Consider the following 72,089-nt stretch of genomic DNA (forward strand, 5'->3'; position numbering starts at 1 on the left):
AAGAATGTCTATTTGTTGAACCCAAAGCAAAACCTGAATCTAACATATGATTAAACCAAATCGTAAAGTTGAACCTAATTCATCTCACAAAATAATAGGATTCCCTAATTTGAAATTTAGATCAGGTGAGAGGACTAAGGATTAAAATTAATTAAAAATCAAATTAAATTAAATAATTAATAACCTTTTAAAAATATTTTAAAAATCCTTTTAAAATTCTTTTTAAAAATTATTTTAAAAATCCTTTTAAAATTCTTTTTAAATATTATTTTAAAAGTCTTTTAAAAATTCTTTTAAAAAATCATTTTAAAAGTCTCTTAAAAATCTTTTAAAAAATCTTTTAAAATTCTTTTTAAAAATTATTTTAAAAAATCATTTTAAAAGTCTCTTAAAAATCTTTTAAAAATCCTTTTAAAAAATCATTTCAAAAGTTTCTTAAAAATCTTTTAAAAATCATTTTAAAAATCTTTTAAAATATCTTTAAAAAATTCTTTTAAAAAACCATTTTAAAAGTCTCTTAAAAATCTAAAATCATTTTAAAAGTCTCTTAAAAATCTTTTAAAAATCCTTTTAAAAATCATTTTAAAAATCTCTTAAAAATATTTTAAAAATTCTTTTAAAAAAAATTATTTGAAAAATCTTTTAAAAATTCTTTTAAATTTTTTTTTTAAATTCTTTTAAAAATTCTTTTAAATTTTTTTTTTAAATTCTTTTAAAAATCCTTTTAAAATTCTTTTAAAAATCTTTTTAGAATCCTTTTAAAAATTCTTTTAAAAATCCTTTAAATTATTTAAAAAAATATTTAAAAATCATTTCAAAAATTATTTGAAAAAACATTTTAAAAATTATTCAAAAAATTATTTGAAAAATTATTTTTAAAATGTTTTAAAAATTATTTGAAAAATCATTTTAAAAATTATTTGAAAAATTATTTAAAAATTGTTTTACAAATTATTTGAAAATCATTTTAAACTTATTTGAAAAATCATTTTAAACTTATTTGAAAAATCATTTTAAACTTATTTGAAAAATCATTTTGAAAATTATTTGAAAATCATTTCTAAAATTATTTGAAATTCAAAACTTATGTTTTATATCAAATGCAAAGACAACTCCATCTCACGATCACTCATAAACTGAACATGCTTGTTAATCTAGAATGAGTGAGATGGAAAGTTAGGTAAATAAATATTTTGTTTTAACCTCTCATGCCTAGACATTAGGGCTCTGATACCTTACCAAAAGAAATTAATTTCATTAATGCAGTTCATGCTTGGACATTAAGGTTTAAACTAATTTTTCCTCCTTGGCCGTCAAGTATTTTGGAATTCATTATTTGTTTAAATATTTTTTAAAGAAATAGTCTTAGACTTTCTTAATATTTTTTTTATATACTTTTCAAAGTCTTTTGAAAATTTAGTGAAGTTTATTTTTTTTCTCTTTCCAAGTTATTGTTCAAAAAGTTTGTTCAAAATTAAGAAAATATTTACCAACAAAGCTTTTTCGAATCTATCTAACAGAATTTGAAAGTTTATTTTTCCCCAAAGATTTCAACTAAGTTTCAAAATTAGCTAAAGTTATTTTTCAAAATAAACTTTTTACTAGCTCTTTGAACTTAGTTGAAAGAAAATTATCTCTTTAGACATTTAGCTAAGAGTTTTACAATGAAAATTAATTGTAAAAAGCTAGTGTTTGAAAAGTTCTTTAAATTAGCCAAATATCCTTTCTTTAAAGCTAAGTGATTTCTTTAAAAGTTTTTCCCAAAATTAAATTAAGAAAATTCCTTTTTAATACTTTTAAGTTTAATAAAAAATCTTTAAATAAAGTCTTTAAAAGCTTAAGTTTTCAAAATTTTGGCTAAACAGAGTTATTTTGCACTTAAATTATTTTCACTTAGCAAAATTTTACTAAGCTTTTTCCTACAAAGTTTTCCCTACAAAGTTTTAAAAGCCAGGTGTTTTAAATTTTATTTTTGGGCTTCAACATTTTTACTAAGTTTTTCCTACAAATTTTTTTGATATATGGCAAAGGGGGAGAGTAGGACAAAAAATTCAAATTAAGGATAAGAGTTGTCTTATTAAGGGGGAGCCTTAACTTTGAAACTTTTATAAAGTTTAAAATTTCTTTAGCTTGTACTTAACTTGTTACTTAAGTATGCTTACATTTGTGCTTAAACTTCTTATTTTAAAGCATGCTCATGTTTATTGATGCATTTTTTTATTTAACTTTGAATTTGAGTTTCCATAATCAAAAAGGGGGAGATTGTTGGTGCGAGAAGCATCAGACGATCGAACCCAAGTTTTGATAATGGCAAAGGGTTCAAAGTTAAGTCGTCTTGTGATCTAACAAGTTCATGGAGCTTGCAGGAAAGTCCTAAGTGATACTTAGGTAAAAGTCCTAGCTGTGGTTAGGCAGGTGGAAAACCCTAGGGGGTGGTAACCCTAGGTCATAGGGGGTGATAACCCTGTGTGGAAAGTCTTGGCGGGTCGAGAGCTTCAGGCAAAAGTCCTAGGGGGGATAACCCTAGGTGGAAAGTCCTGGTGTCGCGAACCAGGTGGAAGACTGGACGGGCCGGGAAGCGGAAGTCCAGCAGAAATTCCGGAAGCTTCGAACGCTGAGCAAAAGTCCAGTCGATCTAGAGGATCGCACTAGCAACAAGTAAATCTCCTGAGTGGAGTAGGTGAGGACGCGTTCCCCGTAGAGGGAACAGTAGGTGTTGGGTCGACCTAGGGTTTCCGGTTGAAAATTCGAAGTCAGACCCGGACAGTCCGATGACTGTCGATTATACCACTTATAATAGGTCTGTGCTAACTTTGTTTTGCAAGGTTTTGTGTTTGGGACTAACACATTTTCCAGGAACAAAGAAGCACATTTGACCTCGGATGAACAGTGTCTGAGGCGCCTCCATGGGGCTTAGAGGCGCCTCGGGTGTAAGCCGAAGCCAGCTGTCCAGAGGATCTGGAGGCGCCTTGGATGTCGTTGGAGGCGCCTTGGACCAGGCGTTAGAGGTGCCTTGGAGCAGCTTGGAGGCGCCTTCAAAGGGATAAGGCGCGACTAGATCAGAGCTGATCCAGGCGTGCGACTCGGCGGCCTGGAGGCGCCTCCAGCACTGTATAAAAGGGGTCTTCGAGCAGCAGCTTAGGACAACAATTCTCAAGCGACCTTTCTCCTGTGTGTTGCTAACAAGACGACCCAAAAGTGCTACGACAAGTTACCGACGACCTGGAGCTGCGATTCTTCAATATGTTGTTGTTGGTATTATATTTCAATTTATTTTGTTGTAATCCTTATTGTACTTCAGTTGTAATATTTCTCGATATTATAGTTGTTTCCCATTGAAAGCGATCAACGATCGCGGGCCTTGGAGTAGGAGTCGCCACAGGCTCCGAACCAAGTAAATACTTGTGTTCGCGTGTGTTATTTTTTATTTCCGCTGCTTTAAAATCTCGAACGATTTCCGAATATGAAACGTGAAAAAGCCATAAGCGCTATTCACCCCCCCCCCCTCTAGCGCTTTCGATCCAACAGTATTGATTAGCTGGGAATGTAGCAGCTAAATATAACTTGAATCATAATACATTAAAATGTATCAAACATGCGAACTATAATACTGGATAGAAACAATGACAATAAGAAAAATATAAATGTCTATTCTTCATAACTAATTTGTTCAAAAGTCAATACATCATGGAAGATTTAAAACCAGAAGACCTATAAATGCTATAATTTCAAATACCATATCTATTCTTCATCATTAATTTGGAGAGAATTTAATTGTTGATCTATCTCCTCCTATGCATCTTTCAGTTGTCTAAATTTTTTAGTCTTTGATAGTTTTCTCTCTGAGTTTGAAAGCTCAAAGCATCATCAATCAAGGCTAAATCCACCAACAATCTGCTCAGAACTTTCAAGAGCAATGGAAAGGATCAAACAACATCGAACCCAGCAATAATCCATAAAAATCTTGGCCCAGAATCCCAATCCATTTGACAGAAACTGAACAAAAACCTAGTTCTATCTTAAACGCCTAAAATTCCTTCAAAAAAATCCAGAAAACACCACAAGCCAGAGAAAGACATCTCGGAATGTGATTGAACCTCAACAAAGTCATCAAATTGAATTCACAGCAATTAGCCTCAAGAACCTACTTCTTACAGTATGCTTCGGAAGAACATTAAGAAGGAAACAAAATCCAGAACCTCAATCCACAACAAGAATCTCACGGGAAGAAATCAAATCATCTCCGTTCCATCAATTCGGCAACAACACAACCCTAGGTTTCATCCAAAGCTTCGGGAACAAGAAAAGGAACAAGAAATAAACTTCGAAGCTATCTTACCGCAGGTGAGTAGCAACTTACCCTTGCTTTTAGGACTTACAACCAGAGGAAGACCTAGGGTTCGGATGAGCCCCCAACCGAAGGAGGAAGCAGGTTCTAGGGTTTGGAAACTTGCAACTTTCGGCCTCTTCTATTGCTCGCGCGCTCTCCTTGCCGAGAGAAGCTCGGACTTGTGAAGAATCCACGGAGGAGGGAGCTCACCGGCCGCCGGAGTCGTTCCCTAACCTCCTGCTGTGGTTTCGCCCGAGAAGAGCCGGCGCCGTCGCGAGAAGAGAAGAGAAGAGAGGTAATTTTCGGTCACGGGAAATACCTAAGTTCTCTTCTTATAACTAGGGTTTTTATCATCTAACTACTGCTTAAGTATTATTCACTCTTTCCTTAATTAACACTGGCCGCCAGCACAATTGGTAAGGCGGGTTTTGCTCGGGTCAAAAGCCTCGGCTTCAAACCCTCAGCCGCGCACTTTTAATTCCAATTTATTTTAAACGTTCCAACTATAGCTTAAATATATTTCGATGTAGGTTTAATTAAGAAACAATCGGTTGGTCTGTTGGTTAGGCAAGTCTTTGCTTAACCCAAGGTTTTCGGTTCAAACCTCGGCTTTGATAATTTTTTTGTCAAAACTTCTTTCGTTTAGTAAAAATATCAAACAACCTCCAAAAATTGCATAAAAATACTCTAAAAATTTCTAAAAATCTCTAGAATTTTTCTATAGTATTTTTAAATATTTTTAAATTACTTTTGGGACTCGAAATGGAGAAATTTGGGTTGTTACAAATTGGTTAAAGAAGACTAAGTTGAAGTTTAGGTTGAGGTTTCCATTCAAATATTGATACTTAAACTTTAAAACTTCTAATTTTGGGTTTCCTAAAGGTTTAGGGATCCCAAGTCATTGTTGGTGCAATGACAAAAGTTTGAAACATGTCTTTAGGGGGAGTCACTCGCTAAGGACATGGAAATTATTTTCCGAAACCATGGAATGTGGTATATCCTTCTCTTGAAAAATGCTCAAGGATGAGCATTGGATACATTGAAGAGTATGGGACCTTCATTGTGTTTGTAATGGGATTTAATGCTCAAGAGTGGGCATTGAAAATAATGAAAGGTATGAGACCTTCATTGTTGGATTGGTTAATGCTCAAGGGTGAGCATTGGAGATAATGAAGAGTATGGGACCTTCATTGTGGTGTTGTGAACAACGAATGAAGTTGTGAACAATGGTGAGTAACTCTTCAGGGGGGAGAGTTCTTTTTGATGTGTGCCAATAGGGGGAGAATGTAGGGTCTAAGTTAGGCCTTCATTGTAACGACCACCCTTCTTAATACTCTACTACTCTCTAAGAGTGGCCATTACTTAACTACTAAATCTACTTAACCGGTATAATTAAAAACCACGAGGAATCCCTACCGAAAAATTTTGGCAGAGTCTCCCCTATACTGGTGACCATAATCATTAATACATAACATAATATACACAGCCATAGGCGGCTGGAACATTTATCAAACAACCACGCAGTTTATAAGACACAACAACTAAAAAAATAAACTATTCTAGCAATAACAAATGAATAAAACTCCAACAGTGGAAAATAACCAAACTAACAATGCGGAATGAAAATACAATCTAAAAAGGACATAAACCATAAGGTACAACTCAACTATTTCTATCCACTAAACATGAAAACTCAAAACTTCCCAGGTCTCTCCATAGTCCTGGCATCACACATCCATCCGCACCTCCTTGTCGCCTTCCTTTGCTAACACTTTTCTTTTCCTGTATCTGCAGTAAGAGGAAATGTAAACTATAAGTAAAATGCTTAGTAAGCGCTATCTAACTCATAAAATCTCGATATGCATGTACATATATCTATAACATGATCTAACTGATTACTTACCGAAGACTACTCATGCTCATCTACTAATAAAAGAACAAGACATGCTGAAATGCTAAACATGTAAAGCTACTCATGCTCAGAAAATAGCAAAGAACAGTAAGCTAATCTAAATAACATGCTAGCATAAAAGAAAACTCAACTTGCTGATTTTAAAACAAAGTGAAACTTAATTCATCTGTTCTAAACTTATTCTTTAATTCACTTGTTTAAAACTTATTCTTTAATACTTTATACTTATGTAAAACTTACTTTACTTGTTCAAAAACTTATACTTATAATACTTCAAAATAGTAATCAACTTCTCTTGGGCCCGACAACTGTACTTACTTTTACTTTTGTAACGACCCGACCCATTTGGCGGCCCATTTGGCGACCCTCGGGTCGTCGACCGTCGACCGTTGGTCGTGTCGTTACTACTAGGTTATCTAAACCTAGGGACGACTATGGGAGCCCAACCCAAGGACAACTGAGAGTCCAGCACAGTGCTACTGATAAAAGTAAAATACTTGTTATCTTTTAATACTTCTATATAATGCCTCAGCATTTTCTTTAGCACCTTGTGTGCCAAAATCCCTAAAGTCTTGACTTTGGGATCTACTTAAGGCCTTGGCCTTTTTCTTTCTTTTCTTTATCTTTCTTATATTTTTCTTAAACTCTTAAAAAGAATATAGGCATGCTACAACAGAATTAAATCAAAGGAAAGAAAATCTGACTTCTATAAGCATGCTACATCAGAAACAAATCAAAAGAAAGCAAATCTAATTTCTTCAAACATGCTACAACATATTTAAAACAAAGGAAAACAATTCTGAAATCTTTAAGCATGCTAGAACAAAAGCTGTTCAGCCTGGTTAAAATGCAAAGGAAAAATCGAAACTGCAATGTGGACTTATATAGCTGTTCCTACTCATTGAAGCTACATAAATTTGAAATCTGCCTTCATAAAAACTAATAAGGAAGGATCTATATCGAAAACTAAACAACTGGAATGCTAACAGCATAAAACAGCTCTACTGCATGCTTATTTAGAAGCCTATTCCTACATATGGCAGCAAAGAAGAGAACAACCAAAACTGAGATACTACATGTATATAAGCATTTCTATTCATCGCAATGACCACAACATGAAACTACATGCTCAAAGAAAAATCTAAATCGTTCCATGTTCCTTGCCTGGCATCAAACCGAAACTAGGACTAAGTGCTTTAAAAGAAAACTACTCATGCTCGAATATTAGCAAAATGGTAAACTGATCATGCTTAACTAATAGCAAATGAAAACTAAACAGCAAGGGAAAAATCTAAACAGTAAGGAAAAGTCTAAACAACATGCTAAATCCATTCAAATCCCTTCTCCTCTTCTTTAACAAACCCACGGCAGCAAACCAATAAAATTGCATTCATCACCACAACTTCATAATACTAAGTTTTAAGCACTAAAGCACCTTAATGTGCATACCAACCGAAAACTAGGGTTCACGGTGAAAGAAAAGCTTGCTGTGCAATGAAGAAACAATTCTAGGGTTCATGTGTGCTTCGGAAACAAAGTGAGGAACCAAAGAAATCTGGAGCTATCCTACTGTAGGTGAGTAGCAACTTACCTTTGTTTCCTTGACTCACAGTCGGAAACAACTTCTAGGGTTCGGAGGAGCTCACGATTTCGGCGTTCTCCTCGTGTCCGCGCGTCCTCCTTGACAAGGTTGTCGTGGATTTGTGGAAGCCTGTCGGAAGGAGCCTCTTGTCGGTCGTCGGAGTGCAGCCCTAGCCCTCTTCGTCTCGGCTTCGTTTCCACCCGAGCAAAGGCGTCGCGTACGCGAGGGTGGAGGAGAGGGATCGAGAGAAAATTAAATTCCTCTCCTAACTTAACCTCTTTTTATAACCTAAGGTAATTTTCGTTATCAACTATTGCTTAAGAATATTTCGTGCCTTACTTTTTCATGAAATATCTGCGGGCCAGTTGGTTGGCTGCATTCCGCTTAAAACTCGGTTCGTGGGTTCGAGTCTCGGCTCCAACCATTTTATTTCCTATTTATTCTCTATTTCCTAACTATTGCTTAAATAGAATTTTTTTCTCCTTCTTTAATAACAAACGATCGCTAGCACACTTGGTCAGCCCGGCTTTAACCAAATCTCAGGTCGCAGCTTTGATTCCTCAGCCACGCACTTTTTATTTTCAATTTATTTAAACGTTCCTAAATATTGCTTATATATATTTAATCCCATATATAATCACAAATAGGTCGCAGACCAGTTGGCTGGTTGGATTCGGTTATGACTTGGGCCAAGTCCGAGGTCTTGGGTTCAAAACCCGGCTTCAATATTTTTTTTTTTTAACTTCTTCCTGTTGGTAAAAATACCAAACGAACTCCAAAAATTACATAAAAATACTTTAAAAATTTCTAAAAATCTCTAGAATATTTCTATAGTATTTCTAAATATTTTTAAGAACTTTTAAAACTCCTAATGAGGAAAATTGGGTCGTTACATTCATTACCTAAAGAGGGAGTTTGCCCTCTAGGAAAGAGGGAGAATGAAGGAAACTCTCATTCATACTTTGACATGAAAGGAAGTTTAGGCTATGGGATTAGCCTAACTTAAAGGTATTGTCAACAATCAAAAAGAGGGAGATTATTGATGTTAGAGTGTATACTAAAAGCCTAGTTTTTGTAAACATTTATTTTTGAAATAAAAGAGTCATATTGGTCAAATGTCTACATTTTATTTGTTAAGTGCAGTTGTTCAATTAATTTATATTGTAGATAACATGGTGTGTGGTGTCACACACAGAAGATCATGTTATCTGTTCTTTATAAATTATAAACAGTTACTCACGACTAAGATGGAAAGGAACAAACCATTGGAATAGTTGTAGTGTAATTAGGTATTAGTTTATCTTGACTAATAAATTACACTAGTACACTCTAAGTGTATCGAGTAGGACCATTTTAGGTAAGTTCTTTTTATACTGACTTAATAAAAGAACTAGACCTTAGTTATTATGGAAGTGTGTGCTCTTAATCCTAATATAATAACAAGCACATATATTTAGTATTTATTTCTTTAACTTATCAAAGGGTGAGATTTAGCTCGATAAATCAATAGGCCCGATAAGTTGGGAAAGGATATTACTTATAGTGTGTGTTGTTGATTATAGAAGGAAATTGTGTCCTAGTTATCTAGGTTGAGAATGTCCCCAAGAGGAGCTCATAAGTATTGTCATGTTAAACCTTGCAAGTGGACTTAGTCCGACATGACAATGAGGTTGAGTGGTATACTCTTGGAGCTAGATATTAATTAAGTGAGTTGTCAGTAACTTACTTAATTAGTGGACATTTGTTATCTAAAACACAGAGAGACTAACACACTCATGATAAGAAGGAGCCCACAATGTAATTTGGGATTGGTGCGGTAGTGCAATAATAACTCTCTAGTGGAATGAGTTATTATTGATGAAGTTGAGTTGTATGTTCGGGGTGAACACGGGATACTCAAGCTCGTCGGAAGGCCAAAACTAATTTCTCCTCTAGGTCCCTGTTGTAGCCTCATTAAAGCCTCAAGTCCACTCATATAAAGCCCTTCTTGGTGTCCAAGAAGAGGTCGACCCATGGCTTGGTGACCAAGCCAAAGGGGCCGACCAATCTCCTTCACAAAGGGGTCGGCCCTATGCTTGGTGCCCAAGCAAGTAGGGGCCGGCCATAATAAATTCAAATAGGAGGGGTGTTTTGAATTTTTAAAATCTTCTCTTTGTAGAAAACTACGAGTTTTAAAAGAGAGATTTTAAAATATAAAACTTTCCTTATTTTAATTAGGTCACATGATTTAAAAGAAAATTTAAAAGTTTTAAAACTTTTCTTTTTTAACCATCCTCATGGTTCTAAGAAAAAAAGGAAAAGAAGTTTTAAATTTGAAATTTTCTAACCATGTTAAAAAAGGAAATTTTAGAAGAGAAGTTTTAAATTTTAAAACTTGGTTTTAATTTTTAAAACTTTCCTTTTTTAACATTCACTTTAGGAAGTTGAAAGAGAGCTTGTAAAATTTTATAAGAGTTTTTTTCTTTGCTTATAAAATTTTTACAAAGGTTATTTCTTTCCTTTTATTGTGGTCGGTCACCCTTGCTTAGTGTCCAAGCAAGGGACCAGCCAATCAAGTTAATCAATCCATGTTTGATGATTGAACCAATCAAGAGGAAAGAAAAGGAAAAATAAAAAGGAAAAAGGAAAAACAAGAGGAAGATTTTAATTTTTGTAAAAAATCTTTCCTTATTTGCCTTGGGCAAGTAATATAAAAGAAGGGGAGGGGAGGCCTCATGAGAGAACAGTTCTTATTCTCTTGTTGGTGATCCTCTTGTGGATGGCCCTCTCTCCCTCTCTTTTCCCTTTGCTCTCTTTTGCTCCTTGTGGTGGTGGTGGCCGAAACTTAGAGAAGGAGGAGAAGCCCTTTGGGTGGTATTCATCTTGGAGGATCGTCGCCCACGCGACGTCCAAGAGAAGGCGAGGAATACGGCAGAAGATCTCGAGGTCATTAGCATACAAAGAGAAGGTATAACTAGTAATTTTCTTCCGCATCATGCTAGTTATTTTTCTTTGTATGAATTCCAAACACAAGAGGCATTAGATTCTAGTTTTTCGGATTTGTTTCAAAGTTATGTTTTTTTTGTTTTTTGAATTTGTGATTCGATTATTCTTTTTGGTTAAACCTAGAGTCATATAAGGAAATTAAATATTAGCTTTCTTTAAAAGGTTTTGTCTAGGAAGTGGTGGTTGCTCCCATATCCAAGAAGGCCTAGTGCCTCGCCATGTTTAACCTGGAAGCTAATTTTGGAAATTAATATTTAATTGAATTTATAACATAGGTGGATTTGGATCAATAGTGTTAAGTTCTGCTTGCGATCCAAGTCTAAACCATTAAGAACAGATAAGTTAAATTTGGAATCAATAATGTTAAGTTCCGTTTGCGATTTTTAATTTAACTTCTAAAGAACACAATAGATTGTTTAGGAAAAGTTCGACACTTGTATAAAATGTTTATACAGCGGAACTGGTACTATCTTCTTAGGACCAAAATGCAATATCCTTTTGGTCAAGGTTGACCTAGTTGATTAAGCTTGAGTTGGCTCAAGTTTGAGTCTTGATGTTTGGGTTTTGATGTTTGACAATACATGGAGATTGCAGATGCAATCGTCCATTTGGGAAGATTGTTGATACAATTCCCCTCTGGTCAACGTTGACTAGTTAGATATAAAGAGTCAAGTAGGTCAAAGGGTTGACTGAATACTTGATTGGGGAAGTCTTAACTTGAGGTTAAGTAGATGGGAAATCCTGGTGAGTGAAGCCAGGTGAAAGACCTAGTGAGTGAAGCTAGGCAGTTAGAAAATCCTAATGGGTGAAGCTAGGTGAAAGTCCTGGTGAGTGAATCCAGGCAGGTGAAAGTCCTGGTGAGTGAAGCCAGGTAGGTGAAAGTCCCAGTGAGTAAAGTCGGGCAGTGGGAAAATCCTGGTGAGTGAAGCCAGGTAAAAACTCTAGTGAGTGTAGCTAGGTGAAAGTCCTGGTGACTGAAGGCAGACACGTGGAAATCCAGGTGGGTCAAGATTGACCAGACACCTGGTATTGAGAAGTCCAAGTAGGTCAAAGGATTGACCAAGTACTCGGCACAAAAAAATCTAGATGGGTCAAGGGTGACTGGACATCTGGTGGAAGGAAGTCCAAGTGGGTCATGGAGGACCGGACACTTGGCACGAGATGGTAAATCTAAGTGGGTCAAGGAGGACTATATTTGGTGATTAGAAGTCCAATGAGAAGTTGGCAAAGAGAAAGTGTAAAATACCGAAAATAGGCGAATAATAATAAGGGAATTTTATGAAATTTTTGAAAAATTTTCGAGAATTTTTCGGAGCTCGTATGGACGAGTTAACGGGGATAAAACTGGGGCCCAAAAAAGTCTGTTTAGGCTACCCTGTTTTAATGAGGAAAAGTTTTATTTCTTTTTCCTTTTCCTTTTCTTTTTCCTTTTTTTTCTTCTTATTTCCTCTTCCTCGCCGTTGCTTCCTTCCCCCGCCCGTGCCGACACCGTGTGCCCTAACCGACACTGACGGTTTCACCCCCACCCGAGTACAAATCACTCGGCCACTTCATTTTGCTTCTCTTCTCCTTCCCGAGCTGAACCCTCCTTCCTCCCTCATCTCTCGCGACCAGCTGATGTACCCTAGGTGCCGAGCCACCGCCGACCGACGCCGCCTCCCTTCTGCCCTAGCGACGGCTGCCACCACCTGTGTGCCCTAGCATCTTCTCCGATCGCAAGCCACCCGAGCAGCGCCGGTCCAAGCCGAGATTTCCTCAGCCCTAGCGTCGGCCTCTCCTCCTCCTACTCGAGCCGTCGCCTGTGCCCTAGATCTGAGCCGCATCGCTGACGCCTTCTTCCTCTGCAGAGTGTCGCCACCCCAAAGGATAGCGCCGACCACCCTCGACCGTCGTGCCCTAAGTCCTCACTCTCTTCAGCCGACGCCCCACTTCCGACGCCACAGCCGTCGCGGTCGATCGCAAGCCACTGGAGGTTTGAGTCCTCCTCACAGCGTCTTTGCCTTAGTTCTTTACTGCCGAGCTTCTCCCTCTTCGTGAGTTGCTGCTGCGCCATCGACAGACCTCAGTCCTAGATCGCCTGCGTCAATCTGGGCCTCAAGGCACAGAGGTAAGACTGCTGCTCTAATTGGTGAATCGGGTATATGATTGTTGTTGTGGTGTTCTTAGTCTGACTCACGTAGTGTGACGTCCGCCCTTTTACTGTCTCTCCTGCCTAGTGAGGGCGGGGTCACTTTCTTAGACTTAGCATACATAAACATACATACAGCGGAAGCATATATTTTTTTTCTAGAATCATACTAAGCATATGAGCATGAAATAGCATGGTTCAACTTAAATAGTCATATTATTCATTTCTAACACATGCATAGGGAATCATGAAAGACATCAACATAACATAACATATTATTCATAAGTTCACTTAAGCAGGTCATTTTATTTCTTTAGCCAAGTCACCATCACACATCTCTTGCCCCTTCCTGCTGCTCCTCTAGTTTATCCATCCTTTACCTTTATCTGTGGTACAAGGAAAAGTATCTGTAAGCACTCAAGGCTTAGTGAGATCCTTTCCTACTCACAAAAACCAACATATCATGTAAAATCATCATATCATACATCATAGAATAAATGACACTCATATCATCATATAATTGAAAACATATCATATCATGGCTTGAATTTCAATAATATCGTAACATAAAGTAAACAACATATTATGGCATAAATCTTATCATGGTATAAGTAACATCATATCATAGCATAAATCATATCATAGCATAAGTAATCATCATATCATGGTATAGATCATATCATAGCATAAGAAATCATCATATCATGGTATAGATCATATCATAGCATAAGAAATCATCATATCATGGCATATATCACATCATAGCATAAGTGTACATCATAGCATAAGTGAAAGCATCATGACATTTCTTTTCATAACATCAAGGCATCATATCATAGCATAACTGTAAGCTTTATTTCACATCATATCGTAAGCATGGATGCAAGATGTCCTTTAAAACATGGGTAATGTCATGTGCAATATGCCTTTCAAAACATTATTTATGTCATGTGTGAGATGTCTTAAAACCATATCATATATTACTTGAAAATAATCTCAACATGAAAGGGGTCCGGCTTAGTACCACATACATACATAATGCGCGCATTATAAGTAGACCCAAGGTAGCTAGTCTTGAACCTACTAGGAAACTAGGCCCGGAGCTCGGCCTAGGGGCACGTAAGGAGCCCACCCTTTACTAGGCCCGTAATTCGACCTAGGGGCGCATAAGGAGCCCACCCTTTTGGTACAAGCCATTCAAAGTAAAATACATGTCATATCAGATCTTTATCATTTCATAACATATTCATGTCATTCATAGCATATCATATTCTTTTCATTCATAGCATATCATGTCCATGTCATTCATAGCATATCATGTTCATGTCATTCATAGCATATCATGTTCATGTCATTCATGTCATTCATAAGGTATGCATAAATGGGCACATAGCCATGCATACTTGGGCACATAGCCATCATACTTGTCTTGGGCACATAGCCATCATATTTGGGCACGTAGCCATCACATTTGGGCACATAGCCAATATAGGTATCATTCTCATGCATGGTTCATAAGCATACTTAAACGAGCATATATAATATATCATGGAAGGAAAAGAAAACATAATCATGCATGGATCACGAGTCAACTTCTCCTAATTCATATCATGGCAAAGGAAAGTACATCATGAGTCATAATTTGGTCTAAATCCTCAACCAACTAAGGGTGGCCGAAACATGCATAGGCTCACTTAGGTTGCATGAAATCATACAAGCATATGAACCCAAATTCATTTCTATAACATTTGTCATAAAGAACATCATAAGCATATTTGATTTAGGTTATATGCTTCCTAGGTTTAGAAACCCACATTGGCCGAAACATACAAGGTCCAACATTTGGTTACAAATAGCATGTAAACATGTGAACCCTAAACAATTTCCATGCATTTATCATAGGCAACCACATGAGCATATTGGGTTAAAGTTTCAAGCTTCCTAAGTCCACAAATCATAGGTGGCCGAATGCCATCAATGTGACTCTAAGTTGTTCTTCAACCAATTACAAGCATGTGAGTACCCTATAAATTTCATAGCATATCATAGAGAAGAACATAAACATGTTAGGGTTGAATTTAGGCTTGCCTAAGCCCTACATTTCATTTTGGCCGAAAGTTCACCATGTGAAAACCTAACCCTAAGCAACATGAAATCTCAAGTGCATTATGTTATCTTCATATCCTTTCATATGGTAAAACATAAGCAAGCTAGATTTGAGGTTGAGCCTCCCTAAGGTATTTAATCCCTTCATGGCCGAAACCCTAAGGTAAGGTCCTACTAGTTCTAAGCAACATACAAGTATAAAAGATCAAGAGAACATTCATAACATATTATGGGAAACTTCATACTTGATACTTCTTCTAGGATTTTTCAACCAAATACAAGCATGTGAGCACCCTATAAATTTCATAGCATATCATAAAGAAGAACATAAACATGTTAGGGTTGAATTTAAGCTTGCCTAAGCCCTACATTTCATTTTGGCCGAAAGTTCACCATGTGAAAACCTAACCCTAAGCAACATGAAATCTCAAGTGCATTATGTTATCTTCATATCCTTTCATAAGGTAAAACATAAGCAAGCTAGATTTGAAGTTGAGCCTCCCTAAGGTATTTAATCCCTTCATGGCCGAAACCCTAAGGTAAGGTCCTACTAGTTCTAAGCAACATACAAGTATAAAACATCAAGAGATATTCATATCACATCATAGAAGTGTTAGAATGTATACTAAAAGCCTAGCTTTTGGTATAAAACATTTATCTAGAAATAAGAATCACATTGGTCAAATGTCTATATTTGTGATAAATGTAGTTGTTCAATTAATTTATATTGTAGATAACATGGTGTGTGGTGTCACACACAGAAGATCATGTTATCAGTACCTTATAAATTATAAACAATAACTCACGACCATGATGGAAAGGAACAAACCATTGGAAGGTCGTAGTGTAATTAGGTGTTAGTTTATCTTAACTATATAATTACACTAGTACACTAAGAGTGTATTGAGTAGGACCATTAGAGGTCGTTTCTTTTATACTAACTTTATAAAGGAACAAAGACCTCAGTTATTGTGGAAGTATGTGCTCTTAATCTTAATATAATAACAAGCACATATATTTGATATTTATTTCTTTAATTTATCAATGGGTGAGTTTTAGTTTGATGAATCAATAAGCCCGATAAGTTAGGAAATGATATCACTTATAGTGTGTGTTATTGATTATAGAAGGAAACTGTGTCCTAGTAATCTAGGTTGAGAATGTCCCCAAGAGGAGCTCATAAGGATTGTCATGTTAAACCCTGCAGGTGGACTTAGTTCGACATGACGATGAAGTTGAGTGGTACTACTCATGGAGCTAGATATTAATTAAGTGAGTTGTCAGTAACTTACTTAATTAGTGGACATTTGTTATCTTAAACACAGGGAGACTAACACACTCATGATAAGAAGGAGCCCAAAATGTAATTTGGGATTGGTGCGGTAGTTCAATAATAGTTCTCTAGTGGAATGAATTATTATTGATAAAATTAAGTTGTGTGTTCGAGGTGAGCACGGGATGCTTAATTTTATCGGGAGACCAAAACTAATTCCTCCTCTCGGTCCCTATCGTAGCCTCTAGTATATAGAGATTTATACCCACCGCATTACCCATCCAATGGGGCCGGCCAAGCTAGCTTGGAACCCAAGCTAGGGCCGGCCAAGACCAAGTGGATGAGCCATGTAGGTGGTCGGCCAAAGCTTGGGTCCCAAGCTTAGGTGGCCGGCCACTAGAATATTAAAAAGAATTTTTATTAAAATTATTTCTTATGTGGATATCATGATTTTAAAAGAGAGTTTAAAAATTAAAAATTTCTTTTTATAGCTTTCTACAAAAGATTAAGAGAAGAGATTAATCTCTTTCCTTATTTGTAGTTTAAAAGGATGGTTTTAATTTTTTGGTAAAAACTTTCCTTATTTGTAAATCATCTACATGTTTAAAAGAGAGTTTAAAATTTGAAATCTTTCCTTATTTGTTGATTAAAGGAGGATTTTAAATTTTAAGAAAACTTTCCTTTTTAATCATGTTCATGATTTAAAAGAGAGTTTAAAATTAAATATTCTCTTTTATAAGTTTCTACAAAAGATTAAGAAAAGATTTGATATCTTTCCTTATTTGTAGATTAAAAGAGATTTTAATTTATAGAGATAACTTTCTTTTTATCCACATGTTTAAAAGAAAGATTTTAATTTATTAAATTTCCTTTTTATAAACCAATCATGAAGGGATAAAAATTATTGGAGAAATTTTTATAAATTTCCGGAAGCAAATAAGGAAGTTTTAATTGGTGTTTAAAATTTTATTTGCTTGGAGATTTTATTTGTTATGGCCGGCCATTGTAATTTGAAAAGAGAAAATTGTTTTAATTAAATAAATTTTCCTTTTCAATGGCAAAAGAATTAAGGAAGTTTTTATTAAATTTTCCTTATTTGCCAAGACCAAGGATTATAAAAGAGGGGGTAGAGGAGGCTTCAAGGCTAAGGACTCTATTCTATTTTTCTCCCTATTTTCCTTGGTGTGGTGGCCGGCCCTTCCCTTTCTCTTCTCTCCTCTTGTTGTGGCTGGAATCTATCATCTCTTGGAGCTTGGACGATGTGGCCGAATCAAGGAAGGAGAAGAAGGAGAGAAAGCATGCATCCCTTGGAGCTTGGTTGGTTGAAAATTCTTCATCCTTTGGAAGTTCTTGTGCTTGGCCGAAACTTGAAGGAAGAAGGAAGAAGGTGCCTAGGTGGTTGTCATCTTGGAAGATCGTTGCCCACACAATGTCCGAGGTTAGAAGAGTAATACGGTAGAAGATCAAGAGGTCTTTTAAAAGGTATAACTAGTAATTTTTCTTTCCGCATCATACTAGTTATTTTTAGAAATAATATTAAATACAAGAGGCATATGATTCTAGTGTTTCGAATTTATTTTCGATATAATGTTCTTTTGTTTTTCTTTTCCTTGTGATTTGATTGTTCTTTTCGGTTGACCTAAAGTTATTTTAGGAAATTAAATATTAGCTTTCCTTAAAAGGTTTTGTCTAGTCGGTGGTGGTTGCTCCCATATCCAAGAAGGCCATGTGCCTCGCCACGTCAGTACTAGGAACCAATTTTGGAAATTAATATTTAATGGAATTAATAACTTAGGTGATTTGGATCAAACGTGTTAAGTTCCGCAGGAGTTCCAAGTCAAAACCTAAAAGAACAAATAGATTAAGTTTTGGATCAAACGTGTTAAGTTCCGCAGGCGATCCAAAATTTAATTTAAAAGAACACATGGTAGCTAGGAAAAGGTTCAGACCTTTGTACAAAATTTTTTGTACAGTGGAACCTCTAGGTTTTCCGAGTAGCAACCAACAATTGGTATCAGAGCTAGGGTTTTACCTCTGTGTATTTGGTATTAGTTTAATTATACACATGTCATACATAATTTAGGCAGGTTAATAGTAGGATGTGCTAACTTTGTGGATGCAGGATCCAACTATTATGGCTTATAGTTATTATGTGTGTGATTGGACCCTTGGACGTGTCAAGGGCATTTTATTCTGTGTGTATGATTGTATTATAAAATACAGCAGGAGCTGTATTTAGTTTTATTAGGATTTTATTTTTGATCTAGTTACATGTACATTCCTTTTATGGAATATAGGATCGATGGATGTAAATTTTATTTTATGTTCGATCTAGTTTACATGTACATTCCTTCAAGGAATATAGGATCGAAAAATGTAAAATTTTATTTATGTCGCGGATCGAATCTTGCAAGGCGTGGAACCTTTTGAGGACCAGAGGCGCAACCGAACAAGGAGCAAGATGGATGCGACAACTAGACCCGGTGGCAGTGGACAAAGATGGCAGCAGCTAGGGTTGGCGACACACGGAGGACAGCAATAGATAAAAGCCATAATAGTTGAAAATTAATTTTTCTATTTATTACTTTTTTATGCTGTGTTGTGTGTGCTTGTTAGTATGCATGCTAAGTAGGCTAGCATAGTCAAAATTCCTCACTTTAAATAGCTAAGAGGGAGAGGGATTTATTTTTAAATAAATTCCACGGTCTCCATTACTGGTTTATAAGTGATGCAACAAGCTTGCGCGTTGGCTCTGAGTGCCTTCCTCCATATCGGATGAGCTTGTTTGCAGATCACTAGCTTAAACTTCCATTTTGGATGACTATAGGAAGTTAATTAAGAGCGTGTGATCTTTCCCATCGGAAGGGGCACAATCTTATTAATAGACTTAGTGTCAAGTAATGGTATACACTTAGACACGTCTAATAGTATCCTCCCCATCGGAGTCACTACTATTGTTTGTGTGACCGAAGAAAACCAACTATTAATTTGTCAAATAAATAAGTTGACAAAATAATAAAATTAAAAACTCCTCTTATAAATGTTTGATTTTGTATACGTCCACACTATCATGGCATACAAAATTCACGGTGTTTGAGGTAATTTTATTTTGTTATAAAGATTTATTGACAAGATAATTAATGGGTAAAACCCTCCTCTTACAAATATTTAAATTTTGTATACGTCCACACTATCGTGGCATGCAAAATTTACGGTGTTTGAGGTGTTGGTGAATTTAAATAATATTGTTTGAGGAATCAATGTTATTTTAAATTCAAAAAGTTTTGACCAAATATTTGATCAAAGACAGATCAACTATTAATTTTATTCGTCATAAAGTAAAGTTGACGAGATAATAAAATTAATGGATAAAATCTCTTTTTTGATTTTGTATACGTCCACACTATCGTGGCATACAAAATTCATAGGGATTTTAAAAGAATTGATCTTGACCAAATATTTTTGTGATTCTTAGGATTTAAAATGTTTGTCAATCCCCTAGTTGTTATACTATAGAAAAGACTTAGTAGTCTCAATTGTAATGATTGGAAATAGGACTTGGACATTAAGGTAGACTGTCTTCTTAGAACTAAAAACAATTTAGGTGTATTTAATTCATTAGTTGAAACATGTCTACTGTTAGTTACTTTACTTTAGAACTGGATGCCTTTACCTTTTGCCATGTGTATATGTGTTAATAGAGATAGAGGTATTTATTGTGTTTCCCTCTATACTGGATTAGTTGATAGATATGTTGGATATGTGATGTTGGATTCATGTTGTTTATTATCCTTGTTATATATGTGTTTATCTTTTTGGCACCTACACATATGGAGGAGGATATGTTCAGGTATGACATACTGTAGCCGCATATACCATATTGCATGTTTGCATGTTGGGCGATTGACGACTCCATTATTGTTGAGCTCGTCGGCCAGCTACATGGACCTCTGCACACGTGACCACTACATGGGTAGTGGCACAGCACAAACTTATTAATTTTTAATAAGTTTAAATTAATTTTTAATAAGTTTAAAATAATTTTTAATAAGTTTAAAATAATTTAGTTTGAATTAAAATTAAATTTTGTTTGAATTAAAATTAAATTTTGTTTGAATTAAATTAATTTTGTTTGAATTAAAATTAATTTTGTTTGAATTAAAATTAAATTTTGTTTGAATTAAATTAATTTTGTTTGAATTAAAATTAATTTTGTTTGAATTAAAATTAATTTTGTTTGAATTAAAATTAAATTTTGTTTGAATTAAATTAATTTGAAAGAGGTTATTGAACCCATGTTAGATTCAAACTTAGCTTTGGGTTAATCAAGCAGGCATCCTAAGGATAAGTTTCAGTTCAGTGGCGAGGTATACGGCCTACTTGAATATCATTAGACCACTTGTTGAAGACTTTCCAAACTGTTCCTGCCCAAAAAACTTAATACTAAATTTTGGTCTAACTAGCCCATGTTTGACTGGGGTAGCTTCGGTCAGATCCACTAGATCTAGTGCACCAGGTAGAATTCCATATTCAACCTAGACATGCCTTCGACAAAGTTTCCTTGACGTACTATCATCCCAATCCATTCCGGTGCTATGTTATAGGGTTTGGTAAACCTTTTTCATCTAACCGTTCTAATAATCCTAATCCTATGTATTGAGTTTGTTTTTATTAAGTTGGTTGGATTGTATTTATAATTGCTCCCCTTGAGTCATAGCTTAGATAAGGTCTATCTAAGTAAAGGATTTGACTCTTAGGGACCAAGTAGTGGTTTGGTTTGATTGGTTTGGTTAAGTGTTTTGTTTGAACCCATGCTTGGACTTGACTTCTAACATTTTGACTGATTAGAGACATGTATGATTTGTTTGTTTTGTTCGGTTTATAGCCAAGCCCCGATTTGTTGTACACGGCTCGTTGCAATCCAAGTACCATATTTAGACACTTGGATCCCATTTCAAACCTTTCAAAGGTTTTCTTGAGTCGCTCGACTTGTCCTTTCAAATCGGAATTTTCTTCCTCGAGTTTTTCAACTTGAGTCGAAGTTCCGACTTGAACTTGGTTAGTCGAGTCACTCAAGCTAACTTGTTTCTTAAGGTGGTCTATTTCCTTAAGTAACAAGTTATTTTGTTTTTCTGATTTTGCTAATTTTTTAAACAAGCATTTAACTATTTTAAGTAAATTTGACTTTGAATAAATCGTTACCATATTCGGATCTTCAGATCCGGTGCTTCTCTCAGAATCATACTCGTCCTCGGACTCGGAGTCGGAATCTTCATTTCTTGCCATAAATGCAAGATGGCTTGAGTGCTTTGTTTGTTCCATGTCGGATTCGTCGGAAGAGGTTTCGTCCCAAGTCGCTTGAAGTGCCTTCTTCCGTCTTGTCGATTTGGGTCGTTCTTCTTTCCGATTTGGGCATTCCTTTTTGAAATGCCCCTTTTTGTTGCATCCATAACAAATCATTTATGATTTGTTTTGGATCTGGTTCGGTGGAGTCTTTTTGGTATTTCTTCTGAACTTTTTCTTAGTCAATAATCTTCGGACCATGTTGACTAGTTCTTCTTCATTTGTTGAGTCTGAGTCTGACTCGCTTTCAGACTCGATCTTCATTTTTGATTTTGTCTCTTTGCTTGAACCTGCATACAAAGCAACTACTTTCTCGACATGGCTTATGTTAGATTGCTCGTGTAATTCTAGCTTGCAAAAAATTCATCTAATTTAAGAATTGAAAGATCTTTGGAAACTTTGTACGCATCTACAATTGATGCCCACAAAGGATTCCTCGGAAAAGTGTTTAGAGCGTACCTTATCGTATCACGATTTTCGAGTTCGTGTCCGATCAGGTGAAGACCGTTGAGGATGTCCTTTAGTCGGGCGTGTAGTTGCGAGGCCGTCTCTCCAGGAAGCATTTTTATATTAAGTAAATTATTTAGAAGAAGATCCTTGTTTGTTTACCTTCGAGTCGTTGGTTCCTTCGTGTAATTTGACTAGTGAGTCCCACAAGTCTTTGGCGTTGTCGTAGGGACCAATTCGGTTCAACTCCTCCATCGTAAGTCTACACTGAATGGTGTTGATCGCCTTGTAGTTCAGTTATGCCTTCTTGATCATTTAGGGAGTCCATTCTTCTGGTTCTATTGTTGTTCCATCCTTCATTGGGGGAGTATATCCTTTCAAAATTGTGAACCAGAGCTCGATGTCGGACTTCAAGTAACACTCCATTCTATTCTTCCAGTAACTAAAATTCTCTCCCTTGAATAGTGGAGGTCGAACCGTGCTATAGCCTTCTTGATATGAGTTCGACATCCTTGCAAAGATCAAAAAGAAAAAGTATTTCCAAGACTTTTTTCTTGGGATTAGTAGTGCTTGAAAAATAAAAAATAATGAAAAGAAAAGATTATTAAAAGTTGCTTTGAAAATCGATTAAGAAATTTCAGAGCTAACTTGGCTCTGATATCAATTGATAGGATCGAGTAGCGCGATAGAGGGGGGGTTGAATATCACGTTCTTTTAAAGCTAATCGTTTCTTGGAATTCAAAGTCGTGCACAGCGGAAAGTAAATAGAGACAGTTTGTTTACTTCGTTCGGAGCCTGGCTCGACTCCTACTCGAAGGCCCGCGGTCCTTGACCGCACCGATGGGCAAAACACTAAAACTCTTCTCTCCGAAGTCCTCGGAGAGAAGCAGATCGTACAGATACAATAGAATAAGATAGTAACAAGTCTACTATCTTATTTGCAATTAAGTGAAAACAAAATATATATACTGACAAATGAATCGAAGATTTAGCGTAGGTCGGTGCTTTCGAATGACGCAGCTTGATGTACTGATGAAGATGAGTCGCTTGCAGAGCAGTAACTTGTGATCAGAAAAGTTGTTGTTGGCCTCTGACCTCGAGCCTCAATTTATAGGTGCACTGAGGTTCGGTCGACCGATCCCTCTGTTCGGTCAACCGAACCAGCTTCGATCACCCACAGCTGGAGTCTGACGTTGGCTCGTAAATTCTGCATTAACTGGCCTTCAATGGTTCGGTCGACCGAACCCTTTTATCGGTCGACCGAACAAGCTTTTACCTTGTTCGTCGAAGTCTGCTAGAATCTTGAATTAATGCGTGTTTAATGTTGATTGGATCGGTCGACCGATCCTCTTGTTCTGTCGACCGATCAGCCCTTCTTTCCTTTTCTTGTTGATCGTGTCTGATGTACTGGTTGTGCTGAGTCACCAAGGTTTGGTCGATCGATTTTATTGTTCGGTCGACCGATCAAGCTTTGATCGCCCTCACTCTGTTTTGGTCTGATCTGAAACACTGCTTTGATAACTTCTGTTTCGGTCGACCGCTCCTCTGGTTCGGTCGACCAATCAAGCCTGACCTGTAAAACAGTGTTAGAACAAAAACATCCTGCAACATAAAGGTTAGCACAATAATATTATAATGCAAGAGTAATATAAAAGACAGTAGAACTGTCTTGATCTCAACTTTGAAACCTTCCCGGTTTCTTCAGTTGGATCAGCGACCTAAGGTTGTTCCCTCTGGGAACCCGACCTCACTGTCGCTCCTCCAGTTTGCTTACCTCAACCTACCTGCCAAACTTTGATCCTCCAGATCCAGTTTGGTCTTTTCACTCAGCCTTGATCGGCTCCCCAGGACTTTTCTTTTGATCTTCAGTCCTCCAGACTTCTCGATCACACCGCCAAGCATTGGGTCCCCTTGACCTGCTTGGACTTGCACCTGGGTTCCACGATCTGCTAAGACTTTTCTGCCTAACTTCCAGCTAGGACTTTTCCAGTTGAGTAGACATCCTGCACACTCAATCAACTTGTTAGATCACAACAAGACTTAACTTGGAACCTTTGACAACATCAAAACTCAGGTTTGATTCTGGTGCAACTTGCACCAACAATCTCCCCCTTTTTGATGTTTGGCAACCAAGTTTCAAAGTTAAGTTAAACATATGCAACTAGTAAATAAACAAGCAATTTCAATTCTTATTTCTCCCCCTGAAATAATCATCTCCCCCTGAATTCACTATCTCTCCCCCTTTGACACACATCAAAATTAGGGGAAGTCAAAAAACTAAACATAGAACATAAGAAAGTCTAACATTTTGAAAATGAGGAACAAGTAAAGAGAAGTAAAACTTTTAGTAAAGGAAAACTAACTATTCAAAAATATACTAAGTTTTGAAATGATATCAAATTTGTCTAAGTTTCAAAACCATAATATTACTAAGTGATCAAAAGAGTTTAAAGATAAAAAGATTTATAATTTGAAAAGAATTTTTAAAAAAATCAATCTTGAAATTAATGTTTTTTTTTGAAAAAGATGTTAGAGAAAACAATTTTGAAAATAAATAGACTAAGTGAAAAATTTTGAAAACGTGTTTGAAACAATAAAAAAGTTTATAAAACTATTTTGAAGATAACTCCCCCTAAAATTGATATTTATCCTAAAAGTCCAAGCATGGTTTGGTAAACTAAGGAAGAAGGTCCTTATGATGAAATGTCCAACCTTTGTCCAAGACTAGCTATCACAAGATAGTAGCAAGTTGACTCAGGTTGGTCAATTTGAGCTTTGTATAACTAGCAAGGTTTTACTTACTAGTCAACTCAAATTGATCAATATTTTTATTTAAAGCCCAGATTTATAGCGATGCACTGACATAAGCATCTGAAATCTAGGGCTAGGACCTAAGCATCTCACCCATTCTAAGTTATTAAACAAGGGATCCTACTGTGCTTGTGAGATGCTGGCTCCTAAAACTATAGGATCATGCAATTCTAGGGTAAGACCTAGGCTATTCCATAAAATGGAAAATAGTTTCAAAGTATTTTTGAAACAAAAATTTGAAATGGGAATTTTTACAAAAATAATTTTGAAAAATAAACTACGTAGTAATTTTCAAAAACAGAGAACCTATTCTACAAAATTTATCAAAAACTACTAAAGACTGAAAAACACTGAAGATTAAGCATAGTCATAATTCAAGTTAAGTAGTAGATACAATAAGTCACAAAAGATAAATCCTTAAATCACTCATCCTCGTCCTCATCATCTCTCAGATAATCAAAAATCCTCTGCTGCTCCTTCTGTAAGGCATCAGTACGCTCCAACATCTCATGACGAAGATCAGCAACTTGTCCCTGAAGAGAGCTGTACTGATCATCCATTTTTGTTTCGAAGGAGTCAAAGCGACTGAAAATATCATCTCACAGACGGGTAAAGAAGTCACTAGTTGGAGGAGGAGGAGGAGCATATAAACTGCTCTGAGGAAAATCGAAGAAGGGTGTCATGGAAAATCCAGGATCAATGACCACAGGAGGAGGCTTAGTAACGAGAACCCCTACAGAATGAACCAATTATATCTTTGGCATCTAAAGCTAGGTTATATTAACTTAAGTAGGATTCATTGGTAACTGATGAACTTTTGAGTTCATTAGTAGTGGAAATCTTTCCAACCTGTGAGTCTTACTTGGAAGGAAAAATAACCAAGACGCTTTTAAGTCTAAGGGGTGTGGAGCCAAAGATATGTTGGAATTGTTTCATTCTGATTTGTGTGATCCTATGACTATCCAGACAAGAGGTAGTATCGAATATTTCATAGACAACTATTCAAGATACAAATACATTTACTTAATGTGTCACAAAACTAAGTGCTTTGATTAGTTCAAAGAGTACAAGGCTGATGCGGAGAAACGTCAAAGTAAAAGTATTAAGACACTACGGTGAGATCGTAGTGGCAAGTACCTCTTGGGAGAATTTAGGAGTCACTTATCAAAAGTAGGGATTCAATCCCAACTAACTGCACCTGGTACACCCCTACAGAATGGTGTAGAAAAAGGAAGGTATAGGTCTCTTATGGAAATAAGTAGATTGATGATGAGCTATTTGGAAAATTACCAAATTCATTTTAAGGATATACTCTGGAAACGGAAGTGAACATAGTACCTTCCAAAGTCAGAACTCTCTACTCATATAGAATTGCTAAATAAGCATAAGCCTATTTTGAAGCATATTCGGATTCGGGTAGTCCAGCACATATGCTGAAGAGAGACAATGATAAGTTGGACAGGAATTCACTTGTTTGTAAGTTATCCTAGAGAAATGAAAGTAGGTTTATAGTCTTAAAAATCAGAAGGTCATTGTTAGCATCAGTGATCGATTTTTAGAAAAGGACTATGTAATAAACCACAAGCCCATAAGTAAATTTGTTCTTTAAGAAATTATAAAGGACATGTCTAATCTAGTACCAACTGTACAAGATGAAATATCGCAAGAAACTGCAACACGTATCACAATTGATACACAATTATAGACAGTACATCATCATAGTGGGAGGGTTGTCAAACAACCAAAAGGATTTATGTTTTGGGAAAGTTTTTAGACTTGATCCCAAATGAACATGAGTCTGATCCCAGAAATATGATGAAGCACTCCAAAATAAAGATGCAGCATCTTGGCAAAGAGCAATGAATACAGAATTAGAATATAAGTATTCTAATCAAATCTGGAAGCTTGTAGAACCATCAGATGGTGTAAAAGCCATTAGGTGAAAATATGTCTACAATAGGAAAAGATGGATAGACAGGAAGGTAGAAACTTTCAAAGCAAGACTTGATGAAAAAGGAAACTTTTTCACTGGTAGTCATTCTTAAGTCTATCCAGATTCTTTAGCAAGTGGATGTTAAGACAGCATTCCTTAATGGAAGTCTTGAAGAAAGCATCCATACAAAACAACCAGAAGGGTTCATTGCAAAGGGCTAAGAGCATTTTGTGTGCAAGCTCAATCAGTCTATGGACTGAGGCAAAGCTTCAAGGTCTTGGAACATTCGGTTTATCAAAGGAATCCTGACCTATGGATTTATTTAGTAACCGGATAAGTCTTGTGTATACAAAAGGTGTGATGGAAACATGGTGATATTTCTTGTACTATACGTAGATAATATTTTTGATAGTTGGAAACAATATCAAAATGTTGTCAGAAGTAAGGGTATGGTTGTCCAAACAATTCGATATGAAGGACTTGGGAGAATGAATATATTATTGGGATCAAAGTAATAAAGGATCGCAAGAAAAGAATATTTTAATTATCCCAAGCTTCATATATCGGAAAAAAAATCCTTGCTCGTTTTAAGCATGCAGAACTCCAAGAAAGGTTTCTTACCTTTTGGGCTTGGAGTAGCTTTATCTAAAGAAATGTCTTTGAAGGCATCAAAGGAGATAGAGGAAATGAAGGCAGATCTTTATGCTTCGGCTATCGGAAGCCTAATGTATGCTATGCACGAGATCAAAAATCTATTTTGCCAAGGGCATAGTTAGCAGATATCAAAGTAACCCTTAACAAGGACATTGGACTGCAGTAAAGCATATATTGAAGTACCTTAGAGGCACATAAGATTATATGCTAGCTTACAAGGCAGTTAATTTGGTCCCCGTGGGTTGCACGGATTTTGATTTCCAATCGGATAGGGACAATAGTAAGTCAACCTCGGGGTTTTGTGTTTACTTTAGGAGGAAAAGTCATAACTATGGAAGAGTGATAAGCATAGGTGTTTTTTTGGACTCCACCATAGAAGCTGAGTATATGGCAAGCCTCTGAGGTAGCCATAAAAGCTGAATGACTTAATAACCTCAAGATAGACTTAGATATGATTTCTAGCTTGTCCAAAGATTATTACAATTTATTGTAATAACAATGGTGCAGTAGCAAACTCGAAGAAACCATGAGTCTATAAGGCAAGTAAACACAATAGAGTGCAAGTACTACCCAATACGAGAAATTGTATAACGAGGAGAAGTTGTTGCCGCCTAGATTGCATCAAATGATAACCTAAGGTCCTTAAGGCAAGTGCTTTTTGAAAGGCATGGGAATTAGATGTATGGCAGCAGATATGGCAGCTTAGTCTTTTAGTATAAGTGGGAGATTGTTAAATGTATACTAAAAGCCTAGCTTTTGGTATAAAACATTTATCTAGAAATAAGAATCAAATTGGTCAAATGTCTACATTTGTGATAAATGTAGTTGTTCAATTAATTTATATTGTAGATAACATGGTGTGTGGTGTCACACACAGAAGATCATGTTATCAGTACCTTATAAATTATAAACAATAGCTCACGACCATGATGGAAAGGAACAAACCATTGGAAGGTCGTAGTGTAATTAGGTGTTAGTTTATCTTAACTATATAATTACACTAGTACACTAAGAGTGTATTGAGTAGGACCATTAGAGGTCGTTTCTTTTATACTGACTTTATAAAGGAACAAAGACCTCAGTTATTATGGAAGTGTGTGCTCTTAATCTTAATATAATAACAAGCACATATATTTGATATTTATTTCTTTAATTTATCAATGGGTGAGTTTTAGTTCGATGAATCAATAAGCCCGATAAGTTGGGAAATGATATCACTTATAGTGTGTGTTGTTGATTATAGAAGGAAACTGTGTCCTAGTAATCTAGGTTGAGAATGTCCCCAAGAGGAGCTCATAAGGATTGTCATGTTAAACCCTGCAGGTGGACTTAGTCCGACATGATGATGAAGTTGAGTGGTACTACTCTTGGAGCTAGATATTAATTAAGTGAGTTGTCAGTAACTTACTTAATTAGTGGACATTTGTTATCTTAAACACAGGGAGACTAACACACTCATGATAAGAAGGAGCCCAAAATATAATTTGGGATTGGTGTGGTAGTTCAATAATAGTTCTCTAGTGGAATGAATTATTATTGATAAAATTAAGTTGTGTGTTCGGGGCGAGCATGGGATGCTTAATTTTATCGGGAGACCAAAACCAATTCCTCCTCTCGGTCCCTATCGTAGCCTCTAGTATATAGAGATTTATACCCACCGCATACCCACCTTCTTACCCATCCAATGGGGCCGGCCAAGCTAGCTTGGAACCCAAACTAGGGCCGGCCAAGACCAAGTGGATGAGCCATGTAGGTGGCCGGCCAAAGCTTGGGTCCCAAGCTTAGGTGGTCGGCCACTAGAATATTAAAAAGGATTTTTATTAAAATTATTTCTTATGTGGATATCATGATTTTAAAAGAGAGTTTAAAAATTAAAAATTTCCTTTTATAGCTTTCTACAAAAGATTAAAAAAGAGATTAATCTCTTTCCTTATTTTTAGTTTAAAAGGATGGTTTTAATTTTTTGGTAAAAACTTTCCTTATTTGTAAATCATCTACATGTTTAAAAGAGAGTTTAAAATTTGAAATCTTTCCTTATTTGTTGATTAAAGGAGGATTTTAAATTTTAAGAAAACTTTCCTTTTTAATCATGTTCATGATTTAAAAGAGAGTTTAAAATTAAATATTCTCTTTTATAAGTTTCTACAAAAGATTAAGAAAAGATTTGATATCTTTCCTTATTTGTAGATTAAAAGAGATTTTAATTTATAGAGATAACTTTCTTTTTATCCACATGTTTAAAAGAAAGATTTTAATTTATTAAATTTCCTTTTTATAAACCAATCATGAAGGGATAAAAATTATTGGAGAAATTTTTATAAATTTCCAGAAGCAAATAAGGAAGTTTTAATTGGTGTTTAAAATTTTATTTGCTTGGAGATTTTATTTGTTATGGCCGGTCATTGTAATTTGAAAAGAGAAAATTGTTTTAATTAAATAAATTTTCCTTTTCAATGGCAAAAGAATTAAGGAAGTTTTTATTAAATTTTCCTTATTTGCCAAGACCAAGGATTATAAAAGAGAGGGTAAAGGAGGCTTCAAGGCTAAGGACTCTATTCTATTTTTCTCCCTCTTTTCCTTAGTGTGGTGGCTGGCCCTTCCCTTTCTCTTCTCTCCTCTTGTTGTGGCCGAAATCTATCATCTCTTGGAGCTTGGAGGATGTGGCCGGATCAAGGAAGGAGAAGAAGGAGAGAAAGCATGCATCCCTTGGAGCTTGGTTGGTGGAAAATTCTTCATCCTTTGGAAGTTCTTGTGCTTGGCCGAAACTTGAAGGAAGAAGGAAGAAGGTGCCTAGGTGGTTCTCATCTTGGAAGATCGTTGCCCACACAACGTCCGAGGTTAGAAGAGGAATACGGTAGAAGATCAAGAGGTCTTTCTAAAAGGTATAACTAGTAATTTTTCTTTCCGCATCATACTAGTTATTTTTGGAAATAATACTAAATACAAGAGGCATATGATTCTAGTGTTTCGAATTTATTTTCGATATAGTGTTCTTTTGTTTTTCTTTTCCTTGTGATTTGATTGTTCTTTTCGGTTGACCTAAAGTTATTTTAGGAAATTAAATATTAGCTTTCCTTAAAAGGTTTTGTCTAGTCGGTGGTGGTTGCTCCCATATCCAAGAAGGCCATGTGCCTCGCCACGTCAGTACTGGGAACCAATTTTGGAAATTAATATTTAATGGAATTAATAACTTAGGTGATTTGGAACAAACGTGTTAAGTTCCGCAGGAGATCCAAGTCAAAACCTAAAAGAACAAATAGATTAAGTTTTGGATCAAACGTGTTAAGTTCCGCAGGCGATCCAAAATTTAATTTAAAAGAACACATGGTAGCTAGGAAAAGGTTCAGACCTTTGTACAAAAATTTTTGTACAGTGGAACCTCTAGGTTTTCTGAGTAGCAACCAACAAGAAGAGATCATAAGCATGTTAGTTTTTGACTTGAGCTTCCCTAGGGTTTTAAGTCTCTTCATGGCCGAACCCTAAGGTAGGGTATTACCTAACTCCAAGCCACATACAAGCATAAAATATCAAGGTCATATTCATAGCATATCATGAGAAAAAAAAAAACTTAAGCATGTTGGTTTTGGTTTTGAGCTTCCATAAGCCTTACAAGTGTCATGGCTGAAAGTTCCCAAAAGAAACCCTAGGTTGTTAATCCATCTAAACTCAAACAAAATCATATAACAACTTGTACCACAGGTGAGGGGATACTCACATCCTCTTGCTTGGTCTTTTCCCTAATAGAAGATACCCTTTATGAAGAGGAAGAAGAGAGCTTCTCCCTCTAGTGCTCCTTTTTGCTTCTCTTGCTTGGGAGAGGTATATCTTGAGGATTCCTTCTTGTGGTTTGGTTTTCTTAGGGAGAAAACCTTAGTTGGATTTTCGGAAAGGGGAGAGGGGATGCTCTAGGTCACGGCAATGGTGAGAAAAAGGGAAGAAAAATAAAATCCCTTCTTTGTTTTTCCTCTTAAGCTAGGTGGGAGTAAGAAGCAAAAAGAAACTTTGCTTTCCCTTCTTCTTAACTCACCTTTATTCTCTTAATGATGAAGAAAATGTCTTCATTCATCCCCTTAGTTCCTCTCCTCTCATTCTCTCTTGTATCTCCACGAAAATGGAAAAAGAGTGAGGAAGGAAAAAACAACTTGTCTTGCTTATTAATCAAGAGAAGGAGGAAGAAAGCTACTTGATGTTTTCTTGCTTCCTTCTCTTAATCATACTTTTATCTTTATCTAAAATTTCCATTCTCTATTCAACAATAACTTATGATGGTCTAGTGGTAATTCCATAATCCTTAGCTTAAGAAGGTTCAAGGTTCAATCCTTGACCAATTCCTTTTCTTTTATATATTTTTGGTTATATCTTATCTTCTTTTATTCTAAGAGAAAATCTTCACATACTTAGCTTAAGAAATTCGTGGGTGTTACACGTAGTTCCAGCATCATCAGGGGCAGTGAAGTTGCTTGTTCTAATTCCAGCAGCGACCATCTCTTGGCGTTGGATTAGTGATCACAGCTGTGAACTCGAGGTAAGAGTATGGATTTGATATATGAGTTGAATTAGGGCTAAATTGGGTGAGTTTTGGATTGAGGTAAATGCATTGTTGTGAGTATAACTGTGGATTTCATGGTTAATAGGATTATGTAGAGTTGACCCAATTTGGAATTTCTTAGCTTGATTAGGATTTAGTTTGGCTAATTAATGCATGATAGAATTAGCTAAACTAAACATTGGTGACACAGGACTTGACGCGAGACGAGCACTTCGACACAGAGGTCGTTTAGCTCGATCGATATCGGAAGCGGGTACTTTGACTTATGTCTTTTGATATGCATAATAATGTTTTTAACATATAGCAATGATTATGTTTCTCATTTGCTTCGGTTGATCACTACCCGATCTATTGCATGTTTGTTTGTTTGTTTTTATGCACATCATGTTAGTATATATCTGATTATGCCTATTTATAGAGGTAGTGATACAACCTTGTTATTTATCATGTTCAGGACCTAGGGTTTTTGATACCTTATCTGGTCTGTGTACTTTGATTTGATTCACTTCCCGATGGTACACATTTTACATGTATATGGATTATTGCTATGCTGCTTAGTATTTTGTCATGCTTAGTATCATGCATCATTAGCATGATTGCATGCTGTGCGATAGTCTGCTCCATTATTGTCGAGCACATCGCCAGTTACATGTATCCGTACACACCACCACTCATGGGTTAGTGGTAGATCAGACAGGTGTGTGATAGTTCTGCTGTTTGGCTCCGTTGGTCTGGTGACTCAGCCTGGTAGCCCGTAGACAGTTTTGCTCTGTTTGGCTCCGTTGGTTTAGTGTAGCAGCGTGGTAGCCGGCAGGCGGTTAGACTCTGTTTGGCTCCGTTGGTTCGCTTATGGGTAGTGTGACGCAGCGTGGTAGCCGGCAGAGATTCCTCCCTGTCATCGTGTACCGGGAGATGAGAGCATTGCGCTCCCCCATTTATGATTTGGGATAGGAGTATGTGTGTACTCCGACAGCATCCCGTCCACTCGATCACTCATCAAGGGTAGTGATGTCAGAGTGCACGGTTGTCACAGCCCTACCCACTCATACTCACCATTGTGTGTGAGATGGTTGGGGTGACCATGTCATTGGCATCATATGCATGATGCATTTATTGCTTGTGTTTGCTGCATTTACTTGCTGCATTTATATGGATGCATATGATTGACATGCATACAGGATTATGACACTCTCGGTCTGACGACCCTATTTTACTTATACCTTGGTCCTGGTTAGTACAGTTTTCTCCTGTTTTGTTTCAGTTGCATTTAGCCTTCTTGTATCAGGAGACTGTACGCATGATTAGTGTTGCCTGTTATCTTCTTTATTATGCATATCAGTTGATACCCGCTGAGTGTTGGACTCACACCCTCCTCTGTTGCTATTTCAGGTTGATGCTGTCAGGAGAGGGTTCCAGTCGCTAGTCCCCTGCAGACCACGAGGGCATTATTGATCTTTTGGTTTTCTTCTTTATTGGACCATGTTTAGACTTGATTTGTTTTGATACTTGGAGCTTGTATGGATTGTACTTGTCGATGGATTTTTATTCGATATGCTTTACTATATACCTGCCTAGACGGCAGAAGAGGTAAGTTGATCTTATCGTCGAATTTGAGCTTTATGAGTGTAGCGGAGTAGGAATATGTTTTGAGCTTTATGGGTGTAGTTGAGTAGGGTTGTTTTCGAGTTTCCTTATCACTGTTAAGTTTGTTTACTATTAAACTGCGTTGTTGTGTCAGCCAGAGGCTGAAATTGATATAAACTGCGTGGATGTATGTGTTATTATTTGTTTATTATTGTTATTATTCCAGCCGCTTGTGGCTGAGGTATATGGTGATGTAGAAAGTTTCAAATTGTCCGCCGTACAGGGGAGATGCTGCCGAAATTTCTTCGGACAAGGACTCCCCCGGGGCGTGATAATTTAGTGGTATCAGAGCCAAGTTATACGATACTTTCTATGTGTTCTGGATTTTTGAGATTTATCTGATACCAATTTATTTGGTATCAAAGCACAGTTTTACGATCTTTGTTTTCGTATTTTGGATATTTGGGATAACCTGATACGAATTTATTTGGTATCAGAGCACCAAGGTTTGGCGATCTTTGTTTGATTTTCGTGTTACGGATTTTCGAGATTTATTTGATACCAATTTATTGGTATCAGAGCAGGTTATGTTACCTGCTTTTGGTATTCTGGATTTTTGGGTTAGCCCAAGTTTACGAGTCAAACTGGGTAGTTATTTTGGATTGCACGGATTTTCCATTATGTATATGTTTTGGACTTCCGTTTCGGATTTATATGGATTTCTGGTGATTTTCATGTTCGGAATTTTGAGGTCAGAAGTTGGGGACTGGACAGTGATGGAACATCTCCAGACGGCATATAGGTATGATGTTTAATTTTATAGTTTATGGCATGTATTAGCATTCTTTATTTAGTACCTGTCTGGTTGTTGTAACACATATTACATGTGATGGGTTAGCCATTGAGCATGATTGACCTTAATAGAGATCAAGGATTATAGTTGGTGATCAAATTATAAATGGGGTGCTAGAGAGTTTACGGTTGAGTGTGCCTATGATATTTTAATAAATTTGGTTAGTTGTGGTTAGTTAACAGGATGATAAAAATTGATATTTGCTTCTTCTGATATTGGACTATGTGGATAAGTAATGATTTGATGTTTTGAATGCTAACTTGCTCTCATGGGGAGTAGAGACTTATTCATCTGATATTATGTGGGCTGATATTTTTGAGGATAAAAATGAGAGTGTCTTGATGTTCTTGAATTTTGACTTTTTCTTTTGGGTCATACACATTTATACATATGATATTATGTGGGTTGGCATTTTCTAGTTTGAGTTGATGTAATTAGTGTTGAATTGACCCATGAACTGATTTAGTTATTTGACAATCTATTTTTGATATGAGCTCGATACCCCCATCTTTTCACTTGAGGTACGTGATTTAATTTACCGTTCAGTATTTTGTACTCTTTACCTGTTGTTAGTATTTGCTGATGGGAGATAACGAAATTTGGGGACCAAATTTTTATTAGTGGGGGAGAATGTAAAATATCAAAAATAGGTGAATATTAATAAGGGAATTTTCCGAAATTTTTGGAAATTTTTCGGGAATTTTTCAGAGCTCGTATGGACGAGGTAACGGGGATAAAATTGGGGCCCGGAAAAGCCTGTTTAGGCTACCCTGTTTTAATGAGGAAAAGTTTTATTTCTTTTTCCTTTTCCTTTTCTTTTTCTTTTTTTTTTCTTCTTATTTCCTCTTCCTCGCCGTTCCTTCCTTCCCCCGCGCGTGCCAACGCCATGTGCCCTAACCGGCGCCAACGGTTTCTCCCCCACCCGAGTACAAATCACTCGGCCACTTCATTTTGCTTCTCTTCTCCTTCCCAAGCCGAACCCTCCTTCCTCCCTCATCTCTCGCGACCAGCCGATGTGCCCTAGGTGCCGAGCCACCGCCGACCGACGCTGCCTCCCTTCTGCCCTAGCAACGGCTGCCACCACCTATGTGCCCTAGCATCTTCTCCGATCGCCAACCACCCGAGCAGCGCTGGTCAAGCCGAGATTTCCTCAGCCCTAGCGTCGGCCTCTCCTCCTCTTACTCGAGCCGTCGCCTGTGCCCTAGATCTGAGCCGCGCCGCTGACGCCTTCTTCCTCTGTAGAGTGTCGCCACCCCACGGGATAGCGCCGGCTACCCTCGACCGCCGTGCCCTAAGTCCTCACTCTCTTCAGCCGACGCCCCACTTCCGACGCCATAGCCGTCGCGGTCGATCGCAAGCCACCGGAGGTTTGAGTCCTCCTCACAGCGTCTTTGCCTTAGTTCTTTACTGCCGAGCTTCTCCCTCTTCGTGAGTTGCTGCCGCGCCATTGACAGACCTCAGTCCTAGATCGCCTACGTCAATCTGGACCTCAAGGCATAGAGGTAAGACTGCTTCCCTAATTGGTGAATCGGGTATATGATTGTTGCTATGGTGTTCTTGGTCTGACTCACTTAGTTCCAGCATCATCAGGGGCAGTGAAGTTGCTTGTTCTAATTCCAGCAGCGACCATCTCTTGGCGTTGGATCAGTGATCACAGCTGTGAACTTGAGGTAAGAGTATGGATTTGATATATGAGTTGAATTAGGGCTAAATTGGGTGAGTTTTGGATTGAGATAAATGCATTGTTGTGAGTATAACTGTGGATTTCATGGTTAATAGGATTATGTAGAGGACCCAATTTGGAATTTCTTAGCTTGATTAGGATTTAGTTTAGCTAATTAATGCATGATAGAATTAGCTAAACTAAACATTGGTGACACAGGACTTGATGCGGGACGAGCACTTCGACACAGAGGTCGTTTAGCTCGATCTATATTGGAGGCGGGTACTTTGACTTATGTCTTTTGATATACATAATAATGTTTTTAACATATAGCAATGATTATGTTTCTCATTTGCTTCGGTTGATCACTACCCGATCTATTGCATGCTTGTTTGTTTGTTTTTATGCACATCATGTTAGTATATATCTGATTACGCCTATTTATAGAGGTAGTGACACAACCTTGTTATTTATCATGTTCAGGACCTAGGGTTTTTGATACCTTATCTGGTCTGTGTACTTTGATTTGTTTCACTTCCCGATGGTACACATTTTACAAGTATATAGATTATTGTTATGCTGCTCAGTATTTTGCCATGCTTAGTATCATGCATCATTCGCATGATTGCATGCTGTGCGATAGTCTGCTCCATTATTGTTGAGCACATTGCCAGTTACATGTATCCGTTCACACCACCACTCATGGGTTAGTGGTAGATCAGACAGATGTGTGACAGTTCTGCTATTTGGCTCCGTTGGTCTGGTGACTCAGCGTGGTAGCCGGCAAACAATTCTGCTCTGTTTGGCTCCGCTGGTTTAGTGTAGCAGCGTGGTAGCCGTCAGGCGGTTGGACTCTGTTTGGCTCCGTTGGTCCGCTCATGGGTAGTGTGACGCAGCGTGGTAGCCGGCAGAAATTCCTCCCCGTCATCGTGTACCGGGAGATGAGAGCATTGCGCTCCCCCATTTATGATTTGGGGTAGGAGTATGTGTGTACTCCGACAGCATCCCATCCACTCGGTCACTCATCAGGGGTAGTGATGTCAGAGTGCACGGTTGTCACAACCCTACCCACTCGGACTCACCATTGTGTGTGAGATGGCTGACTGGCGTCAGGGGTGATCATGTCATTGGCATCATATGCATGATGCATTTATTGCTTGTGTTTGCTGCATTTACTTGCTGCATTTATATGGATGCATATGATTGACATGCATACAGGATTATGACACTCTCGGTCTGACGACCCTGTTGTAGTTATACCTTGGTCATGGTTAGTACAGTTTTCTCCTGTTTTATTTCAGTTGCATTTATCCTTCTTGTATCAGGAGACTGTACGCATGATTAGTGTTGCCTATTATCTTCTTTATTATGCATATCAGTTGATACCCGCTGAGTGTTGGACTTACACCCTCCTCCGTTGCTATTTCAGGTTGATGCTGTCAGGAGAGAGTTCCAGTCGCTAGTCCCCTTCAGACCACGAGGGCATTATTGATCTTTTGGTTTTCTTCTTTATTTGACCATGTTTAGACTTGATTTGTTTTAATACTTGGAGCTTGTATGGATTGTACTTGTCAATGGATTTTTATTCGATATGTTTTACTATATACCTGCCTAGACGGCAGAAGAGGTAAGTTGATCTTATCGTCAGATTTGAGCTTTATGAGTGTAGTGGAGTAGCAATATGTTTTGAGCCTTATGGGTGTAGTTAAGTAGGGTTGTTTTTGAGTCTGCTTATCACTATTCAGTTTGTTTACTATTAAACTGCATTGTTGTGTCAGCCAGAGGCTGAAATTGATATAAACTACGTGGATGTCTGTGTTATTGTTTGTTTATTATTGTTATTATTCCAACCGCTTGTGGCTGAGGTATATAGTGATGTAGAAAGTTTCAGATTGTCCACCGTACAGGGGAGATGCTGCCAAACTTTCTTCGGACAGGGACTCCTCCAGGGCGTGACAGAAAGCCTTGATGGATCTAAAGTTGACCGAACACTTAGCGGTCGTAAGTCCAATAGGGAGTTGACATGGAACTAGGAAGTTCGGGCGTAGTAAACTTCCGAAGACCATAACATTTGACTCGGATACCAGAATGAGGTGATCTTGGATGTGAAACGAAGCTTGTTTCAAGCTCTACACAATTTTATGCTTGTCAATCGATTGGCCAATCAATTGGGGGGGTTCAATCGATTAGCCAATTGATTAGATGACATGATTTTGTGCAGAAACCTTCATGATCGATTGGCTAATCGATCAAAACTTTCCTAATCGATTGGGAGAGTTTATGAGCGAACAGTGAGCTTCTGAATCGATTAGTTGATTGATTGAAACCTCCAATCGATCAGTCGATCGATTGGGATGCTGGAAATCACGCGATAGAGGCTGAATCGATCGGACAATCGATTCAGGCACTTTCTAGAGAGCACGGAGGCGCTCTGAATCGATCGATCGATCGATTCAAAGCCTCCTCAATCGATTGAAAGTCATTCAATCGATTGGGATTTGACCATTGCGCAGGTTATAGCCATTGGCAAGCGATTTTCTCCGTACTTTTTCGGCTTCCTTCTCCGCGCGATCACAACGACCATTTTAGGGATTTCTCCACTCTCACAGCCAGATCTTGAAGGCTCTTGGGGACAAGTGTAGCCACACTTCCAAGATTCAAGAGGCAACAACAAGCAACAAGAAGCTCTTTATTTATATCTTTTGTATTTTCTTCTTGTGTGAGTTGTATTTGTTGTGTGGGGTTATACAAGGCTTCTCTGCCTTTGGTAGTTACCGAAAGGAGTGTTTTTTTAGTGGAGAGTGCGTCGCGTGTGGATCCTTGGATTAGTCACCTCTTTTTGAGGTGGATACCAAGTAAATCCTTGTGTTAGCATTGTATTTTTGTTTCTTGTTCTTTCCGCTACATATCAACACCAAGAGGCAAGCAACGACGAGCTATTCACCCCCCCTCCCCCTCTAGCACATTTCAACCCTAACACTCCTTTCTTCTAACATTGTTTCTCCTTCATCGATGCTCTCGATGCTCATCTCAGATGAGCTTGCTTCTTCATTGTCTTAGTGACTTGCCATCAACGCAAGTTTGGCATAGGCTTCAATTTCTAACTCTAACGTTTCATCCCATGTTGCTTTTAGGTTCTTGTACTTCTTCAGGGTTAGTCTTTTGTCCTTTTCCTTGTCCTTGTCATTATCTTTGTTCTTCTATTTTGGGCAGTTGTCTTTAATGTGCCCTTCTTCATTGCAGTGATAACATCTCACTCTCCTTTTTCTTCTTTTGACCTGCACTTGATTGAATTTATTAGCTTTAAAGAATTTTTTAAACTTCCTTATCATAAATGTAGTTTCATCATCGTCGAGAGAAGTTTCAGATTCTAGTTCATCCATTTTTTTCCTTTAAGACTATATTCTGTTTGGACTCCTTAAATCTGCACATCTACTTTCATATATTTCAAATGTAGAAAATAATTTATCTAAATTACTTACCTCCAGGTCCCTAGAGATGTAATATGCATCTAGTAGGGTTGACCATTCGGGTGTTCTAGGGAAAGCTTTAAGCGCATGCCTTAGCAAATCTTGGTTGGTTACCTTTTCTCTAAGATTCGTGAGTTCGGTAACTAGCTCCTTTAGTTTGGTGTGCAGTTAAAAACGGTTTCACTTTCCTTTAGTCGCAGATTTGTTAGTTGGTTTTGAAGTAGATCTCTCCTTGCGAGCTTGGCTTTAGATGATCCTTCGTGAAGCTCTAGGAATTTTTCCCAGAGGTCTTTTGCAACCTCGTAGACTCCGATTCGGTTTACTTCTTGTGGTGACAACGCGCTTAGCAGATGGAATTATGCTTTTCCATTTGTCACAAATTTAGCTTGTTCCTTCTTCATCCAGTGTTCTTCTTTTTTTCAACTTGTCATTGTTGTTGGTAGGTACTGCAAAACCATTTTTCAAAATTAAAAATATATCAAAATCAGTTTTAAAATATACCTCCATTTTTTTTCTTTCAGTGTGTGAAATCTCCTTCAAACTTTGGCGGGTGGATGCTTGTTCTAGCCATCGTCTTTGCTTCGATCGACGGTTAGTCCTTCTGAGGTGACCTGGCTCTCATACCACTTGTTGGTCCCTTATGGCTAGCAAAAGGGGGTGAATTGCCCTGCATAATAAAAACAATATCTTTCTCAACTCAATCGGCTTTAACATAATTACACACTTAATTAAGCAAAATAATATAATCAAGATAAGTAAGAGACAAGTAAGTTTTTATTTGGTTGGCAATCAGAGGATTGCTACTCCAAGGAAAGTAGACTCAATTAGAAAATATCCTTCTTGAACAAAATGTCGGAGGCGAAAAAAAGCCTCGTACATGAAAATGAAGCTCGAAAGTGAAGAACTGAATAGAACTTGAAGTATAGAATGTGTTATTCGAAAAGGAGAAGACCAAGGTTATATTTATAGCTCACTGGTCGAAAATGGGTTTGCTGACGTGGCACGGTTCGGGCACTCGAACCCTCTCCAGGCACCCTTAACATGGCAAATCTTATCTCCTCACAAACGGTTACGCAACGGGCAAAAGATAATATTTTATTTGGTCTGGGTGCTTGAACAGGTTCGGGCACCCGGACCACCTTCGAACAGGGGTGCCTCGCGCGCTTCGGGCACCTGGACCACCTTCGAACAAGGGCGCCTCTGTGTGCCCCAACCCAAACCAAAGTGGTTTGGGTGTCAGAGTTATTCCGGGCGTCTGGACTCCGGGCGCTCAGAACTATTCCGGGCCGATTTAGATCATTTAGAGGAAAAAAAGATAATATAATTAAATTGTGGTATTGATTTTTAAAAAATCAACACCATAATAATTATGTATACATGTAAAAAAAAAAGAGAAGACAGAAGACAGAAAAAAAAATATAAGTTTCATGCATAAAAAAATTAAGAAAGAGAGAAAAAGTTAGATTTAACATAGGGATAAAAGGAGAAAAAATGTCTTTTGGACATTTTCAAAATTTAGACATCTTTTAGTCAATTCTCAACTTTAAGTGCACCTTTTAGACAATTGTCATATTTGAAATAGGTTAAAATAATTAATTTCTTAATTTAAAAAAGATATCATACCATTAAAATTAATATAAATAAATATTCATATCATCCAAATAAATAACTAAATAAATTTTTAAATAACATAATTAAATTAACTTTTTATTATTTATGATTAATTTTTTTTAAAAAAAATAATAATAAATAAATAATTTATATATTCCACTTTTAAAATTATTTTACAAATAATCTTTTTAAAATTTTCTTCTCTCCGTCTAACTTGATAAACCTATCTTTCCTCTACCTACTTTTCGTGATAACAAATTTCTCCGATAATTTCTTATAGCATTCTGTAACATGAAATTTGTCACCCTCTCCTAACTAACTGTCCCACCTATTAAAAGAGAGCCGAAATAATAGAGTCTTCACATGTCACTGTGGCTCAATTGGAATACATGTCATCTTTGTATGGTCTTTTAAGAGAGAACGGATCTTCTGCGCCCGCGTCTCCTGCGCCCTCTGCGCCCGTCGCTACACGACAAACAAAAAAACACGTGCTTAGCGCAAAAAAAAAAAAAAAAAAAAGAGTAATAATATTTGCCTCGACAATTCGCCGCTTGCCGCGACAACGCACTGATCGGTCTGTAGACCGATCAGGAGGCAACCTGATCGGTCTACAGACCGATCAGTAAAAGGGAGCTGAACTCACTTGTTAATGGCTTTCAGAATATATGTCAATAAGCCACTTATAGATTTTCTGCATTCTGCAAAATTCTATGTAGATAATACCCAAAGTCCAAAGACATATGAAATATATCATTGAAATTCCATCTTCACCTTCTTTTTCAGTTGATAGTATTTTCCTGCATTTATCAAGGTTATTCATATTGATACTCATCACTGTTCCATGATACGTAGATACTAGAACTTAAGCATAATTTGAAGTCAATCTCCAAGTCATTACATGGAATCCTGTTCTACTAAACATGACATTACTGATGTATATCGTATGCTCCCAAATCAGTGCTGCTAAATGCCCCCAAGGCACATTAACTGGTCAGGTTTGGTATCTTATTTTGGGACTCTAAAGAGCATTATCATAAAGTGAGCCTGGATCCTGTAGTGTTTGCAGATCAAATGATGCAGTTTATGAACAATGACAAGAGTTTGTCAGCTGAAAGCCTCCTAATTATTCAAAGTATAGCTCAGAAACAATTTAGGCATGTTCCTATATTCAGGCATGTTCCTATATTTTTAAGAGTATTTCCTATATTTCACGAGAAAGCCATTACTGATCGGTCTGTAGACCGATCAGGTTTCCTCCTGATCGGTCTACAGACCGATCAGTGCGTTGTCGCGGCAAGTTGTCGCGGCGAATTGTCGCGGCAAATATCATTACTCAAAAAAAAAAAAAGCCCAATTTTTTTTTTCGAACTCACCGAGAATTACTGATCGGTCTGTAGACCGATCAGGAGCAACGCATTGGATCGGTCTGTTGACCGATCCATTTACAGTTGGATCGGTCTGTTGACCGATCCAGTTACAGACTGATCAGGAGCAACGCATTGGATCGGTCTATTAACCGATCCAGTGATACTATGGTTATCTGATCGGTCACCAGACCGATCAGTAACCAATCAGTAACTTTCTGTGAACTCGCCGAGAATTACTGATCGGTCTGTAGACCGATCAGGAGAGTTGCTCGGGAGAAAGGATAGGGGATCGGTCTGTGGACCGATCCACCTATAGCTTGATCGGTCCACAGACCGATCAGAACCCTCATGGACCGATTCTGATCAGTCCAAAAAGGATGTGGATCGGTCTGCTGACCGATCCACAATAATGTCTGTAGTTGTCTTTATTGTCTTTATAATGCTTGAGGGTGAATGCTCGAGTTAGGAACTAATATGTGTTAACTTTGACCCCGAGGCTAGATAGGAGTCGTTAGATGAGTGATATAAGAGTTGTTTTCTCCCTTATACAGATATCATCGAGGAATTGATCAACAATGGACATCAGCTAGATGTAATAAGCTTTGCTCATGAAGCTGGTTTGCAGGAGAAGTTCCCTCTAGTTCAATTGCTAAAATCCTTCCAATATGGATCACAGATAGCAACTTCAACTGCAGAAGACAGCAACAACAGTGGGCAAACTGTAGTATGTCAACTCATTCTGGATTTCATTTTTCTATAAAGCTTTAACTTATTGAAAATGCATAAAGTAAATACTAATAGTTCTGTAATACTCAAGTATTGCTAGCATTTGTTACAGAATACCACAATCCGCTAGCATTTGTTACAGAATACAACAAGCCGCTAGCATTTGTTACAGAATATCACAAGCCGCTAGCATTTGTTACAGAATACCACAAATGTATTCAAGAATACCACAAATGTATTCGGCCCGCTATCAAATGTATTCAAGAATACAGAATGTACTCAAGTTTCTGAGCTATTTAGCTCAAGAGGTACCATGTTTTTCCTTTTGATGCCCGTGATGTCCGCCTGTATCTAGAATATGCCCACATGTAAACATCATGTCACCTATAAACTTGATATGTGAATATTGGTAATAAAAAATGAGACTCACCGTGGTGTGGAGCTGATGTACCAGGATACTCAAAGAGTGGATATCCAGAAGATGGATAACCAGCTAGGGGATATCCCGAAGGTGGATAACCAATTGGAGGATATCCGAAAGGTGGATGTCCTGGAGGAAAAAATCTGGCAGGCGGTATCCAACAGGTGGTATCCAGCGAGTGGTATCCAGTAGGTGGATATCTTCGCTGCAAAGGGGGGGGGGGGAATATAACTATGTGAGAAGTAGAGAGTAGGCAAAGCAATAATAAGCAGATTAGGCAAGACAATAATACTCATGATGTATTGTAATAAACACATAATGTAAATGTCAAACTATCATAATAAAATATGATAGCAGGCGGTATTCATCTTACTTGTTCTTCGTTTAATCTGTTGTCCAAAGCTGAGATAGCAGTCTGAAATTTTGAAGTTGAGGAAGTCACCTGATAATAATCACTAACAAAGTTAGTCTAGATAGTTGTCTGAATTTATTAATAAATATTTAATTTTGGAATGTTAAAAAATAAGTAAACCTGAGATAGTTGTGTTGGCAAAAGTGGTGGAAATTGATCTTCTATATTAGGATCTTCTATACCCTATTAAAAAAAATAAAATTATTTAATTCTATATGCTTTTTAAATGTAACATCAAACAAAAAAAATCTAATATTAGTAAGAATAAAACCTGAACAATTGTTGAAGTTTGGTTAGTTTTGCTTGCCCCTTTCTTTTTTCTAGAAATTTGTTCTATGCCTCTTTTCAACCTCTTGCCTGAAACTATTTTCTTCTTAGGTTTAATTCCTTTGACTGTAAGATTGTTTTCTTCGTCAATTTGATAGTCTGTTTCATTCAAATTCCTTGTTGTGTCATCTAGAGATTGAACCAACTGACTAGCTTCTTGGCTAAGATTTGATTGATGCACAATTGATTCATTAACTTGTAATTTTTCATCAACCATCTTACATAAGCTCAACATAACATTTTTAACAACCATGTGGGTGTCATCCCTTTCTGCTGCTTTGGTAACCAATTGAACAGATAACCCACACAAATCTCTATATCGCATATTGTGAAGAATTTTTTGATCCAAACTATCTTTGTTCACAATTGTATCATTACCTTCAAAGTATCCACCTTTTGCATTTCTTGTCCATCTTTTCAAAATATACTCATTTGGGATCTTCATAATATTTTTCATAGAAAATATTCTCAAAATATGAGAACATAAAATCCCAGCAAATTCATATTTTCTACAACTACAACTGCACTGAATTTTTTCAGAAGATGAATAGAGTGTAACTATATGATGGTGTTTCTTTTTGTGCGAAGTAACTTTGTATGTTGCATGTGATCCAACAATCTCACAAATTTCTACAATAGAATCATGAGATTTATACCATTCTTTTTCAAAACACTTGAATGCCTCAGGAGTATAAGTATAACTAGCATGTTTTAATATTTCAACCGGATACAATAAACATGGAACACTTGAATTGGATCTAAAATCTGCTTTTAACTCTTCATATCGACGATCCTGAAGCAATCTTTCGAAGTGATTGAAAAACTCTAAAAACTTATGCTGATAAGTGACATACCTTTTCAAAATGCTATTCATGCTCTCACTTCTTTGGGTTGTAGTCATATCCGCACAAAATATTTGTCTTCCATATACTAACGCCCATTTTTCCTTTATGCTAAACAAACGTCTCAACCAATCATTATCTTCAAGTGCATACTTAGTCAACATCAAGTTCCAAGTAGAAAGAAAGTCTTCCTCTTCATCAAAATCATATATACAAGAGGCAAAATCTTTAGCAAACTCTTTGAATTGAGAAAAAACTCCACTCAAATGTATTGCGGCATTTTGATAAATGTGCCAAATGCATAAACGATGATGTGTTTCAGGCCATCTAGAAGCTAAAGCCTTTGTCATTGCAGCATCTTGATCTGTAAGAATAGTTGTTGGTTTTTTCTCAAACATAGCTTTAGTGAAGGTATCAAACAACCATTCAAATGACAAAGTAGTTTCATCATATAATAAAGCTGCACCAAAAATTATGGATTGCTTATGATGATTAACACCCACGAACAATGCAATTGGACGACCTTCATTGTTCTTCCTATAGGTTGTGTCAAAACAAACAACATCTCCAAAATTGCCATAATCAGCTCTCATCTTAGCATCAGACCAAAAAATGTTTGTGATCAAATCATCTTCATCAACTTGAATAGCATTAAAAAAATTTGGATCATCACATTGCATTTTCTGCAAATATTCTAGAACACCTCCTGTATCCCCCACTCTCATATTTCTTGTTCTTTTAGATCGCAAGTAGTTCTTATAGTCTTCAGGAATAAACCCTAAATTCTCCCTCCCACCTGCTTGTCTCATCATAAGATCATGAGATGCTTTTGGGGGGATTCCCACCTCACTTGCCATCTCAATTTGTATCGCTGCAGAAGAAGATATGTTCCTATGACATCTGTAGAGATGTGTTTTGTTTGGGCTTGAAAGATAATGATTATGCTCTTTAATGAAGTTCACCACACAAAACTTGTCATTATTTCGACAACTAATCCTCAGTTTAGCATCACAACCAAATCTTGTCTCAGCACGACTTTGCTTCACATAAATATCTCGTTTGTCCTTTCCCCTTTTTCCTTGTGCACTACAACAAAACGTCCTGTCAATTAATCTGCCAGAATTATCATTATGGGTTCTTGTCCTTCGTATGCCAAATCCAACTTGTTTAGCATATTTCAAATAAAAGTCATACGCTTCCTCTTCTGTTTGAAATTTCATACCAATTTTTGGCACCAATTCATCTGTGCTTAATGGGGGGGAAATCTCTATATCATCTTCATTGCCTTTAAAATTAATCAATTAATGCAAACAAATCAATTAACAATGCACATAGTTAATCAAATTATGTAAAAATCGAAGTATATAAAGTTCAATATAACGCACTATGACTCTTATTACCTTCATCAGCCCTTTTTTCTACATTAACTTCATAATCACCGCAGCCTTGGTTTGCTTCAGAATACTCTTCAATTGACTCATCAAAATTCAGCCTACGACTACTCGTAGATTCGCCCTCCATGATAATAACTTTAAACCTGAAAAAAGTGCGCCACAATAAAAGATTAATATATAAATTTAAGTACATTGTCAAAATCTAGCAACATCATTGTCAGAATTCAGCTCCTACCTAAAATTTTATAGTATTACCTAAATGTTTGTCTAGCTCTTACCAACAATAGTGACAGATAATTTTTGAAGATAGTATGACAAGTTATTATCTAGTTAAGACATTTCTTTTTAAATCTAAGAAACAAGATAGAAAACAGTTGTACATGGAAACATGGCGTCAAATTAATAGATGAACATATACAGAAGTAACATAACACAACAAAATGCAGGTTTTTGAATTAATAGGTTGCAGTTTGCATGAGCAAGTAAGATAAACAGAGAAATATTGAGGTTTCCTACTCCAACATAAGGATCAAGCATGTCCTGAGATACAAAACCAATATCTAGGATTTTAGTAACATGGTTGAGCAATAGATTGCACAGGGCATTGTTGTAGATGCAGCTTGATCTAATAAAAATTAAGAAATGCACAAATAAATATGCTATCCCTCGTAAAATCATATGTTAATAATGATTCATTATGATACAATCTTGACTGTTTTGTTACCTCCTGGCGAAGAGGAGGAGACACTTCGACGGGCGAAGAGGGCACGCGGGCGCAGGGGGCACAGAGGGAATCGGCGGGGAGCTAGGGATCGCGAGGTAAGCACGTGAAGAAGAAGCGGAGAAGGAGGAGGGTTGGCGTCGGCTGGAGAAGCGAAGAGGAGCTCTGCGTCGTCGGCTGGAGAAGAAGCGGAGAGGAGAAGAGGGCTTTTTCGGCGGGAGAAGAGGGCTTCTTTTTTTTTGCGCTAAGCACGTGTTTTTTTTGTCGTGTAGCGACGGGCGCAGAGGGCGCAGGGGACGCGGGCGCAGAAGATCCGTTCTCATTGATCACGGTCCAAATCCATACACGGCAACCACATCACATCACGTTCCATCATGGAGACCTACAGGAGAGATTTAATATTTTAGAAAATTAATAAGAAAACTTTGATAGAGTTATAATCTTTTGTGTATAATTAAAGAAAAAAAATATGTAATGATAAAATATTTTATTTAGACAACCAATCCTAAATTGGAATTACTACCTAACTATTTACATTAAATATACTATTTGAATGGGTAAAAATAAATAAATAAATAAATACTCTAAAAATTTAATTATTTATGACTGAGACTGCGTCGTGGAATTCCACAAGTGACAACAAATCGACGAGCACCACTTGTTTCCTGAAGTCGTCGAGGTCAACACAGTTGATCAGAGAGCTCACACGCAACCCAATTTGGTTCTTGTGACTATTCTAAGGATGCGCTAGCTATAGAATTCCACATCGAAGTGCAGATTAACGAGCATAAATGACTCAACAAAGAAGAGCAGAGTTTCTCGTCGGCGGAAGGAGCTAGCTGGCTTCTTTTCCACTACCAGATGGCTCTGTTATCCTTGTTCCTCCTCCCATGGCTGCTGCCGTCTTCCTCCTCCGCAGTAATAGATCCGAGTGTACTGGATCCGTATTGCAATGATGTCCCTTACCCTTTTGGAATCTATAATTACTCTACCCATTCCGAGAGTTACCCAGGCTTTGAACTCTACTGCAACTACAGCGGCGGCAGCGGCGGCAGTCTCAAAGTCATGATCGGGGGCTCCTTGATCGACGTCATCGATATCTCACTGGAAGGCGGCTACCTGCGCGTGCTCGTCGCCCCCGCCAAAGTGTTTGGCTCCTGCCGCGTCGAATCAGGAAGACGCGCGGGAGGCGTAGCAATCGCAGAAGGCGTCGAAGGCGCCGAAGGCGGCCTGCTCGACCTGCAGGGCACCCCCTACACCTACCACTCCACGAACAAATTCATGCTGCTTGGCTGCGATGCGATGGCCATAGTCAGGAACCGCAGTGGCCACATCATCAGCGGGTGCGTTGCCTTCTGTGTCAGCAACGGCGATAAGGAATACGGCCGGAACGACTGCTCCGGCGTCGGGTGCTGCCGGACCGCTTTCCCTTCGGGCCTCCAGTACGCCACCGTGGATCTGAAAAACATCCATAACTTGACAGCATCTACGGAGTTGGGCATACAACCGACAGAGGAGTGCAACGAGGCGTTCTTGATAGACGGGAACGAGTCATCCTTCGCAGTCCAAAGTATCAAGAAACCGATCGTCCTGGACTGGTCCATAGGAAACAAGTCTTGCGAGGAAGTCCTCACGAAACATATTTGCGGCCCGCACGCCCACTGCAACAACTCGTTGGACGGATTGGGTTATCAGTGCAAATGCGATGGTGGCTACGAAGGCAACCCTTATCGCAACCCTAATCCACATAAAGCACATGAAGATGAAGGTTGCCGAGGTAATTAAGTAATTCCAACAATAGCCTAAAAGCCATTCGAAGGTCATGCTCCAGTGTGATCGCTTCTGTTCACGTCGAATCGTCTTGTGATGGATTTGCAATTTGCAGAAATCGACTCTTGCAAGCATTACGCGCAGAATTGTTCGTGGAAATGCGAAAATAGAGACAGGTACCCGTACCACCATTGTGTTTGTCCACCAGGAACCACAGGAGATGGTAAAAAAGACGGCGATGGTTGCAAAAGAGACACTTATATTGAGATTGGTTTAGGTCGTCAATACAAATTCTGAATTACTATTCTTCTGATAAATTCTGCTTAAAGATCTAATCATCTTTCTCTGTTTCAGGAACTTCGTTGGCTCTTCTGGTCATATCACTAACAATGGGCTTCTGGGTTTTCTGTGAACTGAAGAAAAGGAAGCAGAGGAAATTAAAGCAGAAGCATTTTCTCCAAAATGGTGGCTTGCTGCTGCGACAGTACGTCTCTGAAAACCAATTCTTCGCTCGCATCTTCACCATCGAGGAACTTGAGCGAGCGACTGATAATTTCAACGAGAAAAACGTCGTCGGTCGCGGCGGATATGGGACTGTCTACAGAGGAACGGTGCTGCCGGATGGCGATGTGGTGGCCATCAAGAAATCCAAGTTCGTGGACGAGACCCAAATCGAACAGTTCATCAACGAGGTGGTGATCCTCTCTAAAATCACCCACAGGAACGTGGTCAAGCTCCTGGGCTGCTGCTTGGAGACGGATGTACCGCTGTTAGTCTACGAGTTCATATCCAACGGCACGCTCTCGCAGCATCTTCATGAACAGAGAATGCCGACTTCCGGCCGGCTGTCATGGGAAACTCGGTTAAGAATCGCGACGGAAACGGCACGAGCCCTCGCGTTCTTACACTGCAAGGCCGCCTCCGTTCCGGTCGTCCACAGAGACGTGAAGTCGGCCAACATACTCTTGGACGAGAATTGCACGGCGAAGGTGTCGGATTTCGGAGCTTCGAGGTTGATCCCGATGAACCAGACTCATGTGACGACGCTAGTTCAAGGGACGATCGGGTACTTGGATCCGGAATACTTTCAGACATGCCAATTGACGGAGAAGAGCGACGTCTACAGCTTCGGAGTGGTTCTGCTTGAGCTGCTGACGACGGAGAAACCGTTGTCGTCTTCCAGAATGGGGACGGTGAGAAATATGGCTTCGGATTTCATGGAGTACATGGTGGAGAAGGACGGCCGCGTGGGGGTTTTGGAGTTTCTGGATCGGCAGCTAGTGTGGGAGGCCAGGACGGCGATGCCTGTTCTGGCGGTGGCGCAGTTGGCCAGGAGATGCCTGAACTTGAATGGGGAAGACAGACCGACGATGACAGAGGTAGCAATCGAGCTCACCGCGTTGAGGCGGCTGGCGATGCAGAGCGAGGAGTGGCGGGACCGGCGAATTAGAATGAGTCCGCGCCGGTTGACTGCTGTGGATGAGTTGATGTTCGACGAGGAGGACCGTCTGCTGTCGTAAAATTAACGTGTTAGACATTCAAAATGAATAGAACTACTTTGGTAAATTGTCATCTTAAATAACATAAATGAATAAATCTTATCTTTTCAAATTCTCTCTCTAAGGATTAGATATATATATAAGGTTTAGTGTTATAAAAATTAATATTAACTTTTTGTCCCTATAAGCATCAAATATATTACCATATAATATTTTTTTATAATTTTTTATATGGGAATATTGTTGAGCATATAAACGATTACGCACTGGACACGGTGAATTGGTAGTTAACTGGTAGAAGATCTTTCTCTTCAAGGAGAAGTTTTTCTTCAATCCTGCGCACAAGAAAACGGGCCAACAGAATGTCAGCGCCTAGAAACCAGGGGAGTCCCTGGCAAAAGCCCTCCGATTAGGGGTATAAATGAACTGAATCGAGCCGAATATGTAGAAAAATCTAAGACTCGAATTCGGCTCGAAATAGGTATATTCGAGTTCGAGCTCAATTCGAAGCTCGAAAATTTCAAAATTTTTTATTCAAGTTCGGTTTGAATTAGGGCTAGGGTTCGAATTCAGCTCGAAATATTCGAACATGTTCGTGAACTATTTAAATTATTGCTTGAAAATAACTAATCGAAAGGCTCAAAATTTATTTATTTAACTTTTATTTATAAAATATTAAGGTTCGCGAGCGGCTCACAAACATTCGAACAATATAATTTGGGCTCGAGGTTGCCTCGAAAAACGTTCAAGCATGTTCGAGTTCGGCTCGAATTTGATAAATTCGAATATGAATCAAATATTTTTCGAGCCTGCTCGAAAAGCTTGTGAACTGACTCAATTCGTTTGCACCCATGAGGTGACAAAATGTGTCAGACTTTGTTAGGCAGAGGGAATTGTACAGCCTAGGTAATGTGTAATGATTATCCGAGGAATCTTCTCTTTATCCACATGTATACTTCTTTTGTTGTTTGCAACTTCGGTTATGGTTGAAGTTGTTGAAGGAATATGCTATTATAATTGGTCTGCCGACGGGAGACATGATAGTCCCTATAAAGTTTTCAGAAAAATATTCTCTGATACATAATTACTCTTTGAGGAGATGACTAGTCTAAGGATTCACACCACAGTCATCCTTCCACTATGGAACCTCTCCTTCTCAGAACTACGTCGAAGGTGGAGAAACCTTACCAGGTTTATAGTTCTCTCTTTCTCTCTCAACAGAAATAGCTCACAGTAACAAGGAAGAAGAAGACAAGAGATTAAGATTTTGAGTACACCTTCTTCTTCTTTGAGTGGCTTGAGATTGTAGCACTAGTGAGAGCTTGAGTGCTTGAACTTTAGCTTGAGCTTGAGCACTAGTGAGCAATAGAGATGATGGAGCATAATGGAACGATGTTTACAAGAGTTGCTTACGTTTTTCACTGAATATCCTTTTAAATGTCTTCGAAATGTAGACGTTTCTCACAGAGATGCCGCTGTGAATTGATTGGGGTACATCTCCAATCGATTCTAAAGTATCCGTTGAGCGCCACCAACTCCAGATCAACAGTGCAGATTATTTTGTTTGAATCTCAATCGATTGGGCTAAGACCTTAATCGATTGAAATCATTAATCAATTAGAGCTTCTGTTTCTTTTCACGAAGAAGACATCACAATTGATCGGTTGATCGATTGGTTTCCCCCCCCCCCCCCCCCCCAAATCGATTAGTTGATCGATCTAGGAGTGTGTTGTGCTTTCGTGTGAATACCTGGTCAATCGATTGGTTGATCGATTGAAGGGTGCTTTGCACTTTCACGTGAATAACTAGTCAATCGATTGGTTACCTCCAATCGATCAGTTGATCAATCTAGGAGCGCTCTACACTTTCACATGAATAACTAGTCAATCGATCGGTTCATCGATTGGTTACCTCCAATCGATTAGCTGATCGATCCAGGAGTGCTTTGTTGTCATAAAAGTGATTCTCAATTGATTAACTGATCAATTGTTGGTTTCCCAATCGATCAGTTGATTGATTGATACATATTTCATCTAACAGTTCAATTTATAACTAAACCCAAATCATTTAAAGTACCTCATGTCAGATGAATGCCCTGTTCTCTAGACTTTGTGCCCAGAGCTTCCTCATCTCTGGGTATTCATGCCAAGATTCCGGTCCTTGAGCCCCTTGGATTTTTCTTACCTTATATCCGATCTTCCGACCTACAAGAGCTTCTCTTACCAAGAATTCGGTCTTCGACCTTTTTGGACTTCTCTTGCCTTGCATTGGGTCTTCCGACTTACAAGGGCTTCTCTTGTAAACTCACAACTAATGTTAGATCCAACATATTAATCTAAACTTAAACAATTGTTAAAACATTGAAATTTCCAGGGCATGATTACACCAATAATCTTCCCTTTTTTGATTTTTGACAATCTATTTGAATTTAGGCTAATTTCCAACATATCATAATAATAACAGAATGATAAATTAATAGTAATATTAAAATTAGCAAATCATTATGTTATTATTAAATTATCAAGTAAGCATGAATTTCAATTCAAATAAGCATAAACTTAAACGTATATCCCCTTCGCCAAATATCAAAAGAAAATTATAAGAGCTCTCCCTCAATGTGTGCATTAATTAATCACGATATATACTAAGAGCACTCCCCCAAGCACAAGCGATCACAATATAGAAGTAGTCGCAGAACCAGACAGGAGCACTCCCCCTAAATCAAAGAACAATAGGGTACACCTCTACGTATCATGCAAACAGACACTTTGATAACAAGACAGAAGACACCGTGTCACAAACATGAAGTCATGCAAGTGACATATCATATCATATATACATATAGCACCAAAAAAAAAAGTCTAAAGTGCACATCATAAGCAACAAGTCAAACAACCATATCCATACGAAAAGTGAGAGTGACATGTCATAACGAGACATAAAAATCAACCTTGTCATCCTCAGCAGAAGCAGAGCAGTACCCATGGGGGCATCTACATCAAGTGGGGCATCACTCGCTGGAGGGGGAAGCTGAGAAGAGTGGCCCGACATCTAAGATCGCACTAAATCAGACAAAGAGTCAAAGCTCTCCTGCATAGCAATTAGTCGGCACTCAATAGTGGCAACCTCTGCACGCACCTCAGTAATATCCATGCACAGCTCCTCAAGGTGAGTGTCCCTGGTCTCCTCGAGTGTTTGAAGTTGAGCAACTCCAACGTGATCAGGACCTGGAGCAGGTGCCTCAACATCCTCCTTTGGATCAGCTGTCACAGGAGTTGGTGCCTGTGCTACCCCCCCCCGGAGGTCGATCCCTCGGCCCCTCACCAAGTGCGCGCTGGTCGATCCATCGCACACCATCCGAACCAGCCTCTATCCCATTTTCTGTGAAGGACCGTACAAATATCTTGGAATATGCGGCGGTCATAGGCTCCAGCCTCCCCCGGGAGACATCAATGAGCATAGACTCTAGCTAGTCTGTGATGATGTAACCAAAAGACATATGGATTGTCCGATGCACTGGCTAAATAAAATGAACAATACACTGAAAGATGTTCAAGGTGATGTTGACATCATGGAACTGTCTCATGGCATACAACAAAAATATGTTAGAGGGTCTGATGATAACTAGGGAACGGGAGATAATAGGTAAAAGATAGTTAATGACTATCTTGAACAATGCATTGTCCCTAGCTGACAACTCAAGGGAGGAGAATGTAGTAATATGCACATTTGGACTGTTTGGAAGAGGACAACCAAATAGACTCTAATGCATAGAGTCAATGGTGATATCTCAAACGGTGGAGGTAAAAGATCAGAAAATGTGGGGTAAAATGCAAAAATCACTTGTCGATGGACGACATCCCAAAAAGGACTGAAGGATCTCACAAGAAAAATTTAAACTTCGCTTGGTGACACGAGTTCGGTACATTACTCCATCAGATGTATGCAGGTTATTATAGAACTCAAATACAAGACCTTCATTGACACTCCTCTCACAATAGGCAATGGATTCAAGCTTATAATGTTTGATTATGGTATAGACATCAAAACAAGATTCATGGTAAAACTACCTATCAATGGACCTAGGAGAGATAAGCTTGAAGGTGTTTCGGTTAAATGCTTGCTGCAGAGTAGTATTTGGGAAATGCTGGTCAGTGGGGGGTAGGGGTCAGGGTAGAACTCGAGAAGACCCCTCACTAGACTACTAACCTTATGTTTCTTCTTAATCATGATTAATGAAATGCAATGCAAACAACATAATGCAAGAAATATAGGGCATAAATGATGCATGAGTAATATGCCATGTAGGAAACACACCAAGATTAGAAACCTAAAAACACTACTAAGTAGAATCTAGAAGAAAAATAGAGTTAAGGTGTAGAGTTTACTTAGGGTTCAAATTTCTCATCAACGTGGGAAGGATGGTCATAGAGTGAAACTGGTTGTATGACGACAAGACGAGTAGTAGACCTGAACATCCTCTTCTCTGTGAGAAGAGAGTACGGAAGTGGGAAAAGTAAGATGAGGGCCCTTGTCGTCAGAGAAGCTAGTTGAAAGGCACGGGAGAATCGCCAAGAGAATCGCCCAAATGGCTCGAGACCTAGGGCATGGGACACACTCGGACGTGTTTGAAGAGTGGGAATTGATTTTTGCAAAGAGATATAGGGATTTTAAATAAGTCAATCAACTCCGGGTTGTACTGTTTGCGAAAAGATTTTCCCAATCAATCAGTCGATCAATTGTGATTAATAAAATTGATCGGCTGATCGATTGAAGAAGGCTCTGCGCGCCCAAACATACACATCAATCGATCGGCTGATCGATTGAATTTCACTGAATCAATCCAGTGATCGATTTTGTGACACTCTGTGTGAACTACGGACTACCCAATTGAATGACCAATCGATTGGGATTACTGATAAGTCTGCATTTCTGATTTCCACCAGGGCCAAATTTCAGAAATGCATAAATAACTATACAATAATCCAAAACCATGAAATTTTGGGTAGATACACTACAAGAAAAACCTCATTCAACAACACTCAAACGACAACGGTTTTATGCCAAATCGTTATTTTTTTTGCCTTTTAACAACGGTTTTAACAAAAACTGTTGTCTTTTAGCAATATTTTTGGCCTATGACAACGGTTTTTAAAAACCGTTGTCTATTTATGTTTTTTTGGGGCTATGACAATGGTTTTTAAAGGCTACGACAACAGTTTTTTAAAACTGTTGTCTATGTGCCCTTTTTTTTAGGATTACAACAACGGTTTTTAAAAACCGTTGTCTATTAAGTGTTGTTGAATGTCGTTGTTTTTTTCTTTCGCAGCTTTTTCCCCTTCGCCATTTTTTACTACGGCATTTTTTCTTTCCCTCCCCCCGAAATTTTTTGCTTCCGTATTCCATCCCTTTACCTTCTCGATCCAACCTACGATCTCTTCACACTGGCGAACCACCGAAAATAGGTCGCCTGACCTCCCTTCAGCTAACCCACAGACCGTAGCGGCAAGCCCACCCACCGCCCCTTCTCCTTTCCTCTCCAAGCCCTAAACCCGTCGCCCCTTCTTTGCCCCGCCTCCTCCCTTCTGCTGCCCGCTTCCACCGCTCCGTTTCCACTACCACTCTACACCTCTGACTGCACACTCGTAGGTCCTCCCTCTTCCCCCGCCTCTTCGCCTCTTCCGCCTCCACCCTTGTCGTCGCAACCACCATCTCCGTCGGAGACAATCTTCCTGACGCCAACCTCTCCTACTTCGGCTCCGATGGGGAGCTTCAGACCGTCACCATCTCTGATCTCACCAAGGGCAAGAAAGCCATCTTCTTCGTCGTCCCGGGGCCTTTACGCCTACGTGCTCGCAGAAGCACCTCCCTGGATTTGTGGAAAAGGTTGGGGAGCTGCATGCCAAAGGCGTGGACACCATTTCCTGCATCTCAGTCAATGACGCTTTCGTGATGCATGCTTGGAAGAAGGATCTCAACATTAAGGACGAGGTTTTGCTACTCTCCGACGGAAACAGGGAGTTTACATTGGCACTTGGGGTGGAGTTGGATCTGTCAGACAAGCCCATGGGCCTAGGCCTCCGATCCCGGCGCTATGCGTTGCTGGTAGAAGATGGGGTTGTCAAAGTGCTCAACTTGGAGGATGGAGGTGCCTTTACCTTCAGCGCCACCGAGGTCTTGCTGAAAGTCCTCTAACAACCCTTCAACGTCATCCATGTTTCAGGTCCGTGCTTTTTTTTCCCCCTTGTCTATTTACAGTTATCTATTTTTATGATCTCCAAAACTATTGAATTTTGATAAACGAATCATGGTCATGCTTTTTGAAGAATGAAATATTTAGTATTTTCTAACTTTCTGGAGAACCAACTCAGGTAGTTTAATTGACTGATGATGATTGTTGTGTGTAGACCAATTGTTCGCCCAAATGCTTAAGAGAATGAAATGCAATATCTGTCATTTATAATCTAGGTGTCTGTTGAAATCTATCATGACCTCTCTACTGATTTTTCAAATCAGTCACAATATCTCCAATCTGTCGAGTAAGGTAATGAACATGACATTGTTGATTCTTCTTGTATATGATACTAAATGAAAAGCATGCAAAGCTAGATTCCCACAAAGAAATAATTTATATAATTGTAATAACTCATTATTTATATGGTGGTATACTTTAAACAATTGTCGACCTATTTTGAAATTTTAAAAAGGCACAACAAAATATGCAAATAGAAAATTTTTAATACTATCTACATTATCTATCTGGAATCTTCAACCAACGATAAAAATGTGAGTGATTTCTATTTCCTATTTCTGTTTCAGGTCTTGCTAGTTTTGTTGAGTACATTCCTAATGCAAGAGTTTCTCTGCTTAAATACATTCACAGGCAGCATAATATTTCTTTTGATGTCTCCGTTAATAATCATCTTGGTGTAATGAAGTCCAATGTTCTTAAATGGCTATCTAAAATAGATGACCGTTTCCGTGACATGGTTTTAGTGGTCAACATTTGTTGTAAGCATTTTTTTAAAGTGTTATTAGATTCCTTTGTGATGTTATTCCATTCCTTTTCTCAGCTGAAGGAGTGGGCTAAAGCACAAGATATTAATGATCCAAAGTCTAGGAGTTTAAGTTCCTATGCCTTTTGTTTGTTGGTTATCTTCCATTTTCAGGTAAAGTTGTGAGTTTGTGATTCTTTTCTACTCATTTCTTGATGCAATATCAACTATCAAATTCTTTTCTAGAATCCTTCGTGTTGTTTTACTTTTTCTTTAGCAAACCTGCGAACCACCAATTTTCCCACCACTGCGAGCAATAATTAATGAAGAAAGAATTTCTAATCGAGGTATATATCTTCTAGAGCCTTGAAACATCTTTATTTCTTACGTCTTTTTTACATGCCTCCATGTCTATAATTATGATATAGGCCTTTCCTTAGTGTATGTGTATTTTCTACTATTTGTTGCTGCAGGATGGAGTAACTTCTCTGGGAGTCCTTTTGAGGATGTGTGTTCCACAATATACAGAGGTTCAAATCTAGCAGAATCATAAACCAAAGCTCTCTTGCTCAACTTTTGCTGTCCTTTTTCGACAAGGTGAGATCTTTTAGATTCATGGCTAATTACCTAATTGTACAACATTAAGCGTTTTAGACTGCGCAAGTCTCGATTTTCTTATCTTGAATTTATATAAAGTAGGCTATGATAGAAAGAGGCTGTTGGGATATTGATCAAGATTTAATCTGTATGTGCAGTTTTCAGATATTAGAACTTCTGGTTCAGATTATAGCATCTCAACATATGAAGGACGACAAAAAAGGCATCGTTTTTGTAGATCGCTGCCCCTGATTGTAAGATTGTTGATGTTTCTGCTGAAATTTCTTTGAATGATTACTTGCAGTCTATAACTAGTTGATGATCTTTCAACTTTACAGATAGAGGATCCTTTCGAGCGAATGGAAAATGCTACTAGAACAGTTCACTGGGTTGAACTACCTAAGATATCAAATGCATTTCAGAATGAGCACAATAAGCTTTCGTCTGGTTCGGTGCTCTCTAATCATGACTCCTTGCTCTCTTTTGACTAGGCCTTTCCTTGCTTCTAAGTTTCGCGAGCAACAATCGTCAACACATTGCATCTGTTTTATTTGATTATGTGAAAGATAACATTTTCTTTAATGCAAGAACGTGACTTGTTCATTCGACTACGTATATAATTTTGTTTACTTCTTTTAGTGGTCTAGGATTAAATTAGAGAAACTGTCTACGTATATAATTTCTGTTTACTTCTTTGTTGTCTCACAGCAAAGTGTTGTGCACAACTTGATATTTTTGCTTGTTGACAAATATCAATTGGCTAAACTTTTTATCTTTAATTTTTTCCCTTTCCTTGTTCACTTTATTATTATATGTCATAGTTATTACAGGTGATCAAAAGTAGATATGTGAGACTGCCTTGGTTTAGTTTCATAATGTTGTTTGACAAAGAATGTTTTCAGGATGAGTAAACAGTACCTTGCCAATGTTGGCCTCTAGATCAATGGAAAGGTGAGTACATGGAAGGTGGATCTAATTTTCTTGTTCTGCTTTGTGTTACTAAGGCTTGATTCATAAGTTGGAGGAAGGGGCACAGTTCTTGTCGATGCATTGTCAAGGAGCATTCCTCTTGTTAGCGACCAACCAACTATAATATTTGGTGCTGACGTAACACATCCTTATCCTGGGGAAGATTCTAGCCCTTCTATCGCAGTTGTAAGTAATTTTGCCAATCTTCATTTCTTGCTCTATGTATAGTTGCCTTGATGTATCCTTACTATCTTGATTATATTTGGTTTGTCAGGTTGTTGCGTCTTAAGACTGGCTCGAGGTGACAAAATATGCTGGATTGGTCTGTGCTTAGGCCCGTCAAGAATTAATTCAAGATATGTTTAAGGTCTGGCAAGATTATTCTCAGTAAGGAACTCTTACTGGTGGCATGATAAAGTATAAAATACAATCTAAAATCAGTTTTAAATAAAATGTTGGTTTTCTTTTCTAATTTACCTGCCTAAGTAGAACATCTGCCATGCAATATCCAGTGAGCTAATTATTTCCTTCAAAAAGGCTACTAGATAAAAGCCTCAACGGATTATATTCTACAGGTATGAATCTTTGGAAAACTTAAAAAATACTTGATTGTTTAGATTAATATAGCAAGTTGTACATTCAGGGATGGAGTGAGTGAGGGTCAATTCTATCAAGTTCTACTATATGAACTAGATGCAATCAGAAAAGTAAATTTTCCAAGAATTTATACTACGATTCTTGTTTCAGTGTTTTTGTACTCAACATTCCATTTGTGTTTCAAGCCTGTGCCTCTCTAGAACCAAACTATCAACCTCCAGTGACTTTTGTGGTGGTCCAAAAACGTCATCACACTATACTGTTTGCTAACAATCACGGTGACCACCAATATGTTGATAAGAGTGGAAACATATTGCCTAGTTAGTTTAGTTGATAGCATGGATGCATCATTTTCAAGACAATTCTATTTTGTATATTTTTTTTAAACCTTGTTTTCTCAATGGAGCTTTCCATCCTTGAAATTCCAGGGACTGTTGTCGATTCTAAGATAGGCCATCCTACTGAATTTGACTTCTACTTGTGCAGCCATGCAAGCATTCAAGTAACTCATCTCACAACTAATACCTTTTGTATGATGTACTTATTCAGGTAACTGTTGTAAAAACATATGTGTGTTTATTATTTTTTCAGAACAAGTTTTTCATACATATAATAGTGTATTTCTTTTAATATGAATAGGTTGTTGATCTCCTAGTGCCTTATCAAAGGGGTAGAAAGATTGGACTTTTTGATGGAGCTGGTATGGGGAAGACTAGATTTATTATGGAACTAATGATCAACAATATTGGAAAAAGTTGGCATGAAAGAATCAGCAAGTTGGAAAGAGGATTTCAATGAAATCCTACAAGTTGAAGATTGTGATGTGACTTGGGTTGATAATAATTAAGTGCAATCCTACATGACATGAACCACCATCACAAGTTTCTAGTCTTTTGGCTATTGTTCATTAGTTGCAAATGGAGTTTTTTTGTTTATTTGTATTGGGATAAATTTTATTTGAATATGAGACATGTTTTTTCTTTTGTAATTTGTAATTCTTGTATAAGTAACATTTTGAATGATATTGATGTGGGGAATATTCTTTCTTGATTATGATTCTTTATTATTTATTTAAATTGAAATATGATATATTGATATTAAAATATAATAATTTAAAAGACAACAGTTTAAAATCGTTATTGTTGTCTATCACACTCAAAGACAATGGTTAAAAATCGTTGTCGTAGCCCCAAAAATGGTTGTAACTGGCAGTAAAAATGCTCTAAATAACAACGATTTTAAATCGTTATCTTTCCATTCAAAGACAACAGTTTAAAATCGTTGCAAAACTGTTGTCTTTTCATTCAAAGACAACGGTTTAAAACCGTTGTCGTAGCCCCCCACTTTTAACAACACTGCCAATTACAACGGTTTTAAAGGGCCTACGACAACGATTTTTAACCGTTTCTTTTAATATTTTTGTTGTAGTGATATTACTTATGTCTTATATTATTAAGGAAAAATAATTGAAACCCATTTAAACCTTTAATGTTTTTCTCAAGTTTGTATTTAACTAATCAATAGTGACTCCTATCCAAAGAAAAACTTCACCAAGGTTTTTTAAAATGATTTTGATGTGTGTTCCAAAACATAATTTCCAATCATAATCTTTGGGCTAAATGCACATGATTTGTGCATTTGCTTTCCCCATGATTGGATAAATTAATAATCTATGAGAAATTCAATCTTCTTGACCAAAATAATACATCATAACAAGCATTATGACCAAGAGAATTGTCCCTAACTCCTCACTCCCATCTAAATATATCAAAAGAACAAACAAGGGGAATCCTATATTTTTATGAGAGGCAAAACAATGGTTAAGAAAATTTTAAGAATTTTGTCTTTGAAATTATCATGGAGGATTGTGGTATAGTCAATATAATACATTCCTAATTCCCTTCGAAGAAAACTAAATTCAACTTCGGGAAGAGATTTAGTGAAAATGTCGGCTAAGTTTGATTTTGACTCAATATAATTTAGAGTAATATCACCTTGAGTCACATGATCACAAATAAAATGATGCTTGACCTCTATGTGTTTTGTTCTTAAATGATAAACGAGATTTTTTTATCAAATTTATTGTACTCACATTATCACAAAGAACTTGGACATTTTTATAAGTGAGTTTATAGTCTTCTAGAGTATGAGTAATCCACAATAATTGTGATATGCACTCTCCCATAGCAATATATTCCGCTTCGGATGTGAAGAGAGCTACATAATATTATTTCCTACTTGACCAATTTACTAGAGAGGACCCTAGAAATTGGCATCCACCACTAGTACTTTTGTGATCCAATTTACATCTAGTATAATCGGAATCGGTATATCCTACCAGATCAAAAGTTTCGATTTGTGGATACCAAAGTCCTACATTTTGAGTTCCTTGAGATATCGAAGAATTCGCTTAACGACACTCAAATGTGACTGCTTGGCACATGATTGATACCTTGCACATATACCCACGATAAAAAGTATGTCGGGTCTACTAGTCATGAGATAAAGAAAACTCCCTACAGCACTACGATACACCTTAGAGTCAACTTCCTTTCTTTCAAGATCGTTATCTAATTTAGTGCTAGTAGCCATAGGAGTAGATATATCTTTGGCATTTTTCATTCCAAACTTCTTAAATAACTCTTTAGCATATTTAGATTGATGAATATAAATTTCCTATTTTATTTATTTAATTTGTAAACCTAGGAAAAATATTAACTCACCAACTAAACTCATTTCAAACTCACTTTACATGTGATTGATGAACTCATTTAAAAAATCTTTGTTTGTGGAGCCACAAACAATGTCATCTACATATACTTGGGCCACGAACACATCATTACCACTATTTTACAAAAATAAGGTGGGATCAATTTGCCCTCTATGAAATCCTTTTGATACTAGAAATGTTGACAATTATTCATATCAAGCCCGTGGAGCTTGTTTTAGCCCATATAAGGCCTTTTTAAGTTTATATACATGGTTTGGACATTCTAAATTTTTAAACCTTGGTGGTTGCTCAACATATACCTCTTCCTTTATAACACCATTTAAAAATACTGATTTTGTATGATCGAAAAGGATTTAGATATCTCATAGTTTTGCTCTTGGGTTCTCCCCAAAAGGCCTCATGTCAATGGAGATATTTTTCTCTTATAAACCCATGATCTTTCCCATGTGTTTTCTGTTAGAACCCCAAGGTTGTTTTGGTGTGATCAACATGTTAAGTTAGGTCCTGTGTGTTTCTAACCTTGTGTCTAAGTGTGCAGGAGCTTAGGAACACAGGTAGTCGAGCGGAAGACGCAGCTAGCGAGAAGGACGGCAGTCCGAGGGACGAGGTGCTGCGGAAGAGTACACCGGCGGACGAGAAGGAAGCGCGCGGTGGTTCCGAGGGACGAAATCCGGAGCGGAAGATTGCTCGGAGAGCAAGAGACGCAGCTAGCGAGAAGGTCGGCGACCGAGGAACGAAGACTGCGGATGAGTACGCTGGCGGACGAGAAGGAAACACGCGGCAATTCCGAGGGACGAGAAGCCGGAGGGAAGCCCGCTCGAGAAGACCGGAAGTTGGGTTCGGGTGAGCCCTTTTCCGGATGGCAGAGATCACCCAAGTGAGCGGATCCGGAGGAGAAGAACCGGACCGAGGCGGGACTAAACCAGAGAAGAGGTTCCGGACGAAAAAGTCAATGGCTGTTGACTTTGGGCTCCGGGGCGCCCGGAACAGTCCGGGGCGCCCGGAGCCCTTCCGGGCGCCCGGACCCAGTATTTTCACCAGATCGAGTCAAAACTCGATCTGAACGTTGGGGGATAAAATTTATCCCCCCCCAGGGCGCCCGGAACCCTTCCAGGCGCCCCGACCAAGGCTATAAATATAGCCTTGGTCCAGAAGCTTTTCATCAATTCAGAACTCACGCTTTTCTTTCAAACACTTGTACGCTTTCTGTAGTTAGCTTCTATTGTGCGCTTCAACTTTGTAAGAGGCTTCTCCGCCTGAAGGAGAAATTCTAGTGCGATCATCTTTCTTGGATTAACAACCTCCCCGATTGTAACCAAGTCAAAACCTGGTGCCTCGTTTTCTGTTATGATCTTAGTTTATTGCTTTGATTATTTTACAAGTGTCAGTTTAAGAGTTCGAGAAGGGTTGGTTTGTGTTTTGATTTCTGCAGGGCTATTCAACCCCCCCTTCTAGCCGGCCCAACGGTCCTACAAGTGGTATCAGAGCCGAGACGCTTTAGGAGGACTAACCGCCGAACGAAGCAACGCGATGGCCGGACCAAGCATCTACCCGCCGAAATATGAAGGGGACTTCGCTACCTGGAAAAAACTGATGCAGGTATTTCTTACTACAGATATTGAATTATTTTTAACAATGAAATTTGGCTTTGAAGCTCCAGAGGACAAGGAAATAGATAAATGGACAAAAAAGGAGCAGGCCGACTTCGTGGCGAACGGCAAAACAGAGTACCATCTGCTAAGTGTCCTTCCGCCTCAAGAAGTCAACAGGATCGGTAAATATAACTCCGCAAAGGAACTTTGGGAGAAGTTCCTCGAGCTGCATGAAGGTACGTCCGAAGCCAAGCTCACTAGACGAGATCTGCTTCGCAATCAGCTCACCAGCCTGCGACTTGGGGAAGATGAGACAGTCGTACATCTGCACTCCAGAATAAAAGAAATCATCACCGGACTCACGAATCTCAGAGAAGAGGTAAGTAACCGAGATTCGCTCAGGTACGCTTTAAATTCCTTCCCTAGAAATTCAAAATGGGCATCACTAGTAGATGCATTTTACATTTCTAAAGATTTAGAAAAGACTTCATTAGAAGAATTCTTTTCAACATTTGAAGTGCATGAGTCAAGATGTGCAGGAATGAAGGAGCCTAAAAACAACGTCGCCCTCAAAGCCTCGAGAGACGAACTAGAATCTGAATCCTCTCTCGACGACGAGGAAATGGTAATGATGGTAAGAAGATTCAAGAAACTTTGTAAATCCAGATCTACTAACCATCCGCAGGGAAAGAAGAGAAGAACGATCCGCTGCTACCACTGCGACGAAGAAGGGCACGTCAAGGACAACTGCCCCAAGCTGAAGAACAAGGACAAGGAGAAGGGTAAGAAGCCTATCCAAAAGCGAAAGGCCCTAAAGGCGACGTGGGACGATACATCGTCCGAATCGGAAGTCGAAGCTTTCTCCGGACTCGCACTGATGGCGAGTCATCAAGACGACGACTGCGATTCAAGCTCTTCCGAAATGAGCATCGAGAGCATCGATGAAGGGGGAGACACGTCGGAAGAAAGCAGCAGCTCAGGGGGAGAAACGGACAACGAGATCGACAAGGTAAGTCAGGTACGATCTCTTCCTCCCGATAAAATGTTTAAATTCGTTAAACTTTTAACAAAAGATTGTTGCAAGTTAGAAAGTGAAAATAAAAATTTAAAAGTAATTCTAGCTAAATCTTGTCCCTTAGAAGAATTAGATAAATTAAAACTAGCAAATGAACAATTGAAACTTAAAAATGATGATTTGAAAATTCAAGTAGATAACTTGAAAAACTATGCATGTTCATCTAAAACTAATTTTAGAAGATTTAATAATTTAAATTGGTACTTTAAATATCACCCGGGACAAATTAAGAATATTTCAAGAAAATATGTCCCTAAAAATTTTTTGGTTAATCCAGTAGGTTGGAACCTATATTGGGTTCCGAAATCATGCTTAAATTAATTTTAAAATTAAAATTCACGCTTTAAGTGAGAAAATTAAACAAAGAATTTCTTTATGAGGTTTTGTCAAGGAAGTGATTGTTGCTCCAATAACCAAGAAGGCCTAGTGCCTCGCCACGACCTGGAAGTAAAAATATTGAAATAAATGTTTAATTAACTTACTAATAAAGCATTAATACAAGAATTAATTAGTGCTTTAAAAAGGGTTATTCAAAACATTTTATTTCAATTTAGAAATTTACTTAGAATTTTTTTTGACTTAGTCATTTGTTTTAAAAAAAAAATGTGCTTAAAAATTCTCAAAAATCATTCTTTCTTAAGTTAAAATATTTTCTGAAATTATAAATTTATGCTCAAATTACTTAGAAATTTTTTTTCCTAAGTCAGAAACTTAGCAATTTTTTTAAGTTAGAAATATTTTTCAAAATAATTCTTGCAAAAACTTAAAATTATTTTTATAAATTTATTTTAAATATTTTTTCAAATTTACTAAATCTTTAATCCTTAGATTGTTTTTCTTGGAACCCCATTTTTTGTGATCAAAGGGGGAGAAGGGAAAGTATAAGTCTAGGGGGAGGTAGATAGATTTAATTTTTTTTTCTATCTTTTTGTACTTAAATTGCAAATTAAGTTAAGTTACTTAATTTTATTTAAAGTCTATTTTACCCTATCTTAACTTGGGTTGATCACACCAAAAAGGGGGAGATTGTTGGAACCCCAAGGTTGTTTTGGTGTGATCAACATGTTAAGTTAGGTCCTGTGTGTTTCTAACCTTGTGTCTAAGTGTGCAGGAGCTTAGGAACACAGGTAGTCGAGCGGAAGACGCAGCTAGCGAGAAGGACGGCAGTCCGAGGGACGAGGTGCTGCGGAAGAGTACACCGATTGACGAGAAGGAAGCGCGCGGTGGTTCTGAGGGACGAAAGCCGGAGCGGAAGATTGCTCGGAGAGCAAGAGACGCAGCTAGCGAGAAGGTCGACGACCGAGGAACGAAGACTGCGGATGAGTATGCTGGAGGACGAGAAGGAAACACGCGGCAATTCCGAGGGACGAGAAGCCAGAGGGAAGCCCGCTCGAGAAGACCGGAAGTTGGGTTCGGGTGAGCCCTTTTCCGGATGGCAGAGATCACCCAAGTGAGCGGATCCGGAGGAGAAGAACCGGACCGAGGCGGGACTGAACCAGATAAGAGGTCCCGGATGAAAAAGTCAACGGCTGTTGACTTTGGGCTCCGGGGCGCCCGGAGCAGCCCGGGGCGCCTGGAACCCTTCCGGGCGCCCGGACCCAGTATTTTCACCAGATCGAGTCAAAACTCGATCTGAACGTTGGGGGATAAAATTTATCCCCCCCAGGGCGCCCGGAACCCTTCCAGGCGTCCCGACCAAGGCTATAAATATAGCCTTAGTCCAGAAGCTTTTCATCAATTTAGAACTCACGCTTTTCTTTCAAACACTTGTATGCTTTCTGTAGTTCGCTTCTATTGTGCGCTTCAACTTTGTAAGAGGCTTCTCCGCCTGAAGGAGAAATTCTAGTGCGATCATCTTTCTTGGATTAACAACCTCCCCGGTTGTAACCAAGTCAAAACCTGGTGCCTCGTTTTCTGTTCTGATCTTAGTTTATTGCTTTGATTATTTTACAAGTGTCAGTTTAAGAGTTCGAGAAGGGTTGGTTTGTGTTTTGATTTATGCAGGGCTATTCAACCCCCCCTTCTAGCCGGCCCAACGGTCTTACATTTTCAATATGGGACTATGTTTGCAACCTTGCAACCCCAACAATCCCCCCCCCCTCAAACAAAGGACCACAAGCTTCCCACGTCCGATCATCGACCCACCAGGTCTTCCTGCCCCTCGGTCCACCCGACCTACTAGGACTTCCTTGCCTAATCGTAACTAGGACTTCCTGCCTGGTGTTTGATCCTCTTGATCCAAATATAGGAGCTCCCACTTCCTTTGTTCGAGGTCAATATTGTACCCACATGGCTCAATTAGACCATAGCTCTTATGCACAGTCGGCGGTTAAACCTTCTGGCAGTCCGGGCTTTGATATCAATTGTAGGATCGAAAAGGATTTAGATATCTTCATAATTGCATGATATTGTCCACTTTGGGCATGAGCTCTCATGGTTTTGCTCCTGGGCTCTCTCCAGAAGGCCTCATGCCAATGGAGATATCTTTCTCTTATAAACCCATGATCTTTTCCATGTGTTTTCAATGTGGGACTATGTTTGCAACCTTGCAACCCCAACAAATTTTATATCTATTTGGTACAACTTAAATCCCTTATAAGCGAGAAAAGCCAACATCATCCTAATAAACTCCAATCTAGTTGTAGGTGTATAAGTTTCATCATAATCTAACCCTTATATTTGATTAAAGCCTCTAGCAACTAATCTATCTTTGTTTCTCACAACCACTCCCTCATCATCATGTTTGTTCCTAAAAATTCATTTTGTATCAATAATTAATTTTTTGTTAGGCCTACTAACTAAGTCCCAAACTTGGCTTCTCTCAAATTGAGATAATTCATCTTGTATTACTAAAATCCAATCTGGATCAAGCAAGACATCATCAATTATTTTTGGTTCAATTTGAGAGATTAGGGCTACTTGACTTCCTTCATTTCTAAAGTAAGATCGAGTTCTCACTCCTTGAGTGATATCTCCTACTACTTGATCTAAGGGATGATTTACATTAATCTTAGTAGATCATGATTCTTGATTTGTTGTAATTTCGGGTTCAAGTGGAAAATTTTCAATTTTCTCATCATCACTCTCTTGGGGTTCTCCCACTTTATCATTACCTTCGTTTAATGTTAATTTCTCTAACTTAACTTGTAGTTCTTCATCATTTGTTCTAGTTGGATTTGATGGAGGATTTTCTTCAAACACAACATTTAATGATTCTTCAACTAATTTAAATATTTTGTTGTAAATTCGATATGCTTTCCTATGACTTGAGTAACCTACAAGAATGTCCTCATCTGCCTTAGCAGAGAATTTTCCTAAATGATCTTTGGTGTTTAGAATGTAAACCTTACATCCAAACACTCTAAGATGTTTAATTGTATGTGGTTTACCAAACCATGACTCATGAGGTATTTTTCTTAGAAGCCTATATATTAATGTTTAATTTTGTACATAACAAGTCGTATTGATTGCTTCGGCTCATAGGAAGTTATGAAGTGATTATTCATTTAACATGCTCCTAGCGGCCTCTTGCAAAACTTTATTTTTTCTCTCAACAACTCCTTTTTGTTGGGGAGTCGTAGGAGTGGAAATTTTATTTTTATAACCTTTTTCATGTAAAAACTTATGAACCTATCATTTTCAAATTCACCTCCATGATCACTTCGCATTTTATTTATTTTGTGATCCTTTTCATTTTCTATCCATTTACAAAACGTAATCAGGGTATCTAAAGTTTGATCCTTATGTTTTAAGAAAAATATCAATATATATCTAGTGTAATCATCTACAATCACAAAGCAATACCTACTACCATTTAAAGAAATATATCTACTACTATCAAACAAATCCATGTGAATGAGCTCCAATGCATTTAAAGTACTTACTACATTTTTATCTTTATGGTAGCTTTGGTTTGCTTACCCATTTGACATGCATCATCCATTTGAAACTTTAACTTTGGCAATCTTTGCACCAACTCTTTCTTTGAAAGCCTTTTGATATTCCTCATATTGGTGTGAGCAAATCTCTGGTGCCAAATGTTAGAGTGTATACTAAAAGCCTAGCTTTTGTATAAACATTTATTTTTGAAATAAAGAATCACATTGGTCAAATGTCTACATTTATGCTAAGTGTAGTTGTTCAATTAATTTATATTGTAGATAACATGGTGTGTGGTGTCACACACAGAAGATAATATTATCAGCTCTTTATAAATTATAAACAGTTGCTCACAACGAAGATGGATAGGAACAAACCATTGGAATAGTCGTAGTGTAATTTGATATTAGTTTATCTTGACTATAAAATTACACTAGTATACTCAGAGTGTATTGAACTGGACTATTTAAGATAAGTTCTTTTTATACTGACTAAATAAAAGAACAAGATCTTTGTTATTATGGAAGTGTGTGCTCTTAATCATGATATAATAACAAGCACATATATTTAATATTCATTTCTTTAATTTATCAAAGGGTGTGATTTAGTTCAATAAATCAATAGGCCTGATAAGTTAGGAAATGATATTATTTATATGGTGTGTTGTTGATTATAGAATGAAACTGTGTCCTAGTAATCTAGGTTGATAATGTCCCCAAGAGAAGCTCATAAGGATTGTCATGTAAACCCTGCAGGTGGACTTAGTCCAACATGACGATAAGGTTGAGTGGTACTACTCTTGTACTAAGATATTAATTAAAGTGAGTTGTCAGTAACTCATTTAATTAGTAGACATTCGACATCTTAAACACAGGGAGATTAACACACTCATGATAAGAAGGAGCCCAAAATGTAATTTGGGATTGGTGCGGTAGTTCAATAATAATTCTTTAGTGGTATGAATTATTATTGATGAAATTAAGTTGGGTGTTTGGCGTGAACACGAGAAGTTTAATTTCATCGGGAGACCAAAACTAATTCCTCCTCTCAGTCCCTATCGTAGCCTCTTATTTATAGAGAATTATATCCACCAAATACCCACTTCCTACCCACCCTTAGGTGGCCACCCAAGCAAGCTTAGAGCCCAAGCTTAGGCCGACCAAGCCAAAGGTTTGAGACAAGTAGGGTGGTCGGCCATAGCTTGGAGCCCAAGTTTAGTGTGGTCGGCCTTATAAAATAAAAGGATTTTATTTTTTAAAATCTTTTCTTATGTGGAATCCATGGTTTTAAAAGAGAGTTTAAGATTTAAATCTTTCCTTTTATAGTTTTCTACAAAAGATTAAGAGAAATGTTTGATATCTTTCCTTATTTGTAGTTAAAAGGAATATTTTAATTTTTTTAGAAAACTTTCCTTTTATGTAACCATCCTCATGATTTTAAAAGAGAGTTTTAAAATTAAATCTTTCCTTTTATAGTTTCTACAAAAGATTAAGAGAAAAGATTTGATATCTTTCCTTATTTGTAGATTGAAAGGAAGAGTTTAATTTTGAGAAAACTTTCCTTTTTGTAATCATCCACATGTTTTAATAGAGAGATTTTAATTTATAAAAGTTTTCTTTTATAACCAACCATGAAGGGAATTTTTTAAAGAGAAATTTTATTTTTAAAATTTCCGAAAACAAATAAGAAAGTTTTAATTTTGTGTTTAAAACTTGCCTTATTTGAAGCACTTGTAGGGGTCGGCCATGATAAGGGTTAAAATAAATGTTTAATTAAATTTTCCTTATTAACCAATGGCAAGAAAAATAAGAGAATTTTAATAATAATTAAATTTCCTTATTTACCAAGACCAAGGAATATAAAAGAGAGGGTAGAGGTGCCTCACCACACAACATATCTTCTATTGTTTCTCTCTTCTCTTCCTTGGTGTGGTCGACCCTATACTCCTCCTTTTCTCTTCTTCTTTAGTGGCCGGTGCATCCCTCTCTTGGAGTTCTTGTGGTGGCCGGTTCTTGCTAGGAGAAGAAGGAGAGAAAGGAGGCTAGGAGAAGAAGGAGAGAAAGGAGGCTTTGTTCTAGCATCCCTTGGAGCTTGAAGGTTGGTGGCTGAAACTTGCAAGAAGGAAGGTGTCTTGGTGGTTCTCATCTCGGTAGATCATTGCTCACACAACGTCCGAGATAAGAAGAGGAATATGATAGAAGATCAAGAGGTTTTGCTTACAAAGAAAGGTATAACTAGTAATTCTATTCCGCATCATACTAGTTTTCTTTGTATGGATTTTGAAATACCAAACACAAGAGGCTAGTGATTCTAGATTTTCGGATTTATGATTCAAAGTTGTGTTTCTTTTGTTTTTTTCGATCTTGTGATTCGATTGTTCTTTTTGGTTAAACCTAAGGTTACTATAAGAAAATTAAATATTGAATTTCGTTGAGAGGCTTTGTCGAGGAAGTGGTGGATACTCTCATACCCAAGAAGGCCTAGTGTCTCGCCATGTTTAACCTGGAAGCCAATCTATGAAATTAATATTTAATTGAATTTATAACATAGGTGGATTTGGATTAATAATGTTAAGCATCGTTTGCGATCCAAGTCTAAACCACTAAGAACAGATAAGTTGAATTTGGAATCAATAATATTAAGTTCCGTTTACGATTCCAAATTTAATTTATAAAGAACACAATAGGTTGTTAGGAATGGTTTAAGACTTGTACAAAATTTTTGTACAGGGGAACTGGTACGATATTCCCAGTAGCAACCAACAATTGGTATCAGAGCTAGGGTTTGCCTCTGTGTGTTTGGTTTTCATTTTAATTATGCACATGTCATACATAATTTAGGCAGGATAATAGTAGGATGTGCTAACTTTGTGGTTGCAGGCTCCAACTATTATGGCTTATAGATATTGTGTGTGATTGGACCCTTGGACATGTCAAGGGCA

General features: G+C 37.9%; 2 protein-coding genes and 1 pseudogene across 2 annotated transcripts; 2 read left to right on the top strand and 1 right to left on the bottom strand.

Annotated features, from left to right (window-relative positions):
* Positions 1-43,373: 43,373 nt before the first annotated feature.
* On the bottom strand, positions 43,374-46,611 carry LOC121989952 (protein FAR1-RELATED SEQUENCE 5-like). The gene is made up of 5 exons (XM_042544250.1): positions 44,432-46,611; positions 44,281-44,343; positions 44,122-44,190; positions 43,758-43,953; positions 43,374-43,678 (listed from the first exon to the last, which is right to left on the bottom strand). Exons 1-5 carry the CDS (start codon positions 46,547-46,549, stop codon positions 43,629-43,631), a joined length of 2,496 nt encoding a protein of 831 aa, XP_042400184.1. The 5' UTR covers positions 46,550-46,611; the 3' UTR covers positions 43,374-43,628.
* Positions 46,612-48,180: 1,569 nt separating this feature from the next.
* LOC121992031 (wall-associated receptor kinase 2-like) lies at positions 48,181-50,825 on the top strand. The gene is made up of 3 exons (XM_042546143.1): positions 48,181-49,221; positions 49,330-49,491; positions 49,569-50,825. Exons 1-3 carry the CDS (start codon positions 48,306-48,308, stop codon positions 50,732-50,734), a joined length of 2,244 nt encoding a protein of 747 aa, XP_042402077.1. The 5' UTR covers positions 48,181-48,305; the 3' UTR covers positions 50,735-50,825.
* Positions 50,826-56,348: 5,523 nt separating this feature from the next.
* On the top strand, positions 56,349-56,937 carry LOC121990779 (annotated as a pseudogene).
* The last annotated feature ends 15,152 nt before the right edge of the window (positions 56,938-72,089 follow it).

Source organism: Zingiber officinale, chromosome 6B (genome assembly GCF_018446385.1).
Source record: "Zingiber officinale cultivar Zhangliang chromosome 6B, Zo_v1.1, whole genome shotgun sequence".
NCBI lineage: Eukaryota > Viridiplantae > Streptophyta > Magnoliopsida > Zingiberales > Zingiberaceae > Zingiber > Zingiber officinale.

What these genes read in the sequence shown, in the direction of transcription:
- LOC121989952 (XM_042544250.1), bottom strand. Translation starts at nt 46,549, where the DNA reads ATGAAATTTCAAACAGAAGAGGAAGCGTATGACTTTTATTTGAAATAT. An exon ending in ACAGATTAAACGAAGAACAA is followed by an intron (nt 43,954 to 44,121) that starts GTAAGATGAATA and finishes CCCCCTTTGCAG; the next exon opens with CGAAGATATCCACCTACTGG. An exon ending in TACATCAGCTCCACACCACG is followed by an intron (nt 43,679 to 43,757) that starts GTGAGTCTCATT and finishes GGCATATTCTAG; the next exon opens with ATACAGGCGGACATCACGGG.
- LOC121992031 (XM_042546143.1), top strand. Translation starts at nt 48,306, where the DNA reads ATGGCTCTGTTATCCTTGTTCCTCCTCCCATGGCTGCTGCCGTCTTCC. An exon ending in TGAAGATGAAGGTTGCCGAG is followed by an intron (nt 49,222 to 49,329) that starts GTAATTAAGTAA and finishes TGCAATTTGCAG; the next exon opens with AAATCGACTCTTGCAAGCAT. An exon ending in TTATATTGAGATTGGTTTAG is followed by an intron (nt 49,492 to 49,568) that starts GTCGTCAATACA and finishes TCTCTGTTTCAG; the next exon opens with GAACTTCGTTGGCTCTTCTG.